A 68,323-nucleotide genomic window follows, 5' to 3' on the forward strand; every position below is an offset into this window, starting at 1 on the left:
TCTTTTGTTCACGCTACTCTTCCTTATAATAGGAGGTAAGCATATTAATGGTATTATTGTATCTCGCATTTATTGGTTATATTGCTATGAGGTTTTGAAACTGTTTTAGTATTGAGAGTGTTATATTGAATGTGCTAAAACATAACAGTGGGTGCTTGTAGGCTTTGTGCTTATCCAGCCTGAGGGCTGCACTGAATACATATAATTGTATTATGTTATTGAAGTATTAAATACTGAAACTCGTAATAAACTTAGGATTGCTAATTAGTTACATGTTTTCGGTTTTAGTGGTATGCGCAAACTACTAAACCAATATTAAAGGCATTTTAATAAAAGGAAGGAGCGCTGATGTTGCTCTGATTCGTAAAACTTCGAATAAATGAGTCCAAGTGATTTTCTTGATTAAATAAAAAGGTTTTAAGGACACACCGCTTGTCCAGTGCTCGAACATAAGCCACTAGGAGTTTTCAACATCTGTCCTCCTTAACGTCTCCCCTGAGTTGAGTGTGTGCAAAGCGAATATTATAATAAAAGAGAACGTGAAAAGTGAAAACGTGACAGTACCTTGCTCAAGGGTACAACAGCAGTGTCCCCTACTGGGGATTGAACCCACAACCCTCTAGTCAAGAGTCCAGAGCCAGAGCCACTACTCCACACTGCTGCCCTAATTAATAAAGCTCAACATTGACACATATGTGAAACAGCATTGTAATTTGAATTACAGCAAACAATTCTGCTGTAATTAATTCATGAATTGCCTGCCAGATCAGAACATTTTTGCAGTGTTGAAATTCTGGGGTGGAGAGAGTGTTACAATGAAGACACAGCACAGCAGAAATGGGTTTGTTCTCTTTATTTGAAATGGTTACTGTAGTCTTAGGGCTGCGTTTCCTGCCTGGGCTCTGAGCTCCTTCACTAGCCTCCCTCCAGCAGCACCCTCCCCGGGCAGGGATTACCAGCACAGCGCAGTCTCATACTGGGGTCTATCGAGATGGGAGTATCTGAAGGAGGAGTTACAAGAGGCACAGTGCTGGGGTCAGAATACAGCATGCTGGGACAATCAGAAGCAACACAATGTACCAGAGTGAAGTACAAGCCAATAGAACTGCTGTTCAATAGTGTGAAGCACTAGATAGCAAGTACAAAATCACTACAATAAAAACCATGCAGTTCAAAATGCATCAGCAGCGCAGATCAAACAGAACACATGTATCTGAAATATTAGAACTATGGATAAAGTAAATGCATGTGTACTTGCACAATTACCAGCTACTATGCAAATGACACAAGACAGTGTTCCCCTTAATTCTCACACACGTGTGAACCCAATCAACAGAATCCCGAGTCAACGCTGGTCCTTTTCTAGAAGGATTTGATCCATTGTGCAACTCACCTCTCCCATCAAAGCAACCCTCATTGCAGACGCGCTGGTCTGGAGAACAGACTTCAGTGGAGCACATGAAGGAGATCTGAGATACAGGGGAGGAGGAGAGACTTGGTCAAAGCATATGGCACTGAATTTAGCAGAGACCGAAAAGAACTCCCATTGCCAGCAGCATCACCCATGCCAGGTTTTACTATGAGCTTGATTAGTGTAGAGGCAACAAGCTCAGGTGTGCAATTAAACCAATAGCAAAACCAGGAATAGACCCATCTGCTTTGGGAGGCTCTCAATCCGTGTCAGGAATACAATACAGATCTAAAATGCAGAAGACAGAAAGACTGCTAGTCTAAATGCTGGTCATGGAATTTGCACTGAAGACACTGGCAGTTGAGCGTTGTTACTGATGCAATACAGACCCGTGCAGAGCCAGGTCAGTCTGCAGAACCCCATTAATACCCCACCCACCTCCTCGTCCAGGGCTAGCCCACTGCTCAGGAACTGGAATGTCCGGAGACTGAAGCGTCGTCTGAATTTGGAGTGGGAGTTGGGGGGCTGGCCGTCGACGTGCAGCGAAGCAGAGCTGCCGTAATCCAGGACATTGGGACAACTGAGGGACGGAGACATTCAATCAGAAGCGGTATAGGGTCAAAAAAAGGTTTATGGCACCGACAGGAATTCAGAACACATGTGTGTGATGGTCACTCACCCCTGGTACAGCAGCACCCACACAGCACTGGAGGAGCGTGGGTAAGCAATGCAGTAGTGCACCAGCAGAACCAGGCTGGGGTCAGTGGGGTTGATCAGACGCAGCTCAAGGTAAACTCTGCTCCCCAGGAGGAGACTCACGGGCAGGCTGGAGGAGGGGTAGAACTGGGAGAAAGTCCCATCTGAGGGGACGAGACAGAGCGAACCAGCTTTCAGCATCTTATTAAGCGAGACATGGGGTTAGGAGCAGCTGCATCTCAGATCCGAGGAGAGATTTCACATGCATTGATAGAAAGTATCAAGAGTGTTTGATAACTTTGCGTTTGGTTTATAATAACCAGAGAGGAGATGGAGAGATACACCTCCAGGTGCCATGTCTCACCTTTAGCAATCTGTAACTGCACCTGAAACACCCCCAGGTGAGGGGCAGGGCGGAGGGCTGTGGGGGTCTTCACCAGGAACCCAGTGCTGGCCACGTTCCCTTTAGAATAACGACATTCCACAAGGAGACTGGGGGTAGAAAGAGAGTGGAGCACTGAACACAGTATAGGAGAAGGACGGTGTGTGATCCACACCATTGCTTTTAGATGGAGCCTCTAGTAATGTATACCTGCAATAAGGGCAGGGCTCCGTCTATATACTTGCCTAAAGGGACTGTCGCTGGTTATGAGCCCGTAGGTCCACTGTCTGCGTTGGATCAAGCTCTGCACCTCAGCCAGGTACACTCTAGTCTCCCCCACAACCTGCACACAGAGTTACAATCCAGTGCATCACGTCACTGGTCCAATTAAATGTATGTGCCCAAAACTAATTACAGCCATTTGATATTTCATGCATCAAAAGGGTCAATTCTGAAATGCTCCATTCAAACTTCTGAACAGGAACTCACAAAAGTTCGGGTCCCACAGCCAGTGACTGGGAATTTGAAGATGGCATAGTCTGGAGTGCAGAGAACTGGGAGGCAGGACTGGTCCCCAGCGAGCGCCAGACTGGCAGGGTTGACCTCAGGATTGAAAGACTTGCGGTAAACAGCAAACACAAACTGCTCGTCTGCCGTGCACACTGAGGAGAGAGAGATTTTGAATCCAATACAGGCTTTTTAACAGCCAACAATGACCATGAACCCACAGAGGTTCACGCCACCAATGGATGCAAGAGGAAATCAGTCTATTGGAGGAGAGGAATGGGGTGCTTACTCTCTAGAGGGTAGAAGCAGCGGCGGGTTTTGGGGTTCATGCAGCAGCCTCTAGCCCGGCACAGCGCTGGAGAGAGCTTAGAGGGGCCACAGGGAAGCTGCTGCTCAGCTGGGATCAGACAGCCTGCAGGAAACGAGACAGGGAAGCAGATTTACCATTCAGAGTGTAGAGACAGCGGCTTGGGTTTGTATGGATTGCTGCTTTGAAGAGTAAAGGCCGCTATACAGACGCAACAAGCGAAACTGCAGCGATTAATAAAACCGATACTGGAAGTACCACACCACAGGCAACACCAAACAGAACAGCTTCCATGCACGCGGTCCAGCAGGGTGAAGCCGTCTCCAGAATGACAGAGGAAACACCCAGAGCTTTGTGACAAGGACCGTAATAAGATTAAGACTATGGGAGTCCATTTCAAAAGGAACTGGATAAGCCTGGTATGTGCGACTTATTGTCACACATGTTGAAATACCGTCAGAGAAGACTCAATTTCAACATCATGTTGATGATTATGTACCAGTCTTGATCGTTTTGTCAATAGCAATTAGCTGGACAGACCAGCCAGTTCTTGATGCCACTGCCAATCTAAAAATCCACACCCAACCATTGCATCTGGTGTGGGGCAACCTCAAGTGTGTCGCTCCCTCCACACCCCCAGAATCTGATACTCTTCAGGTGTGCTGAAGGTCCTGCAACATGATCAACCAAGAAAAGATTTGTATTCTGTGGCAGTCCAATCACAAGTGAGCAGATGAGGGACAAACAGTTAAAGGCATTCTGCCTGGTCTGAGGGTCTGGAGTCATTTTAACCAATGAGAGTGTCAGATGTGCCCCTTGTTACGCAGGTGTCTAATCATTAGTGAGGCAGGACAAATGTAAGGCTAAGCAGTGCAAGAAAAACTGAATTGTGTGCAAGGGATTAGAGGCAGTTCATTACATTGATAACTAGTTAAAATATCAAACAAATGCGCGCAGCCACTGATGAAAGAATACAGAACGGACTGTGTACAAGTAGTGTGGAGAGTTACTTTACAGTAGCTATTCATAAAGCCCCAACCTCAAAAAAGCTACACAATGCATCCATCTATTTAGCTTACTCAAAGCTTGGTTTCTTTTCTGTATTCAGAATGTTTATAGATTGCAGTCTTTTGGATCAAAACAGCACTACACAAATTACAAGGTTACAAAACAAATGTTACATTAAAAAACACACTTGCTGTTCTGCTACCCCAGTGGATTGTCACTGCACACCACTGGGTTTTGCTACGAGTTTAATAAACACACCCAAGCTTGTTAGCTATATCCTGGGGATAAGCAAGCTCTGATCAAAAGCTGGAATAGGTGAAATTGCTGTGCAATGGGAGGAGGGAGTTCATTAACCCACCTTCTTGGGGGATGGGATTTGGGGGTACAGGGCAGGATGATACCGTCACCTCCCTCTGGTCAGAGGAGTAGGGGGTGAAGAGCACCGTCAGGACATACAAGTTATTCTAGAACACAAGGAGGGAGAGGGGAGACATTGGCACTATAGAAAAACACACATCCAGCAACACAAATGGACCGACACACACTAGCCCTGCTGCACCCAGTCCTGGCTTCCAGCTCTTACCAAGGTCTTGACATGGCAGGCTGTGTAAGACACTGTCAAGACGGTCTTTCCAGCCTTCTCCTCTAGAGTGTAGCCACACGCACTTGGTGCAGACTGCACCCCAACCAAATTATTGGAGTCATCTACAAAAAGATGTAAACAAAGCCTGGGTTAGGGCCATCCATCACCCATTGCCACAGTGCTGAATGTAAAATCATAGCATCAGTAACAAAGCCTTGATCTACATCCACTGCATGCAGCACAGACTGCTTGTGCCAAAGTTCCTGAATAAGTTTATTGGACCAGCTGTTCTCGACACGTGTAAAAATGTTAGTGTGAAACACAGCAAGCTTCCATACACCCCCCAGATACAGATAGTCAATAGGTTTATAAAATCAGCATTACAATAAACCAAGACAAAAGCATGAAGACTCTCAGCAGCTTAAGCTAGAACGAGTCTCAATTTGAAAGTGCTCACATGACAATCATGGCTTGGACAGTCAAAAGCCAGCCCCAGACTTACCCTTGACTTTGACCAGATCGAGGGGACCGGCAGGCAGAAGCACCGTCATGCACCCCTCACTGCAGGAGACCGAGACACCAGCAGGGAGGGGAGGGAGAGAGGGAGGAGGGAGGATCTCACGCTTAGCCAAGACACGGCACTTCATATGCCTCAAGCGAGTCACCTCGTTTACATCAGAGAAGGAAACGGACAGCGAGTAGTGGACATGGCCTTCAATGTTCTACAAAGAGAAATAAGGGTTACACACAACAAGTCCCCCCCAAAAAAATGCATGATTTACCATTGCCAAGGACTAGGCTCAGTGAAAGCATGGCATGATCAGCCATTACCACACTTTAGCATGCTTTCACTGGGAAACTGAAGGGTTAGTTTTACCCTGCTCTGGTTTTTTTGTGTACCGTTTCTAATGCTTCCCAAATGCTTTCACTGTACTTTTACACACTGCTGAGCTGTTACTGTGGGCAAGGTGCACAGGTGTGCCAAGTTCAACTACAGGGTCTGAAGGGATCCCTGCTTGCTCACACCGACAGCCTCACCTGTTTCAGCACATCACAAGCATCGTAAGGAGCCATAAAGTAGTTCTTCCCAATCCCCTGGACCAGCCCATAGCCACAGCTGCCATTGGCCTTCACAGCAACCAAGCTGTTCTTCCCATCTACAAGGACAGGAGGAGGTGGGTAAAGCTACGGCACTCATTCCATTGGGAGGGTAACTTGCCAATGGATCTCCTGCGATTTATGCAAGTATAACCAAGGATCCAATACTAGTCTCACTAGGAGTTGAATAAGACACCCGAGCTGGATACCTACACTGTGGCTAATGAAGCTCATAGTAACTACTATGCAATAGGAGTCTTGCTGCACTCCCTACAACATGAGCACTGACCCCCCATCCACCACCTTTAAAAGGCGTGCTGACCATCTCTAAAATCCATTCCAACTCTTATAAGCTTTGACACCAGGGATGGAAAACACTCCCATCGCACAGCAGTTTCATCTATTCCTGGTGTCACTAGGAGTTTAAGACATGTGAACTTGTTCCCTATACACAGTGGCTAATCAAGCTCTTGGTAAAGCCTGGAATGGGTGCACTGCTATTGCATTCATGATTAAGAGCAAGAGGCTTTGCAAACCAGCCCCTCCCACTGCAGACTCACCCAGGATGAAGACCTGGTCTAGTGGCCCCTCTGGCAGATCTGTACTCATGCTGGAGGGGCCACAGACAGCAGGGGGTTCGAATGGGAGACACCTCTGCTCTATAGAGCCTGGCCGTCCCTCCGCGTCCTTGTACGTCACATGGAAGACCAGGGTATTGTTCTAGGAGGAAGAGACAGCTTAGAATAGCACCTTGAGCCTGCTTTTGACTTACAGTAGCATCAGGGGAGAGAAGCTTTTCTTGCCCAAATATTAAATCATTGTTGTAGGAACATTTGACTGGACTAGGACAGACATCGATCATGCACCAGATTTGCCAAAGACTAGATTAAGCTATAATTGCAGACTTTACGACTGCAAAAGCACAGAGGTTAGTTTAACTGTCCGAGTTTCTACAATTGCTGTAGTAAATTGTAACATTTAATTGTCAGTCCTTATTTGGAGGACAGGCTTCACTTTGTCATTGAGTATTTAACTCATCTACCCGTTTCACTTTAACATTGATACTGTAATTGTTAGCCATAAACACCCAAGGTACCAAATTACAAATACAACTTGTGTTCAGATATTTAAACTACATGTTGATACTTAATGGGTTAAGGGAAATTCTGTGAATTAGCGAAGCATCTTTCAACATCAAATCTTGTGCAATTGCCTTCCTGAACGGCCCCAGCTATAAGGGCTGCAGGGCTGAGCGCTGTTCAGTGGTTGCTCCTATAAAAACACCTGAAGTGAATTCCCTCCCTTGGAGTTCAAGGGTGTTGCAGAACAGCTTGAAAATCAAGGGAAAAATGTTTCCTTGTTAAGCTTCACCAAGGGGTTTTATGCCAATGGCCGCTGGTCCTTGGTTGAGATTATTGAAGGACACAGTCAGCGCATCCTTTGACCTTGTACCTGTGTTTGGAGAGGACAGCCTTCATCCTTGGCATAGTAAGAGATTGTGAGCACATTCCTCCCGTCTCCCTTCATCAGGTAGAAAGCACATTCATCTGGGGCGTCTTTGATCAGCATCTCCAAACCAGACCGGTCTGAGAAAAACACAACATATGAGAAGCAATATCAAGCTTCATGCAAATGTGAAATACTAGAAGTCACTCAAATCAAAACAAATATTCCAAAATGAGAAGTCAATGTTGAGAGACTGCTAGGGGAACTGTACCCCCCCCCCTTACTGTGTATTAAAAAGGAGTCAAGATATGATATTGCAATAGGTGTATATAGTTTGTATCATGATACAAGACCACAGCATAGCTCACTACTCAATCTACAGCTCCCAGCACCACTCACCATTGCTGCAGGTGCATAGGCATGATGGGAGCGGACCATGTTCTCTTTACACAAGGTAAAGTGAGAAGTCTGGATCGTTTGAGATACCACAGCTTCACACACCGTAGTTAGTGTTTCTTGAATGAAGGGTGTGTCATAACTGCTAGGATCATACCACTATCCCAGTCTCAATGGAATAGACACTAAATGATTGTTTGATCTCATTAGGCATCTACAAGTAGACCATCACATTGATACAGATCGTACCACACCTTCATATCTATACGGTCGTGACATTAGTGTCTTGTTGCAGCCCTTGTGTTCAGATTCAGGAAGAACACGAGACATGCAGAACAGAATTTAACAAATCAGGGTCTCACCCGAGATTGTGACCTCCTCTAGGGGTCCCTCTGGCAGTTCAAAGGTCACAGTGGTGACCCCACAGGCTGCATTGGGGAGAGGTTTGGGGGTGCTCTGTGGACACCTCATCACCAGCCCTGCACCCCCAGCCCTTGGGAAGAACACAGTGAGCACGAAGGAGGAGATCCCGTTGATTTCCTAAAAGGAACAAGACAGTAACACCAGGGGTGGCCAATACTGCTATCAAAGCAACTCCCTTTAAGAAGCCTGGAATGGTGAGGTATTAACCTAGCAAGTACAACATTTCTGAGAACAAACACAAGCTGTATTTATGCAATCCGATACACTACACTGACTAATTCTAGCTGCAAAAGTGGCAGTAAGCCAGTTAAATGTGCAAGACACTTCATGGGTTAAACAGTGTTTATTACTCAGCAGAATGTGGTCCCTTAATGATTGAGAATCAATCTCACCAATACAGAACCTATTCCTACCATGGTGCCCAACATCAGTTATTAAAACAGTTTTTTCATTCATGTCTAGCGATTGAGGAGCATCCCGTCGGATCCAGAGTCTCTCCCCACACAAACACAATAAAAAGGAGTTGAAGCAACTTACCTGTATCTTCACGTTGCAGCCCTTGAATGACGTAGTGAACAAGCTGTAGCCCCCACTAAACGTCACGCTGTACTTGCAAAACCCGGCCAGGCTCGCCACTGGAAGGAGGCGATTCTTCACTAAAAGAAATATAGAAACATTGTGCGATGTCATCCATTACGGGAGAGACAGCGACAGCAAGAGAGAGGTGTGGTACACATTAACCTGTCAAAACCCAGCCCCTCACAGGCAATTTCAGCCTGGGGGGCTGTGCCCTTAAATAAATCACAATATCTTCCAAAGTATAGACAGCACAGGCATGGTTCAGGGCTTGAATTCAAGGTAACCCCTTGGGCATCAAGACTAAAACCTCAGGTGTGAAGTCTTACTCAGTACCACACTGGAAGGAGATATCCAGAAAATACAGAAAACAAACGCTTTTCATTTTTTTATGTTCTATAGTGATTTTTTCAACTTTTAGCACATGAAAAGAGCCAGATTAAAAAAATTTGGAACTGTTTGAACAAAGGGATCAAATTCTACAGGAGTTTCTACAAAGCCAAGCCCAAGGGTCCCCAAACCTCTCCAAAAATAAACATTGTCTAAATCTTTATGTCCAGTGATACACTAAGTTCTAAAAGGGATGTTAGCTCCACACGACCATCTGAAAGGGGCATGTTGTAACTGGGTTATCTAACACTGTAAACCTGTATGATAGTGGCTGAGCTGGTGTCTTGTTTGTAGTGATGTGTGCAGTAGTCAATCACAGCGTATCATTTTCTGGCGTTAGACGGGTACGCGCACCACATTCTGACGAGGAAACACTTTGTCGCTACACCGGGACCACGTGTCCGAAGTTTAACGTAAACATGCGATTTATTGCCATCTAGTAGCAGGACGGAGGCGGGTCTATTAAACACAGACCAGATTCCAACAATACAAGTGGGAATGCTGTCATCTGAAATGTATGTTCCAGGATGTGCCAGGGTTCAATATCTACTCGATTCAAGGAAGTACAACAAACATTACAGATGTCAAATATCCAGCTAATATTTTACTGTATTTAGAATAAAATTACTTTTGGTCAACTAGCTACACTGCATTTTAAATTGTAAGACTCGCACCATTTCGTGCTGTACTCCAATCATACATAAGCCAGTATGTATGTATATTATATACATAAATATATAAGCATTGTATGGAGTCGCCGAGGCCCCTCCTCGCCCTCACCTCGCACACGGAGCGCCTTCACGCCAGTGCCGGGTAACTTGAGTGTCATTCTATCCTCGTAGCAGGTTAATCCGGGATCCTCCGGTTTAAGGGCCGGGCCGGCGGAGGCTGTCTCGCCGCCGTCATCGTCCTCGCTTGGGCGAGGAGTGTGGAAGGAGTCTAGCGGGAGGAGGAACGAGAGGAAGCAAAGTTAACCGGTAGAGAATCACTGCAGAGGGACGCACCATGTCTATCTGTTTGTAACGAAGGCACTGTGCAATGCAGGTGGAACTGAGCACATTTAAAAACAAACTTACAGAAAAAACAAAACAAAACAGTAAGCCTCCTTTCTGGCGCCTCACCGAGGTTGGGAGTCGCATTCCCGGGCTGCAGCAGCGGGGTCTCCCCGGTCCAAGACAAGGCGGCCCGGCCGAATCCAAGCAGCAAGCCCGCCACAAGTAAGCAAGGCGGCAGCATCCTCTGCCCGCTCCGACACATTGGTGTTGTTTTCCCGCAGCCACTTGTCGCTCCAGTCCCTGCAGTCAGGCTGTATCCTCGCTTACTGCGCTCTGGGTGTTTATAAGAGGTGTCGAGACCGCGCGAGGGCTTCATTGACGCTCCAATCGGGTTCCACGCGCCAGCATTCTCACGCGGGTTTTTTTCCTTCTCTGCTTTCAGTTTTGTTTTATTTTATTTAATTGAAAAAAAAAAAACCTTTTTTGGGGGGCGATTTTAGCCATGCCAGGTAAACAATTCAGTCATGCAATGCACACTATCTTTATATGGTGCTGAATAACATTGTTTGGTTCAGACGTGAGTTAAAAACAATTCACGATATTCATTTTTTCTCACCATTAACACGTGATAATAAATGTACATACACCGCGTGGTTTCCCGCCGCCAGTGTAACATGGAAACCCGCACGGTTTACCGCTTTCCGCTTTCCGCTGCCAGTGTAATCAGCCCTTAACTCCTGTCTGTCTGTGATCGGGTGATCTGAGCACGGGTTTTAATTGGAGGAGCGACCCACATCCTCCCGCCCCTTCTAAAGCGCGGCTGTATTGCAGTTGTATGAGTGAGGATTGAAATTGCTTCGTTTTGCCTCGCATCAGTGGTAAGAAACAGATCTGAAGGGAAATTGAAATTGCTAATAAGAACAGGTCATTTCATTTGGCAGTAGAGCATTACATTTGAGATGACATATCTGAAGGGAAAATGCGAAACTTTAATTGTAGCGCATACTAGAGGACAGGGCAGGGAGTCTTAGCTCAAAAAACAAAATGACGTTGCTGGTTGTTGCTATGGTAAGACGAGACGCAATGTACTGTGTGTGTTTTTCCCCCACTGTAAGCAGTTACCTCACTAATGCAGTAACAGCCTTTCAGAATGTCAAAAAGTACAGACTGACATTTCTATTAATGGACCTTCCCTATCAAGTGCACAGCAAAAGAGATGTTTTATGTGACAGAACTGTGACCTCATTTACGGTCAAAAGGACAGGACCAATCAGAAGGCGGGGTACAGTAATTTAAATATAGTTTGTGGGTATAGCAAGCAATGATGTCAATTTGGCTTATTGTGATAAGAGGAATCCAGTGACAATTGCTGTAGCATTATTTGGAAAATAATTTGGTTCTTAAGAATTTCAATTCTTTGAATATCAATTCTGAAATACTTTTATACCAGGATGTTCTGAAAAAGTCAAATTCAGAGACTATTCTTGATGTGCAAACATCAGATAAATGTCAGACAAAATAGCTGATTATTAAAATGTCTCTATACCGGAATACTGTAACTGCATTTAAATAAGATCCTCGCAATGCAAAGACATCCTCAGAATAGAATGACATCGTCACAGCACAGTGACATCAATGCTATTCTGTGTGTCACTTGGACATGAAGGATATTCTTTCCAGTTGTGATTATTTATGAGGTCATTACTTTAGAACTATACAGGAACACTGATAGAAAACATGGGATTATTTATAAGATCAAAAAGAGCTCTTTTGGATATTGTTTTAAAAAAATGTTTCCCTATTAATCCTAAATAATTCCTAATTGGTGCGTCCTGGTGTTCACTTTCCAAGCTTTCCCTATTCTTATTGAAGAATAATGACTAAGATTCCATTTATTTTCAGATTTATTCTAAGAATGAAGTGTTTCTGATCCCAGGCTGAATGTATGATGAGATTGTCTTTTAGAGTGATGTTGTTTTAGGGATGTGAAATCACTGCTGTCTGTTTCTGCTCATCTTGCCAGGACACTCTTGTAAAAGAGGCCTCACTCTCAATGGGTTTTTCCCTGGTTAAAGAGTAAATAAATAAATAAATCCCAATTTCTACTTCTGTTTGGCATGTTAAATAAAAGATCTAAATTATGTTCATGTAGGTTTTTTTTTTTTAATTATGTCTCAATCCTAAAATTGTAGGTGATGCTAAACTTTTGGCCAGTGCTGTAGGCAGTTCTGTTAAACTTCCATGTAGATTTAATGCTAGGCAGGGGTGTCCAATCACGGTCCTGGAGGGCCATTCCACTCCAGGGTTAATGAGACAATGAACTACTTCAGGGTCTGGCTGGAGGTTTCATTGGTTCAGTTAAACCATAGAACCGGGTTGGAACAAAGACCAGGAGTGGAACAGCCCTCCAGGGCCATGATTGGCCACTGCCATAACTTGTGTAATAAAGTAAGAGTCCCTTTCCCTTTGAAGTGAATGTTTTGCTATTTTTCCCCCCATTGTTTTAACAGTTAGAAGAATGAAAGGAAAATGATGAACAGAGTTGATGAAGTTTCACCACTGCTGTGCGCTGTCAAATTCATCGATGAGATTATCCAAAAAGCCACCAGGGAGCTTCCGAAAGAGCAATTGAAAGGTGAACCTGACCAGAAGTCCCTGAGCCCCAGCGTGACATCTCAGGGCCCTGACAAAGAGCTGGGCGAGGGAATGAAACATCTGCCTCAATTTAATGTGGACTGCAAAGTGCCTCAGCGCGTTGGCAGTGAGGACAGCGGCCTCTGCATGCGTAGGAGCACAGGAGGGGGCACCCCCAACCATCAGAAGAGACCCCCATGAAAACCAGACGCAGCATGCCAGCGGCAGCAATGGATTCTGCAGAGGAGGGAAATAAGAGCTGCCCCACTCAATGAGGAGAACCTGGTTCTGCAAAGCCTGGAGACCTCTCCACAACATCCCGGAGGAAGAAGATCACAGCACCGCTCTGCAGGGGGGGAGAGGGGCAGGGGAGAGACCAGGAGGTGGGACAGCAAGACCCAGAGGATCCCAAAGGGATGGGAAGCCTCTGTGAAAGAGATGAGGAGGAGAAAGTCAGCGCCGTGGAGCCTTTGAAGGAACAGCTGGCCAGTGAGAAGGGAAGGGGGTTTGGATGGTTTAAAAACATTTCCAAGAAAAACCAGACGGAGGAGAAAAAGATGCTGCTGGTGCTTCTGCATCTAGGGAGGGCGGCAAACAAAAACAAGAAAGGCAATTACAACTGCATGAAGAACAAGACAAAACAAGTATAGTGAGACAAACCAATGGAAAAGGGACATCAAACAAAGGCCAAATAAGAAGATGGTGAGACAGCAATGGAAATAAAGAAAAACTAAATAGAAAGATGGGATAAAGTGGAGAAAAATAAATAAAAGGTGAAATAAAACCAGTGAAAATGAAGAACTATAAGAACAAGACAAAGGGTGAAATAAAGCAAATAAACATGAAGGCAAATACAGAAAGAAGAGAAAGCAAAGGAAAATACAAAAAGAAAAATGGAAGATGGAACGGTTCTTTAAACACCTGTGTATTTTCCAAGGTGTTTTTTTTATCGAAATGTTCTTCCAGTGACTTCCACTTTTTTGTTTGTTTACATCTGTATTCAAAATTCTGATATTTGTAAGTGATCAGTGATATTAACTCACCTAAAATACACATTCCTATGAGAAGCTGTTCAAAGCAAAATGTACTACTTATAGCAATCAGCAGGAATACAATATCCTTAAACTAATCAACTTAAGCACTCCATTATACTATCTGTCCTGTAAAATAAGAGAATGAGGCTGTGTTTCCTATACTTTAAATAACCATGCATTACCTGTGTGTGCATTCTATACAACTCTGCAGCTGCTGTGCTTGTGAAAGAAAATGAACACAATTCCATATGAATCCAATCCGGGGGTGTGCGCCTCTTCCTTTAAACTGCTTCCACGCAGCACAGTATTTTGTTTTGCACTGCAGCTGTGTGTTAGATATGTTCTTTCCCAGCTCATTTTATTGCAACTGTAATTATTAAAAACATCTATTTTAAAATACAGAACATTTGAAATCAATTTTAAATAGTACCGTGATTGATACCATAACTGATTGAGGACTAAAACATTTGTTTGTTTTGAGTACAATATGAAATAAGATGCAACAAGTTAGGATTACAACAATGTACATCTACAATAACATACTGGTAATGCAATAGTGCTTCAGTGGAAGATCTGGTAGCATGCTGATGAGGTCAGCAGAGTGCAGGATGTACGAGGGTGGATCTACACAGCTGGCTCTGGAGGTAGAAGGCAGTGACACGCAGCAGTCCTGAAGCTCATGTAGGGGTGTAACAGGGGAGATCTGGACTGACTGTCTGGCACATCCGTATTACTGCAGGTAGAGGGCAGCAGTCTCGTGGGATCTCGTGACACGGAGAGGTGGGGAAGAGTGTGTGTGCTTTCCCTCTCTCTGAGTGGCGGGCCTTGGGAGACTGCTCGGCCCATAAGAACTGGCTTGGTTATGCGCTCGGGTGGCCGGGTTGGGGAAAGTACAGTGTCGCTGGCAGAAGAGGCCAGCGTGAAATAAGGAGCAGGCGAGCCCCACTGAGGGGACAGCCTTCTGTAAAAATTATAGGACCCAGGCGAGTGCTGTGGCAGGCATGCATTCCGCACACAAGGCAAGCTCACACACTTGACCATCTACGATGGCTGCACAGGCAATAAACACTCCACAATCTAAAGCAATGCTGAAAAAAAAAAAAAGACACTTTCTGTAAACTATGCAGGACTGATTAATGGTGGACATGAGAGCAAGAATGTTTGTGGTACAAGCGTTCACAGAAAAAAAAAAATATATATATATATATATATATATATATATATATATATATATATCCAGTGGTGCTCAGAGAACCAGTGCTTCAGTTAACATCTTACCAAAAGAAAAAAAAAAAAAAAATGTATACACAGAGCCCATTACATGTTGTGACTAGTTCAACTAGATATGTTCCCAGACTCACACACTGCAAAGTATTCTGCAGGAAAGTCTGAACATCACAAATAGTGAAGAATGCTTATTACAAGTTAAGCATCAACATGGTTTAGAAATGCAGATTCATAACATGTGTTTATATGCAGCAGAGTTTATTCCAAATAGAAGATGGTCAAGGAAAAGTTAGATTGATCCACCACACAACTCCAGTGTTATGAACATTGCAATACCCCCTTTTTTATTGTTAAAGTAGGTGCCATAGCCCATCCTTATGGCAAGGTCAACATGCAGAACCAAACTCACCCGTTAGGTTTGTTCTGGGATATGTAACACCAATTGTTTATGCTTTGCAAAATCAACTACAGTGGACCCATTCACAAAAGTATTGGCTGCTGCCAAACCAGCTACCTCCAATCTAACAAGGGCCAAGACAGAATTAGATAGTGAAGCATGTCAAAAGGAAACCACCTTCAAAAAAGCAGTTAAGGAGCACACTCTCATTTTACCAATTATGAGGGGAATAGTTGTATGTCTGTCTTGCGTAGGGATTCACTGCAGACCACTGAGATTTAAGATTACAAAAAAAATCCCTTACGTTGAAATCCCTTACTTACGATTGGAAGTTACCCTGGATAAGGGTGTCTGCCAAGAAATAAATTATTATTTATTTCTTAGCAGACGCCCTTATCCAGGGCGACTTACAATTGTTACAAGATATCACATTATACAGATATCACATTATTTTTTACATACAATTCCCCATTTATAGAGTTGGGTTTTTACTGGAGCAATGTAGGTAAAGTACTGTCACGGGTGACCCCGAACCAGTTATTATGTGTAGTAAGAAATTGGATTCCTTTGCATGGAGAATTTCAGTGGCTAGAGTTCACGGCTCCTCGATTGATTCAGATTCAGTTGTATTAAGTCTGCCCGCTAATGATGTAGAGCAAAATAGGTATTGTGGTGTTTGCAGAGCCGACCCGAGCTGAACCCAAGACAGAAGTGGAGTCCTGCTGGGAACGAGCTGAAACATTGGACATGGACTGGATGATTTAAAAATGAAATGTATTAATGAGATGATATGTGTTGTAACCATTTGTAATGTTTGAATAATCTTTAGTCTGTAACGAATACTGTAAAGTGCTCTCTCTCTGTAAGACCGTATAACAGAATCTGGTACAACTTGATACACTGGCCGGCCTTGAGCAGTCTCTTATCAAGATAGGCACAGCTCCAGAATTGAGGGCTGGAATTTTTAATACTTTTTCAGCTTAAATACAGAATAATGCTATACTAATAAATACATGTTAAAATGTTTGCTTTAAATAGTATAGATTGTTGTGGTAACATATAATCATAGGTAGTGATAATTATTGTTAGTATGAAATACTATGAACAATTTTTATGTATAAGATCATATGATTCACTTTGCTTAATATGATAGCATACCTGAAGCTGTTTTCTATCAAGATGAGCATAGTTAAAAACTGAGTCCTAATTCAATGAAAAGAATTACTGTGTGCTTACATTCAAGAATTATAACTTCTGAATATAAAGGGAAAAGGAGTTAGGAGTATTCTTAAGGGAAAGAGAAAAACAGAAAAGGAGTAAAAGACCTCGCTTTGAGTAGGTTTCTGCTTGTAATTCAGTTTTAAAATAAGTAGGTGAGTAAGAACAACCTAGAGTAAAAAGCAGACTATAACTTAAGAAAAATAAGCATTGTCAGAAGATACACCACAAATAGAGAGCAGAAAAATTGAATAAAATCCTATTGTAATATTGCTGATATGCTGCTGCTAGCAGAAAGTAATAAGGTTAGCAGCCATACGCTATAAGGAGTAAGGTACTAGTTTGACACTGAAGTTAAAAGACGCAGCATAAAAAGAAGTTGTGGTAAACATACAAAATAAAAGGATTGAATAAATAATGAAGAATAAAAGCAGGAGATTTTAGGAGAGTAAACTCTATGTGACCTGTCTTCTTGAACTCTCTATCAGCCTGCCCTTGGAGAAGATTTGTATTAGCCGATGGAAGGCCTCTTTGGTGGGAAGAAGCCGGAATTTTTTTATCAGAAGGCTTATAGTATCAGGGGCCGGACTGCAAAAATAGGGAGTTAGAACGGATGGTCTTAGCACCTAAGATAGTTAGTTGCCGGGCGGAACAAGCACGTAAGATACAGGTGTAAGGAAAGTTCTAGGGAACATTAATCACTATTAAACTTGGCAAGAAGAGGTGTCTCCAGCAAGCTGGTTTTAGCCAGTATGTGTATAGCTGAAAAATACAGGGTCATCTGGATGTCAATTAAGTTCAAGCTACCAGGGGCCTATAGGAGAAAAACATTACAGCTTAAATAGTTTTCCATAAGGAGAAAACTCTACACTAAAAAGATATGAGATGGAAGTTCCCTATAATACCTGCTAAACACACCTGTAAGGAAAGAAGGAAACTAATTTGAGAGTGAGATGACATGAGGGAATACATTTTTGAAAGCCAAGTTCATGTAATCAATTATAATCATTATAACTGCTATATTATGATATAACTATTGGTGTTGCAGATATTCAAACACCACTCTTTTTATAACACACACAATTATTGGTGCTTCATATATTTAAACACCACTCCTTTTTATAATGCACCCATATTAAGTAGTGAATCAAGGTAGCAGGGATTTTGTGAACTCTGCTTCACCTAACTTTTCAGATGAAGGAGGGGGGCCAAGAATGAGTGGATGAGAACATGGGCTAGTGTTGATTTGCTGGCATATGACTCCAATAGAGTCTGAAGAGTTGGTTAAATTCTTTAAAGACTACTGTTTGCCAAGAGATAAGGACTGTCAATATAGATTGATGATTGGAGCCTCCCATTGCTTTCAATGGGACGAAAATTGTATAAAAACCCTGGGCCGATCACACTGAGACCACCACAACCAAGACTCAGCTTTGCAGAGCCACGTGGTCCATCCTTTGCAGATCTCCACAGAACAGTCCTTCTCTTTTGTTCACGCTACTCTTCCTTATAATAGGAGGTAAGCATATTAATGGTATTATTGTATCTCGCATTTATTGGTTATATTGCTATGAGGTTTTGAAACTGTTTTAGTATTGAGAGTGTTATATTGAATGTGCTAAAACATAACAGTGGGTGCTTGTAGGCTTTGTGCTTATCCAGCCTGAGGGCTGCACTGAATACATATAATTGTATTATGTTATTGAAGTATTAAATACTGAAACTCGTAATAAACTTAGGATTGCTAATTAGTTACATGTTTTCGGTTTTAGTGGTATGCGCAAACTACTAAACCAATATTAAAGGCATTTTAATAAAAGGAAGGAGCGCTGATGTTGCTCTGATTCGTAAAACTTCGAATAAATGAGTCCAAGTGATTTTCTTGATTAAATAAAAAGGTTTTAAGGACACACCGCTTGTCCAGTGCTCGAACATAAGCCACTAGGAGTTTTCAACATCTGTCCTCCTTAACGTCTCCCCTGAGTTGAGTGTGTGCAAAGCGAATATTATAATAAAAGAGAACGTGAAAAGTGAAAACGTGACAGTACCTTGCTCAAGGGTACAACAGCAGTGTCCCCTACTGGGGATTGAACCCACAACCCTCTAGTCAAGAGTCCAGAGCCAGAGCCACTACTCCACACTGCTGCCCTAATTAATAAAGCTCAACATTGACACATATGTGAAACAGCATTGTAATTTGAATTACAGCAAACAATTCTGCTGTAATTAATTCATGAATTGCCTGCCAGATCAGAACATTTTTGCAGTGTTGAAATTCTGGGGTGGAGAGAGTGTTACAATGAAGACACAGCACAGCAGAAATGGGTTTGTTCTCTTTATTTGAAATGGTTACTGTAGTCTTAGGGCTGCGTTTCCTGCCTGGGCTCTGAGCTCCTTCACTAGCCTCCCTCCAGCAGCACCCTCCCCGGGCAGGGATTACCAGCACAGCGCAGTCTCATACTGGGGTCTATCGAGATGGGAGTATCTGAAGGAGGAGTTACAAGAGGCACAGTGCTGGGGTCAGAATACAGCATGCTGGGACAATCAGAAGCAACACAATGTACCAGAGTGAAGTACAAGCCAATAGAACTGCTGTTCAATAGTGTGAAGCACTAGATAGCAAGTACAAAATCACTACAATAAAAACCATGCAGTTCAAAATGCATCAGCAGCGCAGATCAAACAGAACACATGTATCTGAAATATTAGAACTATGGATAAAGTAAATGCATGTGTACTTGCACAATTACCAGCTACTATGCAAATGACACAAGACAGTGTTCCCCTTAATTCTCACACACGTGTGAACCCAATCAACAGAATCCCGAGTCAACGCTGGTCCTTTTCTAGAAGGATTTGATCCATTGTGCAACTCACCTCTCCCATCAAAGCAACCCTCATTGCAGACGCGCTGGTCTGGAGAACAGACTTCAGTGGAGCACATGAAGGAGATCTGAGATACAGGGGAGGAGGAGAGACTTGGTCAAAGCATATGGCACTGAATTTAGCAGAGACCGAAAAGAACTCCCATTGCCAGCAGCATCACCCATGCCAGGTTTTACTATGAGCTTGATTAGTGTAGAGGCAACAAGCTCAGGTGTGCAATTAAACCAATAGCAAAACCAGGAATAGACCCATCTGCTTTGGGAGGCTCTCAATCCGTGTCAGGAATACAATACAGATCTAAAATGCAGAAGACAGAAAGACTGCTAGTCTAAATGCTGGTCATGGAATTTGCACTGAAGACACTGGCAGTTGAGCGTTGTTACTGATGCAATACAGACCCGTGCAGAGCCAGGTCAGTCTGCAGAACCCCATTAATACCCCACCCACCTCCTCGTCCAGGGCTAGCCCACTGCTCAGGAACTGGAATGTCCGGAGACTGAAGCGTCGTCTGAATTTGGAGTGGGAGTTGGGGGGCTGGCCGTCGACGTGCAGCGAAGCAGAGCTGCCGTAATCCAGGACATTGGGACAACTGAGGGACGGAGACATTCAATCAGAAGCGGTATAGGGTCAAAAAAAGGTTTATGGCACCGACAGGAATTCAGAACACATGTGTGTGATGGTCACTCACCCCTGGTACAGCAGCACCCACACAGCACTGGAGGAGCGTGGGTAAGCAATGCAGTAGTGCACCAGCAGAACCAGGCTGGGGTCAGTGGGGTTGATCAGACGCAGCTCAAGGTAAACTCTGCTCCCCAGGAGGAGACTCACGGGCAGGCTGGAGGAGGGGTAGAACTGGGAGAAAGTCCCATCTGAGGGGACGAGACAGAGCGAACCAGCTTTCAGCATCTTATTAAGCGAGACATGGGGTTAGGAGCAGCTGCATCTCAGATCCGAGGAGAGATTTCACATGCATTGATAGAAAGTATCAAGAGTGTTTGATAACTTTGCGTTTGGTTTATAATAACCAGAGAGGAGATGGAGAGATACACCTCCAGGTGCCATGTCTCACCTTTAGCAATCTGTAACTGCACCTGAAACACCCCCAGGTGAGGGGCAGGGCGGAGGGCTGTGGGGGTCTTCACCAGGAACCCAGTGCTGGCCACGTTCCCTTTAGAATAACGACATTCCACAAGGAGACTGGGGGTAGAAAGAGAGTGGAGCACTGAACACAGTATAGGAGAAGGACGGTGTGTGATCCACACCATTGCTTTTAGATGGAGCCTCTAGTAATGTATACCTGCAATAAGGGCAGGGCTCCGTCTATATACTTGCCTAAAGGGACTGTCGCTGGTTATGAGCCCGTAGGTCCACTGTCTGCGTTGGATCAAGCTCTGCACCTCAGCCAGGTACACTCTAGTCTCCCCCACAACCTGCACACAGAGTTACAATCCAGTGCATCACGTCACTGGTCCAATTAAATGTATGTGCCCAAAACTAATTACAGCCATTTGATATTTCATGCATCAAAAGGGTCAATTCTGAAATGCTCCATTCAAACTTCTGAACAGGAACTCACAAAAGTTCGGGTCCCACAGCCAGTGACTGGGAATTTGAAGATGGCATAGTCTGGAGTGCAGAGAACTGGGAGGCAGGACTGGTCCCCAGCGAGCGCCAGACTGGCAGGGTTGACCTCAGGATTGAAAGACTTGCGGTAAACAGCAAACACAAACTGCTCGTCTGCCGTGCACACTGAGGAGAGAGAGATTTTGAATCCAATACAGGCTTTTTAACAGCCAACAATGACCATGAACCCACAGAGGTTCACGCCACCAATGGATGCAAGAGGAAATCAGTCTATTGGAGGAGAGGAATGGGGTGCTTACTCTCTAGAGGGTAGAAGCAGCGGCGGGTTTTGGGGTTCATGCAGCAGCCTCTAGCCCGGCACAGCGCTGGAGAGAGCTTAGAGGGGCCACAGGGAAGCTGCTGCTCAGCTGGGATCAGACAGCCTGCAGGAAACGAGACAGGGAAGCAGATTTACCATTCAGAGTGTAGAGACAGCGGCTTGGGTTTGTATGGATTGCTGCTTTGAAGAGTAAAGGCCGCTATACAGACGCAACAAGCGAAACTGCAGCGATTAATAAAACCGATACTGGAAGTACCACACCACAGGCAACACCAAACAGAACAGCTTCCATGCACGCGGTCCAGCAGGGTGAAGCCGTCTCCAGAATGACAGAGGAAACACCCAGAGCTTTGTGACAAGGACCGTAATAAGATTAAGACTATGGGAGTCCATTTCAAAAGGAACTGGATAAGCCTGGTATGTGCGACTTATTGTCACACATGTTGAAATACCGTCAGAGAAGACTCAATTTCAACATCATGTTGATGATTATGTACCAGTCTTGATCGTTTTGTCAATAGCAATTAGCTGGACAGACCAGCCAGTTCTTGATGCCACTGCCAATCTAAAAATCCACACCCAACCATTGCATCTGGTGTGGGGCAACCTCAAGTGTGTCGCTCCCTCCACACCCCCAGAATCTGATACTCTTCAGGTGTGCTGAAGGTCCTGCAACATGATCAACCAAGAAAAGATTTGTATTCTGTGGCAGTCCAATCACAAGTGAGCAGATGAGGGACAAACAGTTAAAGGCATTCTGCCTGGTCTGAGGGTCTGGAGTCATTTTAACCAATGAGAGTGTCAGATGTGCCCCTTGTTACGCAGGTGTCTAATCATTAGTGAGGCAGGACAAATGTAAGGCTAAGCAGTGCAAGAAAAACTGAATTGTGTGCAAGGGATTAGAGGCAGTTCATTACATTGATAACTAGTTAAAATATCAAACAAATGCGCGCAGCCACTGATGAAAGAATACAGAACGGACTGTGTACAAGTAGTGTGGAGAGTTACTTTACAGTAGCTATTCATAAAGCCCCAACCTCAAAAAAGCTACACAATGCATCCATCTATTTAGCTTACTCAAAGCTTGGTTTCTTTTCTGTATTCAGAATGTTTATAGATTGCAGTCTTTTGGATCAAAACAGCACTACACAAATTACAAGGTTACAAAACAAATGTTACATTAAAAAACACACTTGCTGTTCTGCTACCCCAGTGGATTGTCACTGCACACCACTGGGTTTTGCTACGAGTTTAATAAACACACCCAAGCTTGTTAGCTATATCCTGGGGATAAGCAAGCTCTGATCAAAAGCTGGAATAGGTGAAATTGCTGTGCAATGGGAGGAGGGAGTTCATTAACCCACCTTCTTGGGGGATGGGATTTGGGGGTACAGGGCAGGATGATACCGTCACCTCCCTCTGGTCAGAGGAGTAGGGGGTGAAGAGCACCGTCAGGACATACAAGTTATTCTAGAACACAAGGAGGGAGAGGGGAGACATTGGCACTATAGAAAAACACACATCCAGCAACACAAATGGACCGACACACACTAGCCCTGCTGCACCCAGTCCTGGCTTCCAGCTCTTACCAAGGTCTTGACATGGCAGGCTGTGTAAGACACTGTCAAGACGGTCTTTCCAGCCTTCTCCTCTAGAGTGTAGCCACACGCACTTGGTGCAGACTGCACCCCAACCAAATTATTGGAGTCATCTACAAAAAGATGTAAACAAAGCCTGGGTTAGGGCCATCCATCACCCATTGCCACAGTGCTGAATGTAAAATCATAGCATCAGTAACAAAGCCTTGATCTACATCCACTGCATGCAGCACAGACTGCTTGTGCCAAAGTTCCTGAATAAGTTTATTGGACCAGCTGTTCTCGACACGTGTAAAAATGTTAGTGTGAAACACAGCAAGCTTCCATACACCCCCCAGATACAGATAGTCAATAGGTTTATAAAATCAGCATTACAATAAACCAAGACAAAAGCATGAAGACTCTCAGCAGCTTAAGCTAGAACGAGTCTCAATTTGAAAGTGCTCACATGACAATCATGGCTTGGACAGTCAAAAGCCAGCCCCAGACTTACCCTTGACTTTGACCAGATCGAGGGGACCGGCAGGCAGAAGCACCGTCATGCACCCCTCACTGCAGGAGACCGAGACACCAGCAGGGAGGGGAGGGAGAGAGGGAGGAGGGAGGATCTCACGCTTAGCCAAGACACGGCACTTCATATGCCTCAAGCGAGTCACCTCGTTTACATCAGAGAAGGAAACGGACAGCGAGTAGTGGACATGGCCTTCAATGTTCTACAAAGAGAAATAAGGGTTACACACAACAAGTCCCCCCCAAAAAAATGCATGATTTACCATTGCCAAGGACTAGGCTCAGTGAAAGCATGGCATGATCAGCCATTACCACACTTTAGCATGCTTTCACTGGGAAACTGAAGGGTTAGTTTTACCCTGCTCTGGTTTTTTTGTGTACCGTTTCTAATGCTTCCCAAATGCTTTCACTGTACTTTTACACACTGCTGAGCTGTTACTGTGGGCAAGGTGCACAGGTGTGCCAAGTTCAACTACAGGGTCTGAAGGGATCCCTGCTTGCTCACACCGACAGCCTCACCTGTTTCAGCACATCACAAGCATCGTAAGGAGCCATAAAGTAGTTCTTCCCAATCCCCTGGACCAGCCCATAGCCACAGCTGCCATTGGCCTTCACAGCAACCAAGCTGTTCTTCCCATCTACAAGGACAGGAGGAGGTGGGTAAAGCTACGGCACTCATTCCATTGGGAGGGTAACTTGCCAATGGATCTCCTGCGATTTATGCAAGTATAACCAAGGATCCAATACTAGTCTCACTAGGAGTTGAATAAGACACCCGAGCTGGATACCTACACTGTGGCTAATGAAGCTCATAGTAACTACTATGCAATAGGAGTCTTGCTGCACTCCCTACAACATGAGCACTGACCCCCCATCCACCACCTTTAAAAGGCGTGCTGACCATCTCTAAAATCCATTCCAACTCTTATAAGCTTTGACACCAGGGATGGAAAACACTCCCATCGCACAGCAGTTTCATCTATTCCTGGTGTCACTAGGAGTTTAAGACATGTGAACTTGTTCCCTATACACAGTGGCTAATCAAGCTCTTGGTAAAGCCTGGAATGGGTGCACTGCTATTGCATTCATGATTAAGAGCAAGAGGCTTTGCAAACCAGCCCCTCCCACTGCAGACTCACCCAGGATGAAGACCTGGTCTAGTGGCCCCTCTGGCAGATCTGTACTCATGCTGGAGGGGCCACAGACAGCAGGGGGTTCGAATGGGAGACACCTCTGCTCTATAGAGCCTGGCCGTCCCTCCGCGTCCTTGTACGTCACATGGAAGACCAGGGTATTGTTCTAGGAGGAAGAGACAGCTTAGAATAGCACCTTGAGCCTGCTTTTGACTTACAGTAGCATCAGGGGAGAGAAGCTTTTCTTGCCCAAATATTAAATCATTGTTGTAGGAACATTTGACTGGACTAGGACAGACATCGATCATGCACCAGATTTGCCAAAGACTAGATTAAGCTATAATTGCAGACTTTACGACTGCAAAAGCACAGAGGTTAGTTTAACTGTCCGAGTTTCTACAATTGCTGTAGTAAATTGTAACATTTAATTGTCAGTCCTTATTTGGAGGACAGGCTTCACTTTGTCATTGAGTATTTAACTCATCTACCCGTTTCACTTTAACATTGATACTGTAATTGTTAGCCATAAACACCCAAGGTACCAAATTACAAATACAACTTGTGTTCAGATATTTAAACTACATGTTGATACTTAATGGGTTAAGGGAAATTCTGTGAATTAGCGAAGCATCTTTCAACATCAAATCTTGTGCAATTGCCTTCCTGAACGGCCCCAGCTATAAGGGCTGCAGGGCTGAGCGCTGTTCAGTGGTTGCTCCTATAAAAACACCTGAAGTGAATTCCCTCCCTTGGAGTTCAAGGGTGTTGCAGAACAGCTTGAAAATCAAGGGAAAAATGTTTCCTTGTTAAGCTTCACCAAGGGGTTTTATGCCAATGGCCGCTGGTCCTTGGTTGAGATTATTGAAGGACACAGTCAGCGCATCCTTTGACCTTGTACCTGTGTTTGGAGAGGACAGCCTTCATCCTTGGCATAGTAAGAGATTGTGAGCACATTCCTCCCGTCTCCCTTCATCAGGTAGAAAGCACATTCATCTGGGGCGTCTTTGATCAGCATCTCCAAACCAGACCGGTCTGAGAAAAACACAACATATGAGAAGCAATATCAAGCTTCATGCAAATGTGAAATACTAGAAGTCACTCAAATCAAAACAAATATTCCAAAATGAGAAGTCAATGTTGAGAGACTGCTAGGGGAACTGTACCCCCCCCCCTTACTGTGTATTAAAAAGGAGTCAAGATATGATATTGCAATAGGTGTATATAGTTTGTATCATGATACAAGACCACAGCATAGCTCACTACTCAATCTACAGCTCCCAGCACCACTCACCATTGCTGCAGGTGCATAGGCATGATGGGAGCGGACCATGTTCTCTTTACACAAGGTAAAGTGAGAAGTCTGGATCGTTTGAGATACCACAGCTTCACACACCGTAGTTAGTGTTTCTTGAATGAAGGGTGTGTCATAACTGCTAGGATCATACCACTATCCCAGTCTCAATGGAATAGACACTAAATGATTGTTTGATCTCATTAGGCATCTACAAGTAGACCATCACATTGATACAGATCGTACCACACCTTCATATCTATACGGTCGTGACATTAGTGTCTTGTTGCAGCCCTTGTGTTCAGATTCAGGAAGAACACGAGACATGCAGAACAGAATTTAACAAATCAGGGTCTCACCCGAGATTGTGACCTCCTCTAGGGGTCCCTCTGGCAGTTCAAAGGTCACAGTGGTGACCCCACAGGCTGCATTGGGGAGAGGTTTGGGGGTGCTCTGTGGACACCTCATCACCAGCCCTGCACCCCCAGCCCTTGGGAAGAACACAGTGAGCACGAAGGAGGAGATCCCGTTGATTTCCTAAAAGGAACAAGACAGTAACACCAGGGGTGGCCAATACTGCTATCAAAGCAACTCCCTTTAAGAAGCCTGGAATGGTGAGGTATTAACCTAGCAAGTACAACATTTCTGAGAACAAACACAAGCTGTATTTATGCAATCCGATACACTACACTGACTAATTCTAGCTGCAAAAGTGGCAGTAAGCCAGTTAAATGTGCAAGACACTTCATGGGTTAAACAGTGTTTATTACTCAGCAGAATGTGGTCCCTTAATGATTGAGAATCAATCTCACCAATACAGAACCTATTCCTACCATGGTGCCCAACATCAGTTATTAAAACAGTTTTTTCATTCATGTCTAGCGATTGAGGAGCATCCCGTCGGATCCAGAGTCTCTCCCCACACAAACACAATAAAAAGGAGTTGAAGCAACTTACCTGTATCTTCACGTTGCAGCCCTTGAATGACGTAGTGAACAAGCTGTAGCCCCCACTAAACGTCACGCTGTACTTGCAAAACCCGGCCAGGCTCGCCACTGGAAGGAGGCGATTCTTCACTAAAAGAAATATAGAAACATTGTGCGATGTCATCCATTACGGGAGAGACAGCGACAGCAAGAGAGAGGTGTGGTACACATTAACCTGTCAAAACCCAGCCCCTCACAGGCAATTTCAGCCTGGGGGGCTGTGCCCTTAAATAAATCACAATATCTTCCAAAGTATAGACAGCACAGGCATGGTTCAGGGCTTGAATTCAAGGTAACCCCTTGGGCATCAAGACTAAAACCTCAGGTGTGAAGTCTTACTCAGTACCACACTGGAAGGAGATATCCAGAAAATACAGAAAACAAACGCTTTTCATTTTTTTATGTTCTATAGTGATTTTTTCAACTTTTAGCACATGAAAAGAGCCAGATTAAAAAAATTTGGAACTGTTTGAACAAAGGGATCAAATTCTACAGGAGTTTCTACAAAGCCAAGCCCAAGGGTCCCCAAACCTCTCCAAAAATAAACATTGTCTAAATCTTTATGTCCAGTGATACACTAAGTTCTAAAAGGGATGTTAGCTCCACACGACCATCTGAAAGGGGCATGTTGTAACTGGGTTATCTAACACTGTAAACCTGTATGATAGTGGCTGAGCTGGTGTCTTGTTTGTAGTGATGTGTGCAGTAGTCAATCACAGCGTATCATTTTCTGGCGTTAGACGGGTACGCGCACCACATTCTGACGAGGAAACACTTTGTCGCTACACCGGGACCACGTGTCCGAAGTTTAACGTAAACATGCGATTTATTGCCATCTAGTAGCAGGACGGAGGCGGGTCTATTAAACACAGACCAGATTCCAACAATACAAGTGGGAATGCTGTCATCTGAAATGTATGTTCCAGGATGTGCCAGGGTTCAATATCTACTCGATTCAAGGAAGTACAACAAACATTACAGATGTCAAATATCCAGCTAATATTTTACTGTATTTAGAATAAAATTACTTTTGGTCAACTAGCTACACTGCATTTTAAATTGTAAGACTCGCACCATTTCGTGCTGTACTCCAATCATACATAAGCCAGTATGTATGTATATTATATACATAAATATATAAGCATTGTATGGAGTCGCCGAGGCCCCTCCTCGCCCTCACCTCGCACACGGAGCGCCTTCACGCCAGTGCCGGGTAACTTGAGTGTCATTCTATCCTCGTAGCAGGTTAATCCGGGATCCTCCGGTTTAAGGGCCGGGCCGGCGGAGGCTGTCTCGCCGCCGTCATCGTCCTCGCTTGGGCGAGGAGTGTGGAAGGAGTCTAGCGGGAGGAGGAACGAGAGGAAGCAAAGTTAACCGGTAGAGAATCACTGCAGAGGGACGCACCATGTCTATCTGTTTGTAACGAAGGCACTGTGCAATGCAGGTGGAACTGAGCACATTTAAAAACAAACTTACAGAAAAAACAAAACAAAACAGTAAGCCTCCTTTCTGGCGCCTCACCGAGGTTGGGAGTCGCATTCCCGGGCTGCAGCAGCGGGGTCTCCCCGGTCCAAGACAAGGCGGCCCGGCCGAATCCAAGCAGCAAGCCCGCCACAAGTAAGCAAGGCGGCAGCATCCTCTGCCCGCTCCGACACATTGGTGTTGTTTTCCCGCAGCCACTTGTCGCTCCAGTCCCTGCAGTCAGGCTGTATCCTCGCTTACTGCGCTCTGGGTGTTTATAAGAGGTGTCGAGACCGCGCGAGGGCTTCATTGACGCTCCAATCGGGTTCCACGCGCCAGCATTCTCACGCGGGTTTTTTTCCTTCTCTGCTTTCAGTTTTGTTTTATTTTATTTAATTGAAAAAAAAAAAACCTTTTTTGGGGGGCGATTTTAGCCATGCCAGGTAAACAATTCAGTCATGCAATGCACACTATCTTTATATGGTGCTGAATAACATTGTTTGGTTCAGACGTGAGTTAAAAACAATTCACGATATTCATTTTTTCTCACCATTAACACGTGATAATAAATGTACATACACCGCGTGGTTTCCCGCCGCCAGTGTAACATGGAAACCCGCACGGTTTACCGCTTTCCGCTTTCCGCTGCCAGTGTAATCAGCCCTTAACTCCTGTCTGTCTGTGATCGGGTGATCTGAGCACGGGTTTTAATTGGAGGAGCGACCCACATCCTCCCGCCCCTTCTAAAGCGCGGCTGTATTGCAGTTGTATGAGTGAGGATTGAAATTGCTTCGTTTTGCCTCGCATCAGTGGTAAGAAACAGATCTGAAGGGAAATTGAAATTGCTAATAAGAACAGGTCATTTCATTTGGCAGTAGAGCATTACATTTGAGATGACATATCTGAAGGGAAAATGCGAAACTTTAATTGTAGCGCATACTAGAGGACAGGGCAGGGAGTCTTAGCTCAAAAAACAAAATGACGTTGCTGGTTGTTGCTATGGTAAGACGAGACGCAATGTACTGTGTGTGTTTTTCCCCCACTGTAAGCAGTTACCTCACTAATGCAGTAACAGCCTTTCAGAATGTCAAAAAGTACAGACTGACATTTCTATTAATGGACCTTCCCTATCAAGTGCACAGCAAAAGAGATGTTTTATGTGACAGAACTGTGACCTCATTTACGGTCAAAAGGACAGGACCAATCAGAAGGCGGGGTACAGTAATTTAAATATAGTTTGTGGGTATAGCAAGCAATGATGTCAATTTGGCTTATTGTGATAAGAGGAATCCAGTGACAATTGCTGTAGCATTATTTGGAAAATAATTTGGTTCTTAAGAATTTCAATTCTTTGAATATCAATTCTGAAATACTTTTATACCAGGATGTTCTGAAAAAGTCAAATTCAGAGACTATTCTTGATGTGCAAACATCAGATAAATGTCAGACAAAATAGCTGATTATTAAAATGTCTCTATACCGGAATACTGTAACTGCATTTAAATAAGATCCTCGCAATGCAAAGACATCCTCAGAATAGAATGACATCGTCACAGCACAGTGACATCAATGCTATTCTGTGTGTCACTTGGACATGAAGGATATTCTTTCCAGTTGTGATTATTTATGAGGTCATTACTTTAGAACTATACAGGAACACTGATAGAAAACATGGGATTATTTATAAGATCAAAAAGAGCTCTTTTGGATATTGTTTTAAAAAAATGTTTCCCTATTAATCCTAAATAATTCCTAATTGGTGCGTCCTGGTGTTCACTTTCCAAGCTTTCCCTATTCTTATTGAAGAATAATGACTAAGATTCCATTTATTTTCAGATTTATTCTAAGAATGAAGTGTTTCTGATCCCAGGCTGAATGTATGATGAGATTGTCTTTTAGAGTGATGTTGTTTTAGGGATGTGAAATCACTGCTGTCTGTTTCTGCTCATCTTGCCAGGACACTCTTGTAAAAGAGGCCTCACTCTCAATGGGTTTTTCCCTGGTTAAAGAGTAAATAAATAAATAAATCCCAATTTCTACTTCTGTTTGGCATGTTAAATAAAAGATCTAAATTATGTTCATGTAGGTTTTTTTTTTTTAATTATGTCTCAATCCTAAAATTGTAGGTGATGCTAAACTTTTGGCCAGTGCTGTAGGCAGTTCTGTTAAACTTCCATGTAGATTTAATGCTAGGCAGGGGTGTCCAATCACGGTCCTGGAGGGCCATTCCACTCCAGGGTTAATGAGACAATGAACTACTTCAGGGTCTGGCTGGAGGTTTCATTGGTTCAGTTAAACCATAGAACTGGGTTGGAACAAAGACCAGGAGTGGAACAGCCCTCCAGGGCCATGATTGGCCACTGCCATAACTTGTGTAATAAAGTAAGAGTCCCTTTCCCTTTGAAGTGAATGTTTTGCTATTTTTCCCCCCATTGTTTTAACAGTTAGAAGAATGAAAGGAAAATGATGAACAGAGTTGATGAAGTTTCACCACTGCTGTGCGCTGTCAAATTCATCGATGAGATTATCCAAAAAGCCACCAGGGAGCTTCCGAAAGAGCAATTGAAAGGTGAACCTGACCAGAAGTCCCTGAGCCCCAGCGTGACATCTCAGGGCCCTGACAAAGAGCTGGGCGAGGGAATGAAACATCTGCCTCAATTTAATGTGGACTGCAAAGTGCCTCAGCGCGTTGGCAGTGAGGACAGCGGCCTCTGCATGCGTAGGAGCACAGGAGGGGGCACCCCCAACCATCAGAAGAGACCCCCATGAAAACCAGACGCAGCATGCCAGCGGCAGCAATGGATTCTGCAGAGGAGGGAAATAAGAGCTGCCCCACTCAATGAGGAGAACCTGGTTCTGCAAAGCCTGGAGACCTCTCCACAACATCCCGGAGGAAGAAGATCACAGCACCGCTCTGCAGGGGGGGAGAGGGGCAGGGGAGAGACCAGGAGGTGGGACAGCAAGACCCAGAGGATCCCAAAGGGATGGGAAGCCTCTGTGAAAGAGATGAGGAGGAGAAAGTCAGCGCCGTGGAGCCTTTGAAGGAACAGCTGGCCAGTGAGAAGGGAAGGGGGTTTGGATGGTTTAAAAACATTTCCAAGAAAAACCAGACGGAGGAGAAAAAGATGCTGCTGGTGCTTCTGCATCTAGGGAGGGCGGCAAACAAAAACAAGAAAGGCAATTACAACTGCATGAAGAACAAGACAAAACAAGTATAGTGAGACAAACCAATGGAAAAGGGACATCAAACAAAGGCCAAATAAGAAGATGGTGAGACAGCAATGGAAATAAAGAAAAACTAAATAGAAAGATGGGATAAAGTGGAGAAAAATAAATAAAAGGTGAAATAAAACCAGTGAAAATGAAGAACTATAAGAACAAGACAAAGGGTGAAATAAAGCAAATAAACATGAAGGCAAATACAGAAAGAAGAGAAAGCAAAGGAAAATACAAAAAGAAAAATGGAAGATGGAACGGTTCTTTAAACACCTGTGTATTTTCCAAGGTGTTTTTTTTATCGAAATGTTCTTCCAGTGACTTCCACTTTTTTGTTTGTTTACATCTGTATTCAAAATTCTGATATTTGTAAGTGATCAGTGATATTAACTCACCTAAAATACACATTCCTATGAGAAGCTGTTCAAAGCAAAATGTACTACTTATAGCAATCAGCAGGAATACAATATCCTTAAACTAATCAACTTAAGCACTCCATTATACTATCTGTCCTGTAAAATAAGAGAATGAGGCTGTGTTTCCTATACTTTAAATAACCATGCATTACCTGTGTGTGCATTCTATACAACTCTGCAGCTGCTGTGCTTGTGAAAGAAAATGAACACAATTCCATATGAATCCAATCCGGGGGTGTGCGCCTCTTCCTTTAAACTGCTTCCACGCAGCACAGTATTTTGTTTTGCACTGCAGCTGTGTGTTAGATATGTTCTTTCCCAGCTCATTTTATTGCAACTGTAATTATTAAAAACATCTATTTTAAAATACAGAACATTTGAAATCAATTTTAAATAGTACCGTGATTGATACCATAACTGATTGAGGACTAAAACATTTGTTTGTTTTGAGTACAATATGAAATAAGATGCAACAAGTTAGGATTACAACAATGTACATCTACAATAACATACTGGTAATGCAATAGTGCTTCAGTGGAAGATCTGGTAGCATGCTGATGAGGTCAGCAGAGTGCAGGATGTACGAGGGTGGATCTACACAGCTGGCTCTGGAGGTAGAAGGCAGTGACACGCAGCAGTCCTGAAGCTCATGTAGGGGTGTAACAGGGGAGATCTGGACTGACTGTCTGGCACATCCGTATTACTGCAGGTAGAGGGCAGCAGTCTCGTGGGATCTCGTGACACGGAGAGGTGGGGAAGAGTGTGTGTGCTTTCCCTCTCTCTGAGTGGCGGGCCTTGGGAGACTGCTCGGCCCATAAGAACTGGCTTGGTTATGCGCTCGGGTGGCCGGGTTGGGGAAAGTACAGTGTCGCTGGCAGAAGAGGCCAGCGTGAAATAAGGAGCAGGCGAGCCCCACTGAGGGGACAGCCTTCTGTAAAAATTATAGGACCCAGGCGAGTGCTGTGGCAGGCATGCATTCCGCACACAAGGCAAGCTCACACACTTGACCATCTACGATGGCTGCACAGGCAATAAACACTCCACAATCTAAAGCAATGCTGAAAAAAAAAAAAAGACACTTTCTGTAAACTATGCAGGACTGATTAATGGTGGACATGAGAGCAAGAATGTTTGTGGTACAAGCGTTCACAGAAAAAAAAAAATATATATATATATATATATATATATATATATATATATATATCCAGTGGTGCTCAGAGAACCAGTGCTTCAGTTAACATCTTACCAAAAGAAAAAAAAAAAAAAAATGTATACACAGAGCCCATTACATGTTGTGACTAGTTCAACTAGATATGTTCCCAGACTCACACACTGCAAAGTATTCTGCAGGAAAGTCTGAACATCACAAATAGTGAAGAATGCTTATTACAAGTTAAGCATCAACATGGTTTAGAAATGCAGATTCATAACATGTGTTTATATGCAGCAGAGTTTATTCCAAATAGAAGATGGTCAAGGAAAAGTTAGATTGATCCACCACACAACTCCAGTGTTATGAACATTGCAATACCCCCTTTTTTATTGTTAAAGTAGGTGCCATAGCCCATCCTTATGGCAAGGTCAACATGCAGAACCAAACTCACCCGTTAGGTTTGTTCTGGGATATGTAACACCAATTGTTTATGCTTTGCAAAATCAACTACAGTGGACCCATTCACAAAAGTATTGGCTGCTGCCAAACCAGCTACCTCCAATCTAACAAGGGCCAAGACAGAATTAGATAGTGAAGCATGTCAAAAGGAAACCACCTTCAAAAAAGCAGTTAAGGAGCACACTCTCATTTTACCAATTATGAGGGGAATAGTTGTATGTCTGTCTTGCGTAGGGATTCACTGCAGACCACTGAGATTTAAGATTACAAAAAAAATCCCTTACGTTGAAATCCCTTACTTACGATTGGAAGTTACCCTGGATAAGGGTGTCTGCCAAGAAATAAATTATTATTTATTTCTTAGCAGACGCCCTTATCCAGGGCGACTTACAATTGTTACAAGATATCACATTATACAGATATCACATTATTTTTTACATACAATTCCCCATTTATAGAGTTGGGTTTTTACTGGAGCAATGTAGGTAAAGTACTGTCACGGGTGACCCCGAACCAGTTATTATGTGTAGTAAGAAATTGGATTCCTTTGCATGGAGAATTTCAGTGGCTAGAGTTCACGGCTCCTCGATTGATTCAGATTCAGTTGTATTAAGTCTGCCCGCTAATGATGTAGAGCAAAATAGGTATTGTGGTGTTTGCAGAGCCGACCCGAGCTGAACCCAAGACAGAAGTGGAGTCCTGCTGGGAACGAGCTGAAACATTGGACATGGACTGGATGATTTAAAAATGAAATGTATTAATGAGATGATATGTGTTGTAACCATTTGTAATGTTTGAATAATCTTTAGTCTGTAACGAATACTGTAAAGTGCTCTCTCTCTGTAAGACCGTATAACAGAATCTGGTACAACTTGATACACTGGCCGGCCTTGAGCAGTCTCTTATCAAGATAGGCACAGCTCCAGAATTGAGGGCTGGAATTTTTAATACTTTTTCAGCTTAAATACAGAATAATGCTATACTAATAAATACATGTTAAAATGTTTGCTTTAAATAGTATAGATTGTTGTGGTAACATATAATCATAGGTAGTGATAATTATTGTTAGTATGAAATACTATGAACAATTTTTATGTATAAGATCATATGATTCACTTTGCTTAATATGATAGCATACCTGAAGCTGTTTTCTATCAAGATGAGCATAGTTAAAAACTGAGTCCTAATTCAATGAAAAGAATTACTGTGTGCTTACATTCAAGAATTATAACTTCTGAATATAAAGGGAAAAGGAGTTAGGAGTATTCTTAAGGGAAAGAGAAAAACAGAAAAGGAGTAAAAGACCTCGCTTTGAGTAGGTTTCTGCTTGTAATTCAGTTTTAAAATAAGTAGGTGAGTAAGAACAACCTAGAGTAAAAAGCAGACTATAACTTAAGAAAAATAAGCATTGTCAGAAGATACACCACAAATAGAGAGCAGAAAAATTGAATAAAATCCTATTGTAATATTGCTGATATGCTGCTGCTAGCAGAAAGTAATAAGGTTAGCAGCCATACGCTATAAGGAGTAAGGTACTAGTTTGACACTGAAGTTAAAAGACGCAGCATAAAAAGAAGTTGTGGTAAACATACAAAATAAAAGGATTGAATAAATAATGAAGAATAAAAGCAGGAGATTTTAGGAGAGTAAACTCTATGTGACCTGTCTTCTTGAACTCTCTATCAGCCTGCCCTTGGAGAAGATTTGTATTAGCCGATGGAAGGCCTCTTTGGTGGGAAGAAGCCGGAATTTTTTTATCAGAAGGCTTATAGTATCAGGGGCCGGACTGCAAAAATAGGGAGTTAGAACGGATGGTCTTAGCACCTAAGATAGTTAGTTGCCGGGCGGAACAAGCACGTAAGATACAGGTGTAAGGAAAGTTCTAGGGAACATTAATCACTATTAAACTTGGCAAGAAGAGGTGTCTCCAGCAAGCTGGTTTTAGCCAGTATGTGTATAGCTGAAAAATACAGGGTCATCTGGATGTCAATTAAGTTCAAGCTACCAGGGGCCTATAGGAGAAAAACATTACAGCTTAAATAGTTTTCCATAAGGAGAAAACTCTACACTAAAAAGATATGAGATGGAAGTTCCCTATAATACCTGCTAAACACACCTGTAAGGAAAGAAGGAAACTAATTTGAGAGTGAGATGACATGAGGGAATACATTTTTGAAAGCCAAGTTCATGTAATCAATTATAATCATTATAACTATAACTGCTATATTATGATATAACTATTGGTGTTGCATATATTCAAACACCACTCTTTTTATAACACACACAATTATTGGTGCTTCATATATTTAAACACCACTCCTTTTTATAATGCACCCATATTAAGTAGTGAATCAAGGTAGCAGGGATTTTGTGAACTCTGCTTCACCTAACTTTTCAGATGAAGGAGGGGGGCCAAGAATGAGTGGATGAGAACATGGGCTAGTGTTGATTTGCTGGCATATGACTCCAATAGAGTCTGAAGAGTTGGTTAAATTCTTTAAAGACTACTGTTTGCCAAGAGATAAGGACTGTCAATATAGATTGATGATTGGAGCCTCCCATTGCTTTCAATGGGACGAAAATTGTATAAAAACCCTGGGCCGATCACACTGAGACCACCACAACCAAGACTCAGCTTTGCAGAGCCACGTGGTCCATCCTTTGCAGATCTCCACAGAACAGTCCTTCTCTTTTGTTCACGCTACTCTTCCTTATAATAGGAGGTAAGCATATTAATGGTATTATTGTATCTCGCATTTATTGGTTATATTGCTATGAGGTTTTGAAACTGTTTTAGTATTGAGAGTGTTATATTGAATGTGCTAAAACATAACAGTGGGTGCTTGTAGGCTTTGTGCTTATCCAGCCTGAGGGCTGCACTGAATACATATAATTGTATTATGTTATTGAAGTATTAAATACTGAAACTCGTAATAAACTTAGGATTGCTAATTAGTTACATGTTTTCGGTTTTAGTGGTATGCGCAAACTACTAAACCAATATTAAAGGCATTTTAATAAAAGGAAGGAGCGCTGATGTTGCTCTGATTCGTAAAACTTCGAATAAATGAGTCCAAGTGATTTTCTTGATTAAATAAAAAGGTTTTAAGGACACACCGCTTGTCCAGTGCTCGAACATAAGCCACTAGGAGTTTTCAACATCTGTCCTCCTTAACGTCTCCCCTGAGTTGAGTGTGTGCAAAGCGAATATTATAATAAAAGAGAACGTGAAAAGTGAAAACGTGACAGTACCTTGCTCAAGGGTACAACAGCAGTGTCCCCTACTGGGGATTGAACCCACAACCCTCTAGTCAAGAGTCCAGAGCCAGAGCCACTACTCCACACTGCTGCCCTAATTAATAAAGCTCAACATTGACACATATGTGAAACAGCATTGTAATTTGAATTACAGCAAACAATTCTGCTGTAATTAATTCATGAATTGCCTGCCAGATCAGAACATTTTTGCAGTGTTGAAATTCTGGGGTGGAGAGAGTGTTACAATGAAGACACAGCACAGCAGAAATGGGTTTGTTCTCTTTATTTGAAATGGTTACTGTAGTCTTAGGGCTGCGTTTCCTGCCTGGGCTCTGAGCTCCTTCACTAGCCTCCCTCCAGCAGCACCCTCCCCGGGCAGGGATTACCAGCACAGCGCAGTCTCATACTGGGGTCTATCGAGATGGGAGTATCTGAAGGAGGAGTTACAAGAGGCACAGTGCTGGGGTCAGAATACAGCATGCTGGGACAATCAGAAGCAACACAATGTACCAGAGTGAAGTACAAGCCAATAGAACTGCTGTTCAATAGTGTGAAGCACTAGATAGCAAGTACAAAATCACTACAATAAAAACCATGCAGTTCAAAATGCATCAGCAGCGCAGATCAAACAGAACACATGTATCTGAAATATTAGAACTATGGATAAAGTAAATGCATGTGTACTTGCACAATTACCAGCTACTATGCAAATGACACAAGACAGTGTTCCCCTTAATTCTCACACACGTGTGAACCCAATCAACAGAATCCCGAGTCAACGCTGGTCCTTTTCTAGAAGGATTTGATCCATTGTGCAACTCACCTCTCCCATCAAAGCAACCCTCATTGCAGACGCGCTGGTCTGGAGAACAGACTTCAGTGGAGCACATGAAGGAGATCTGAGATACAGGGGAGGAGGAGAGACTTGGTCAAAGCATATGGCACTGAATTTAGCAGAGACCGAAAAGAACTCCCATTGCCAGCAGCATCACCCATGCCAGGTTTTACTATGAGCTTGATTAGTGTAGAGGCAACAAGCTCAGGTGTGCAATTAAACCAATAGCAAAACCAGGAATAGACCCATCTGCTTTGGGAGGCTCTCAATCCGTGTCAGGAATACAATACAGATCTAAAATGCAGAAGACAGAAAGACTGCTAGTCTAAATGCTGGTCATGGAATTTGCACTGAAGACACTGGCAGTTGAGCGTTGTTACTGATGCAATACAGACCCGTGCAGAGCCAGGTCAGTCTGCAGAACCCCATTAATACCCCACCCACCTCCTCGTCCAGGGCTAGCCCACTGCTCAGGAACTGGAATGTCCGGAGACTGAAGCGTCGTCTGAATTTGGAGTGGGAGTTGGGGGGCTGGCCGTCGACGTGCAGCGAAGCAGAGCTGCCGTAATCCAGGACATTGGGACAACTGAGGGACGGAGACATTCAATCAGAAGCGGTATAGGGTCAAAAAAAGGTTTATGGCACCGACAGGAATTCAGAACACATGTGTGTGATGGTCACTCACCCCTGGTACAGCAGCACCCACACAGCACTGGAGGAGCGTGGGTAAGCAATGCAGTAGTGCACCAGCAGAACCAGGCTGGGGTCAGTGGGGTTGATCAGACGCAGCTCAAGGTAAACTCTGCTCCCCAGGAGGAGACTCACGGGCAGGCTGGAGGAGGGGTAGAACTGGGAGAAAGTCCCATCTGAGGGGACGAGACAGAGCGAACCAGCTTTCAGCATCTTATTAAGCGAGACATGGGGTTAGGAGCAGCTGCATCTCAGATCCGAGGAGAGATTTCACATGCATTGATAGAAAGTATCAAGAGTGTTTGATAACTTTGCGTTTGGTTTATAATAACCAGAGAGGAGATGGAGAGATACACCTCCAGGTGCCATGTCTCACCTTTAGCAATCTGTAACTGCACCTGAAACACCCCCAGGTGAGGGGCAGGGCGGAGGGCTGTGGGGGTCTTCACCAGGAACCCAGTGCTGGCCACGTTCCCTTTAGAATAACGACATTCCACAAGGAGACTGGGGGTAGAAAGAGAGTGGAGCACTGAACACAGTATAGGAGAAGGACGGTGTGTGATCCACACCATTGCTTTTAGATGGAGCCTCTAGTAATGTATACCTGCAATAAGGGCAGGGCTCCGTCTATATACTTGCCTAAAGGGACTGTCGCTGGTTATGAGCCCGTAGGTCCACTGTCTGCGTTGGATCAAGCTCTGCACCTCAGCCAGGTACACTCTAGTCTCCCCCACAACCTGCACACAGAGTTACAATCCAGTGCATCACGTCACTGGTCCAATTAAATGTATGTGCCCAAAACTAATTACAGCCATTTGATATTTCATGCATCAAAAGGGTCAATTCTGAAATGCTCCATTCAAACTTCTGAACAGGAACTCACAAAAGTTCGGGTCCCACAGCCAGTGACTGGGAATTTGAAGATGGCATAGTCTGGAGTGCAGAGAACTGGGAGGCAGGACTGGTCCCCAGCGAGCGCCAGACTGGCAGGGTTGACCTCAGGATTGAAAGACTTGCGGTAAACAGCAAACACAAACTGCTCGTCTGCCGTGCACACTGAGGAGAGAGAGATTTTGAATCCAATACAGGCTTTTTAACAGCCAACAATGACCATGAACCCACAGAGGTTCACGCCACTAATGGATGCAAGAGGAAATCAGTCTATTGGAGGAGAGGAATGGGGTGCTTACTCTCTAGAGGGTAGAAGCAGCGGCGGGTTTTGGGGTTCATGCAGCAGCCTCTAGCCCGGCACAGCGCTGGAGAGAGCTTAGAGGGGCCACAGGGAAGCTGCTGCTCAGCTGGGATCAGACAGCCTGCAGGAAACGAGACAGGGAAGCAGATTTACCATTCAGAGTGTAGAGACAGCGGCTTGGGTCTGTATGGATTGCTGCTTTGAAGAGTAAAGGCCGCTATACAGACGCAACAAGCGAAACTGCAGCGATTAATAAAACCGATACTGGAAGTACCACACCACAGGCAACACCAAACAGAACAGCTTCCATGCACGCGGTCCAGCAGGGTGAAGCCGTCTCCAGAATGACAGAGGAAACACCCAGAGCTTTGTGACAAGGACCGTAATAAGATTAAGACTATGGGAGTCCATTTCAAAAGGAACTGGATAAGCCTGGTATGTGCGACTTATTGTCACACATGTTGAAATACCGTCAGAGAAGACTCAATTTCAACATCATGTTGATGATTATGTACCAGTCTTGATCGTTTTGTCAATAGCAATTAGCTGGACAGACCAGCCAGTTCTTGATGCCACTGCCAATCTAAAAATCCACACCCAACCATTGCATCTGGTGTGGGGCAACCTCAAGTGTGTCGCTCCCTCCACACCCCCAGAATCTGATACTCTTCAGGTGTGCTGAAGGTCCTGCAACATGATCAACCAAGAAAAGATTTGTATTCTGTGGCAGTCCAATCACAAGTGAGCAGATGAGGGACAAACAGTTAAAGGCATTCTGCCTGGTCTGAGGGTCTGGAGTCATTTTAACCAATGAGAGTGTCAGATGTGCCCCTTGTTACGCAGGTGTCTAATCATTAGTGAGGCAGGACAAATGTAAGGCTAAGCAGTGCAAGAAAAACTGAATTGTGTGCAAGGGATTAGAGGCAGTTCATTACATTGATAACTAGTTAAAATATCAAACAAATGCGCGCAGCCACTGATGAAAGAATACAGAACGGACTGTGTACAAGTAGTGTGGAGAGTTACTTTACAGTAGCTATTCATAAAGCCCCAACCTCAAAAAAGCTACACAATGCATCCATCTATTTAGCTTACTCAAAGCTTGGTTTCTTTTCTGTATTCAGAATGTTTATAGATTGCAGTCTTTTGGATCAAAACAGCACTACACAAATTACAAGGTTACAAAACAAATGTTACATTAAAAAACACACTTGCTGTTCTGCTACCCCAGTGGATTGTCACTGCACACCACTGGGTTTTGCTACGAGTTTAATAAACACACCCAAGCTTGTTAGCTATATCCTGGGGATAAGCAAGCTCTGATCAAAAGCTGGAATAGGTGAAATTGCTGTGCAATGGGAGGAGGGAGTTCATTAACCCACCTTCTTGGGGGATGGGATTTGGGGGTACAGGGCAGGATGATACCGTCACCTCCCTCTGGTCAGAGGAGTAGGGGGTGAAGAGCACCGTCAGGACATACAAGTTATTCTAGAACACAAGGAGGGAGAGGGGAGACATTGGCACTATAGAAAAACACACATCCAGCAACACAAATGGACCGACACACACTAGCCCTGCTGCACCCAGTCCTGGCTTCCAGCTCTTACCAAGGTCTGGACATGGCAGGCTGTGTAAGACACTGTCAAGACGGTCTTTCCAGCCTTCTCCTCTAGAGTGTAGCCACACGCACTTGGTGCAGACTGCACCCCAACCAAATTATTGGAGTCATCTACAAAAAGATGTAAACAAAGCCTGGGTTAGGGCCATCCATCACCCATTGCCACAGTGCTGAATGTAAAATCATAGCATCAGTAACAAAGCCTTGATCTACATCCACTGCATGCAGCACAGACTGCTTGTGCCAAAGTTCCTGAATAAGTTTATTGGACCAGCTGTTCTCGACACGTGTAAAAATGTTAGTGTGAAACACAGCAAGCTTCCATACACCCCCCAGATACAGATAGTCAATAGGTTTATAAAATCAGCATTACAATAAACCAAGACAAAAGCATGAAGACTCTCAGCAGCTTAAGCTAGAACGAGTCTCAATTTGAAAGTGCTCACATGACAATCATGGCTTGGACAGTCAAAAGCCAGCCCCAGACTTACCCTTGACTTTGACCAGATCGAGGGGACCGGCAGGCAGAAGCACCGTCATGCACCCCTCACTGCAGGAGACCGAGACACCAGCAGGGAGGGGAGGGAGAGAGGGAGGAGGGAGGATCTCACGCTTAGCCAAGACACGGCACTTCATATGCCTCAAGCGAGTCACCTCGTTTACATCAGAGAAGGAAACGGACAGCGAGTAGTGGACATGGCCTTCAATGTTCTACAAAGAGAAATAAGGGTTACACACAACAAGTCCCCCCCCAAAAAATGCATGATTTACCATTGCCAAGGACTAGGCTCAGTGAAAGCATGGCATGATCAGCCATTACCACACTTTAGCATGCTTTCACTGGGAAACTGAAGGGTTAGTTTTACCCTGCTCTGGTTTTTTTGTGTACCGTTTCTAATGCTTCCCAAATGCTTTCACTGTACTTTTACACACTGCTGAGCTGTTACTGTGGGCAAGGTGCACAGGTGTGCCAAGTTCAACTACAGGGTCTGAAGGGATCCCTGCTTGCTCACACCGACAGCCTCACCTGTTTCAGCACATCACAAGCATCGTAAGGAGCCATAAAGTAGTTCTTCCCAATCCCCTGGACCAGCCCATAGCCACAGCTGCCATTGGCCTTCACAGCAACCAAGCTGTTCTTCCCATCTACAAGGACAGGAGGAGGTGGGTAAAGCTACGGCACTCATTCCATTGGGAGGGTAACTTGCCAATGGATCTCCTGCGATTTATGCAAGTATAACCAAGGATCCAATACTAGTCTCACTAGGAGTTGAATAAGACACCCGAGCTGGATACCTACACTGTGGCTAATGAAGCTCATAGTAACTACTATGCAATAGGAGTCTTGCTGCACTCCCTACAACATGAGCACTGACCCCCCATCCACCACCTTTAAAAGGCGTGCTGACCATCTCTAAAATCCATTCCAACTCTTATAAGCTTGGACACCAGGGATGGAAATAACACTCCCATCGCATAGCAGTGTCATCTATTCCTGGTGTCACTAGGAGTTTAAGACATGTGAACTTGTTCCCTATACACAGTGGCTAATCAAGCTCTTGGTAAAGCCTGGAATGGGTGCACTGCTATTGCATTCATGATTAAGAGCAAGAGGCTTTGCAAACCAGCCCCTCCCACTGCAGACTCACCCAGGATGAAGACCTGGTCTAGTGGCCCCTCTAGCAGATCTGTACTCATGCTGGAGGGGCCACAGACAGCAGGGGGTTCGAATGGGAGACACCTCTGCTCTATAGAGCCTGGCCGTCCCTCCGCGTCCTTGTACGTCACATGGAAGACCAGGGTATTGTTCTAGGAGGAAGACAGCTTAGAATAGCACCTTGAGCCTGCTTTTGACTGTTACAGTAGCATCAGGGGAGAGAAGCTTTTCTTGCCCAAATATTAAATCATTGTTGTAGGAACATTTGACTGGACTAGGACAGACATCGATCATGCACCAGATTTGCCAAAGACTAGATTAAGCTATAATTGCAGACTTTACGACTGCAAAAGCACAGAGGTTAGTTTAACTGTCCGAGTTTCTACAATTGCTGTAGTAAATTGTAACATTTAATTGTCAGTCCTTATTTGGAGGACAGGCTTCACTTTGTCATTGAGTATTTAACTCATCTACCCGTTTCACTTTAACATTGATACTGTAATTGTTAGCCATAAACACCCAAGGTACCAAATTACAAATACAACTTGTGTTCAGATATTTAAACTACATGTTGATACTTAATGGGTTAAGGGAAATTCTGTGAATTAGCGAAGCATCTTTCAACATCAAATCTTGTGCAATTGCCTTCCTGAACGGCCCCAGCTATAAGGGCTGCAGGGCTGAGCGCTGTTCAGTGGTTGCTCCTATAAAAACACCTGAAGTGAATTCCCTCCCTTGGAGTTCAAGGGTGTTGCAGAACAGCTTGAAAATCAAGGGGAAAATGTATCCTTGTTAAGCTTCACCAAGGGGTTTTATGCCAATGGCCGCTGGTCCTTGGTTGAGATTATTGAAGGACACAGTAAGCGCATCCTTTGACCTTGTACCTGTGTTTGGAGAGGACAGCCTTCATCCTTGGCATAGTAAGAGATTGTGAGCACATTCCTCCCGTCTCCCTTCATCAGGTAGAAAGCACATTCATCTGGGGCGTCTTTGATCAGCATCTCCAAACCAGACCGGTCTGAGAAAAACACAACATATGAGAAGCAATATCAAGCTTCATGCAAATGTGAAATACTAGAAGTCACTCAAATCAAAACAAATATTCCAAAATGAGAAGTCAATGTTGAGAGACTGCTAGGGGAACTGTACCCCCCCCCTTACTGTGTATTAAAAAGGAGTCAAGATATGATATTGCAATAGGTGTATATAGTTTGCATCATGATACAAGACCACAGCATAGCTCACTACTCAATCTACAGCTCCCAGCACCACTCACCATTGCTGCAGGTGCATAGGCATGATGGGAGCGGACCATGTTCTCTTTACACAAGGTAAAGTGAGAAGTCTGGATCGTTTGAGATACCACAGCTTCACACACCGTAGTTAGTGTTTCTTGAATGAAGGGTGTGTCATAACTGCTAGGATCATACCACTATCCCAGTCTCAATGGAATAGACACTAAATGATTGTTTGATCTCATTAGGCATCTACAAGTAGACCATCACATTGATACAGATCGTACCACACCTTCATATCTATACGGTCGTGACATTAGTGTCTTGTTGCAGCCCTTGTGTTCAGATTCAGGAAGAACACGAGACATGCAGAACAGAATTTAACAAATCAGGGTCTCACCCGAGATTGTGACCTCCTCTAGGGGTCCCTCTGGCAGTTCAAAGGTCACAGTGGTGACCCCACAGGCTGCATTGGGGAGAGGTTTGGGGGTGCTCTGTGGACACCTCATCACCAGCCCTGCACCCCCAGCCCTTGGGAAGAACACAGTGAGCACGAAGGAGGAGATCCCGTTGATTTCCTAAAAGGAACAAGACAGTAACACCAGGGGTGGCCAATACTGCTATCAAAGCAACTCCCTTTAAGAAGCCTGGAATGGTGAGGTATTAACCTAGCAAGTACAACATTTGAGAACAAACACAAGCTGTATTTATGCAATCCGATACACTACACTGACTAATTCTAGCTGCAAAAGTGGCAGTAAGCCAGTTAAATGTGCAAGACACTTCATGGGTTAAACAGTGTTTATTACTCAGCAGAATGTGGTCCCTTAATGATTGAGAATCAATCTCACCAATACAGAACCTATTCCTACCATGGTGCCCAACATCAGTTATTAAAACAGTTTTTTCATTCATGTCTAGCGATTGAGGAGCATCCCGTCGGATCCAGAGTCTCTCCCCACACAAACACAATAAAAAGGAGTTGAAGCAACTTACCTGTATCTTCACGTTGCAGCCCTTGAATGACGTAGTGAACAAGCTGTAGCCCCCACTAAACGTCACGCTGTACTTGCAAAACCCGGCCAGGCTCGCCACTGGAAGGAGGTGATTCTTCACTAAAAGAAATATAGAAACATTGTGCGATGTCATCCATTACGGGAGAGACAGCGACAGCAAGAGAGAGGTGTGGTACACATTAACCTGTCAAAACCCAGCCCCTCACAGGCAATTTCAGCCTGGGGGGCTGTGCCCTTAAATAAATCACAATATCTTCCAAAGTATAGACAGCACAGGCATGGTTCAGGGCTTGAATTCAAGGTAACCCCTTGGGCATCAAGACTAAAACCTCAGGTGTGAAAAGTCTTACTCAGTACCACACTGGAAGGAGATATCCAGAAAATACAGAAAACAAACGCTTTTCATTTTTTTATGTTCTATAGTCATTTTTTCAACTTTTAGCACATGAAAAGAGCCAGATTTTTTTCCAGTGCTTCACCAACATGTCTACTATACTGGGGAACTGTTTGAACAAAGGGATCAAATTCTACAGGAGTTTCTACAAAGCCAAGCCCAAGGGTCCCCAAACCTCTCCAAAAATAAACATTGTCTAAATCTTTATGTCCAGTGATACACTAAGTTCTAAAAGGGATGTTAGCTCCACACGACCATCTGAAAGGGGCATGTTGTAACTGGGTTATCTAACACTGTAAACCTGTATGATAGTGGCTGAGCTGGTGTCTTGTTTGTAGTGATGTGTGCAGTAGTCAATCACAGCGTATCATTTTCTGGCGTTAGACGGGTACGCGCACCACATTCTGACGAGGAAACACTTTGTCGCTACACCGGGACCACGTGTCCGAAGTTTAACGTAAACATGCGATTTATTGCCATCTAGTAGCAGGACGGAGGCGGGTCTATTAAACACAGACCAGATTCCAACAATACAAGAGGGAATGCTGTCATCTGAAATGTATGTTCCAGGATGTGCCAGGTTTCAATATCTACTCGATTCAAGGAAGTACAACAAACATTACAGATGTCAAATATCCAGCTAATATTTTCCTGTATTTAGAATAAAATTACTTTTGGTCAACTAGCTACACTGCATTTTAAATTGTAAGACTCGCACCATTTCGTGCTGTACTCCAATCATACATAAACCAGTATGTATGTATATTATATACATAAATATATAAGCATTGTATGGAGTCGCCGAGGCCCCTCCTCGCCCTCACCTCGCACACGGAGCGCCTTCACGCCAGTGCCGGGTAACTTGAGTGTCATTCTATCCTCGTAGCAGGTTAATCCGGGATCCTCCGGTTTAAGGGCCGGGCCGGCGGAGGCTGTCTCGCCGCCGTCATCGTCCTCGCTTGGGCGAGGAGTGTGGAAGGAGTCTAGCGGGAGGAGGAACGAGAGGAAGCAAAGTTAACCGGTAGAGAATCACTGCAGAGGGACGCACCATGTCTATCTGTTTGTAACGAAGGCACTGTGCAATGCAGGTGGAACTGAACACATTTAAAAACAAACTCACAGAAAAAACAAAACAAAACAGTAAGCCTCCTTTCTGGCGCCTCACCGAGGTTGGGAGTCGCATTCCCGGGCTGCAGCAGCGGGTTCTCCCCGGTCCAAGACAAGGCGGCCCGGCCGAATCCAAGCAGCAAGCCCGCCACAAGTAAGCAAGGCGGCAGCATCCTCTGCCCGCTCCGACACATTGGTGTTGTTTTCCCGCAGCCACTTGTCGCTCCAGTCCCTGCAGTCAGGCTGTATCCTCGCTTACTGCGCTCTGGGTGTTTATAAGAGGTGTCGAGACCGCGCGAGGGCTTCATTGACGCTCCAATCGGGTTCCACGCGCCAGCATTCTCACGCGGGTTTTTTTCCTTCTCTGCTTTCAGTTTTGTTTTATTTTATTTAATTGAAAAAAAAAAAACCTTTTTTGGGGGGCGATTTTAGCCATGCCAGGTAAACAATTCAGTCATGCAATGCACACTATCTTTATATGGTGCTGAATAACATTGTTTGGTTCAGACGTGAGTTAAAAACAATTCACGATATTCATTTTTTCTCACCATTAACACGTGATAATAAATGTACATACACCGCGTGGTTTCCCGCCGCCAGTGTAACATGGAAACCCGCACGGTTTACCGCTTTCCGCTTTCCGCTGCCAGTGTAATCAGCCCTTAACTCCTGTCTGTCTGTGATCGGGTGATCTGAGCACGGGTTTTAATTCAATTCAATTCAATTCAAAAATGCTTTATTGGCTTGACGAGAGCGCTCAGGTATTGCCAAAGCTTTTATAATACAAAACAGAAATAATAAAACGGAAATACAATTACAGAACCTAACAAACACAAAAAACCATTGTTCCCTTCCCTTTGAACGATATAACTCCCTCCCTCCCTCCCTCCTCATCAATAGTAACCCATGGTCATGTATTCAGGGTGTCACACACTGTCCCTCAGGTTGTGGCAGGCAGACACATACTGTGCTGCTAGATTTGCAGTTCGCTCCTCCTCTCCTAGAAGGATGGGGATTTTACTCGAATTGGAGAGGAGGTTAAACTCTGCCATTTGTTTTTTGAATTGGGGGATATATCTCTCCCGTATCTCTGTGTATTTTGAGCAGGACAACAGGAAGTGCATTTCTGTCTCTACCTCTCCCAGATCACAGTGACCGCACAGCCTTTTTTCTTTGGCAATCCAGGTTTTTTTGTGCCGGCCAGTTTCGATGGCCAGGCTGTGGTCACTGAGTCTGTACTTGGTCAGGATCTGTCTATGTTTTGTGTTTTTGACCCTGACCAGATAATCTGCCAGGGTAAATTCTTTTTTTAGGGCCAGATAGCATTGTAATTTATTGTGTGATTCAATTTCGTTATTCCAATGTACTTTATAATTGTTTTCCAGATTTAGATTAATTTGTTTCATTTTTTGTGCTGGGAGTTTTTTGTTGGTGGTGTTCTGAAGCTCGCTGGTATTAATTTTACTTATTTGGCTGAGCTTCAGTACCATTCTACTGAGGGGATTCTCTTGTGGGGGCTGTGAGCAGCTCCGCAGTGCAGTGTGGTGGTAGGACTGCGGATCAGCCTGCTGTAGATGGACCCAGTAGTTGAGCGCTCGTTTCTGTATGGAGTGGAGTAAGGGGAACCGGCCCAATTCAGCCCTGCAAGCGCTATTGGCTGCACTCCTGTGAACCTGCAGGAGGTGTTTACAGAATTCCAGATGGAAATTCTCTATGGGGCTTTGATCCCATTTTTTATAATCAGGGTTCATAAGGGGACCCCATACTTCACTACCATACAGAAGGATTGGCTTTATTATGCTGTCGAAAATTTTTAGCCAAATTTTTATTGGTGGTTTAATTTTGTATAGCCGATTCTTTATTGCATAAAAAGCCCTGCGCGCTTTATCTCTTAATGCATTTATAGCCAGGTTGAAGTTCCCAGACGCACTGATTTTTAGACCCAGGTAATTGTAGCTGGTGCTATGCTCCAAGGTGTTGTTTCCCAGGGTGAAGTGGTACCTGTTTCCCTGAGATCTGGCTTTCTTCTGGAATACCATAACTCTGGTCTTGTCCAGGTTTACTGTCAGTGCCCATTTCTGACAGTACTGCTCTAGCAGTGCCAGGCTCTGCTGCAGCCCCTGTTCAGTGGGTGACAGCAGGACCAGGTCATCTGCATAGAGCAGGAATTTGATTTCTTTGTCGTGTAGAGTGATGCCAGGGGCTGCAGACTGTTCCAGCACCGTAGCCAACTCGTTGATGTAGATGTTGAACAGTGTTGGGCTCAGACTGCAGCCCTGTCTCACTCCACGCCCTTGGGTGAAAAACCCTGTTCTTTGGTTTCCAATTTTCACACCACACTTATTCTCTGTATACATTGACTTAATGATGTCATAAATTTTACCCCCTACACCGCTCTCAAGAATTCTAAGGAATAGACCTGGATGCCAAATTGAGTCGAATGCTTTTTTAAAATCTATAAAACAAGCAAAGATTTTTCCTTTATTTTTTTGGTGCACATGTTTGTTTATTAGGGTGTGTAGGGTGTAAACATGGTCAGAGGTGCGGTAATTTGGCAGAAATCCAATCTGACTCTTACTCAAGACATCGTGTTCGGTAAGGAAGGCCAGTATCCGGGCATTAATGATACTGCAGAACACCTTCCCCAGATTACTGCTCACACAGATGCCTCGGTAATTATTGGGGTCGAATTTGTCTCCACTTTTATGAATTGGTGTTATTAGCCCTTGGTTCCAGATGTCAGGGAAACAGCCCGCAGCCAGGATGAGGTTGAATACTTTGAGCAGGGCCTCCTGCATCCTGGGGCTGCTGTGTTTCAGCATCTCGTTTATGATGCTGTCGGGCCCGCAGGCTTTCCTGGGCTTGAGGGCTTGGAGCTTTTCTTTTAGCTCTGGTCCTGTTATTGGGAAGTCCAGTGGGTTCTGATTGTCCTTGATTTTGGTTTCCAATTTGTTTAGTTTTTTTAATATTGAATTTTGGTCTGGATTTAATTCGTTTTCGTCTAATTGTTGATAAAGTTTATCAAAGTAATTTTTCCAAATGTTACCATTTTTGATTGCCAATTCGTGACTAGTTTTTGATGTGTTTAATTTGTTCCATAGTTCCCAAAAGGAATTTTGCTCTATGGATTCTTCAATTTGGGATAATTGTTTGGACACGTGTTCTTCTCTTTTCTTATTGAGAAGGTGTTTGTATTGTTTCAGAGCCTTGCAGTAGCTGAGTCTCAGTTCGATATTGTTTGGCTCTCTGTGTTTCTGGTTTGACAATTTTCTTAATTCTTTTCTGTTTGTTTTACACTCCATGTCAAACCATTTTTCATTTGATTTCTTTTTAGAATTAGTTTTTTTCTTGTTTGTTTTCTTGAGTTTTGATTTTGTTGCTGTTGTTTCGAATATAAAATTGATTTCTTTGATGGCCGAATTGATTCCATTTTTGTCTAATTTAAAAAATTTAGTTAGAAAGCTGTTTAGCATACTTTCTATTTCTGCACTATGAATTGTTTGTTTATATTCCTCAGCACTGCTTTGTGTCCACTTATAGGCTGGTTTAAGACCGTATAATTTGGCGGGTGGGGTCGGGTTTGAATTATTTAGTTTTGGATTCGTTTTTAGATACAGGACTGTTTGGCAGTGGTCTGATAGGGGGTTTTGTTGCCGGACTATAAATGCATTAATAGATTCTGGGTCCATGTCTGTGATAGCGTAGTCCACTACACTATTACCTAGAGCAGAGCTGTATGTATATCTGCCCTGAGAATCCCCTCTGATCCTGCCGTTAATGATGTACAGACCCTGGCCTTTACAGATATGCAGTACCTGCTTCCCACTCTTGTTCACCACACTGTCAAAACTATTCCTCTGTGTGGTGATGGGTGTGTGGTACAAAGAGGTCTGCTGTCCAATCACATGGCTGTTCCCCTCTGTGCTGATGTAGTCGACCTCTCTGCCGGTCCTGGCATTGAGATCTCCACACAGCAGAACAGAGCCCAGGGATTGGAAATGGCTAATTTCTGATTGTAAATTTTGGAAGCACCCCTCTCGGTGGTAGGGGGAGTCAATTGGTGGCATGTAAACTGCGCACAGGAATGTGTCAGATTGGGATTGGATGATTTTTTTTTTCAATTTTGAGCCATAAATGTGTCTCTCCTCTTTTAATGGGAGAGACAGTGTTTTTAAGTTCCTCTTTGTACCACACAATGATGCCCCCCGAGTCCCTGCCACGTTTGATGTGGGGGTTCTTTAGGGAGGGGACTATCAGTTCCCTGTATCCATTGGGACAGTGTGTGGACACGTCCGCACGACTCCATGTTTCATGGAGGATTATTACCTCCATGTTATTTATACTATTTACAAAGTCTGGGTCTGTGCTCTTCATTCCAAAGGTTGAGGAGCACAGACCCTGGATATTCCAGCTACTTATTTTAAATTATGCCATTTTTATTAACAAAAAATCTATGGTTTATAGTAGTAAAGAAATAAGAAGTGACAAAGTTTTACATTTTCATATTTAAATTTGGTTATGATTTATATATTTATACTATATTATTGTTATTTTCCTTAATTTTGTGGTATACAGGTGATACATTAGCTAATTAGCTTAGTGCAGATAAGGTTTAGGAGATGTCTTATCTCGTTCAGCTCCGTGCTGGCGGGGTTTCCTGGCCGACGGGACACGGCTGCAGCATAGCTGTGCTGCGGGGGCTGGGGGGAATGCGGGTGACGGGGGGGTCCCTGGCGTCGCTCCTGCTGATTGGCAGCTCTGTGGTGGGGGCGTGGCCTGGGGGGCTGGATGGAATGCGGGGGGCGTGGGGGTCCCAGGCGCTGCTCCTGCTGACTGGCAGCTCTGTGGTGGGGGCGTGGTCTGGGGGGCTGGGGGATCCTAGGAGCTCGGGGGCGGCTGGGCGTGCTCCTGGTCTCGGTGTACGGTGTGCTGGTGAGCTCTCGGCCCAGGGCGATGTCCTTGAGGGATTTAGCAAAAAGCTTCATGCCCTCCCTGTTGAGGTGCACCTGGTCGTACATGTGGTGGGGCCTGATGTGGTGGTGGTGTGCCAGGTGCACGCTGGGTAGCAGGGCGCAGCCCCGGGACACCTCTGTGTTGATGCTGTGGATGATGTGGAAGGGCACGTCCGCTCGGGGCAGCAGGGTGGACACGATGACTTTGGCGCTGGGGTATTCTCTGGCTGCTGTTTCTGCCACCTGCCGCAGGGATCTGGCCACATCTCCTCTGTCTGCACGCAGGTTGTTGGTGCCGGTGTGGATCACAATGTATTTCGGGCTCCTCTGTCTGCTTTTGGACAGGATTTGTAGGGCGCTCTGTGTTGTTGTGCACTTGATCTTGTCGACACTTCGGCCAGGGAAAAGCCGTCTTTCGTCCAGGTACCTCCCGTTCGAATCTATTAGGATGAGCACCTCCGCACTGCCCTGCTGCTCCGACTGTGTGTTTGGGGCTGTCTGTGTGTCTGCCTGTGTGGCTGGTGTTGTGTGTGTGTTTGGGGCTGTCTGTGTGTCTGTCTGTGTGGCTGGTGTTGTGTGTGTGTTTGGGGCTGTCTGTGTGTCTGCCTGTGTGGCTGGTGTTGTGTGTGTGTTTGGGGCTGTCTGTGTGTCTGCCTGTGTGGCTGGTGTTGTGTGTGTGTTTGGGGCTGTCTGTGTGTCTGCCTGTGTGGCTGGTGTTGTGTGTGTGGCTGGTGTTGTGTGTGTGTTTGGGGCTGTCTGTGTGTCTGCCTGTGTGGCTGGTGTTGTGTGTGTGTGTATTTGGGGCTGTCTGTGTGTCTGCCTGTATGGCTGGGGTTGTGTGTTAGTGTCTGGGTTGTCAGTGTGTGTGTCGGTGCAGTCCCGGCGGGTACTTTGTTGCTCTTGTGCTGCTGGTGTGCGGAGCTGGCTGCCTCTCAGTCCCTCCAGCTCTCTCTGCAGGCTCCTCAGCTCTCTGTGCTGTGCTGTCCTGGTCAGTTCCTCTCTCAGTCTCCGCAGCTCTGTCTTCATGGCCTGGTTGTCCTCCTCCAATCCTCTCATCGCCGCTCTCAGCTCCTGAACCTCGGCCCTGTGTTCTGTCTTCAGCCTGTGCACCTCGTCCCTGAGCTGCTCTGATGTGCTGGTCTGGCTCAGGGTGGCCAGCTTGTGCTCAGTGTGTTCCCTGAACTCTGTGAATTGCAGCTCCAGCACTGACAGGCACTCCTTCAGGGCTCTGATGTTGCTGACCTGTCTGGGGGAGTCAGTGACAGGGCTGCGCTGGGGGTGGGGAGGCTGGCTGCTGCGTTGTGCTGGGGGTGGGGGGAGAGGCTGGGGGTTTGCAAGCTCTGGTATTGTCTTCGCTCTCTCCACACGCTCTCTCAATGCTGGGAAGCTGTGTTCAAACAGGTCCAGGCTGCTCTCTCTGCCCTGCACCATGACAGTACCATTGTTGTAGACATTGACAGTGAGCATGACGCTGTCAGCATCACTGTCCTCGAACACGGTCAGCTGCCTGCCTCTGCCGATGCCTCCCTTGCGGATGTTGCAGTAGGTGCTGCACAGCGCAGAGTGCCATGCACTGGGGTGCTCGGTGTAGAGCAGCAGGTTGCACTTGACCCTGCAGTTGTCCACTGTGGAGTAGTTTGCTATTAGAGTCTCTGGGGACTCCCTCAGCACTCTGTCTTTGTAATTTTTTCTGGCCTTTGCAGAGCTCAGCTCCTCTGGGTATTCTATTTCAATGCTGCAGCAGCCGTTGCTGCTCAGCCTGTCAAAAACTGTTACATTTTCAAACGTATCAAATTCACTGGCAGTTGGGAGGCCCTCTCCAACTGTCACTTCACTCTGCATTTTTCAAAATTCCCGCAGTTTGTATGAAGCTATACTGACTTTTCTTGCAGATTACAGATGATGATGACTATTTTTTTTTTTTATTGGTATTTTTTGTTGTATTTATCTTGCTGGTTAATATAGATTCTTACCTCCTGTTTCTGTGCTCTATTCTGGCTGCCTGTCTCTCTGTTCTCAGTATTTCTTCTGTCTTTCTTTAGTTTTTCTTTATTATTTTTCTTTCAAAATGTTCTCCTTGTCTTCAGTAAATCTTCATTTAGTATTTTATGCAAAAAAAAATTCACAATTTATGACCAACTACTATTAAAACACCAATGTTTAAGAGCTCATGTAGGTCTGTGTTACTGCAATCCCTGTCTGTACCTAGCAGGGTTTAGGACCCAGGTGAGTGCTGTGGCAGGCATGCATTCCGCACACAAGGCAAGCTCACACACTTGACCATCTACGATGGCTGCACAGGCAATAGACACTCCACAATCTAAAGCAATGCTGAAAAAAAAAAAAGACACTTTCTGTAAACTATGCAGGACTAATTAATGGTGGACATGGGAGCAAGAAAGTTTGCGGTACAAGCGTTCACAGCAAAACAAAAAAAAAATTTATACACACAGCCCATTACATGTTGTGACTAGTTCAACTAGATATGTTCCCAGACTCACACACTGCAAAGTATTCTGCAGGAAAGTCTGAACATCACAAATAGTGAAGAATGTTCATTACAAGTTAAGCATCAACATGGTTTAGAAATGCAGATTCATAACATGTGTTTATATGCAGCAGAGTTTATTTCAAATAGAAGATGGTCAAGGAAAAGTTAGATTGATCCACTACACAACTCCAGTGTAATGAACATTACAATACCCCCTTTTTTATTGTTAAAGTAGGTGCCATAGCCCATCCTTATGGCAAGGTCAACATGCAGAACCAAACTCAACCGTTAGGTTTGTTCTGGGATAAGCAACACCAATTGTTTATGCTTTGCAAAATCAACTACAGTGGACCCATTCACAAAAGTATTGGCTGCTGCCAAACCAGCTACCTCCAATCTAACAAGGGCCAAGACAGAATCAGATAGTGAAGCATGTCAAAAGGAAACCACCTTCAAAAAAGCAGTTAAGGAGCACAGTCTCATTTCACCAATTATGAGGGGAATAGTTGTATGACTGTCTTGCATAGGGATTCACTGCAGACCACAGATTTAAGATTACAAAAAAAAAATCCCTTGCGTTGAAATCCCTTACGATTGGAAGTTGCCCTGGATAAGGGCGTCTGCCAAGAAATAAATAATAAAGCTCAACATTGACACGCATGCGAAACAGCATTGTAATTTGTATTGCAGCAAACAATTCTGCTGTAATTCATGAATTGCCTGCCAGATCAGAACATTTTTGCAGTGTTGAAATTCTGGGGTGGAGAGAGTGTTACAATGAAGACACAGCACAGCAGAAATGGGTTTGTTCTCTTTATTTGAAATGGTTACTGTAGTCTTAGGGCTGCGTTTCCTGCCTGGGCTCCGAGCTCCTTCACTAGCCTCCCTCCAGCAGCACCCTCCCCGGGCAGGGATTACCAGCACAGCGCAGTCTCATACTGGGGTCTATCGAGATGGGAGTATCTGAAGGAGGAGTTACAAGAGGCACAGTGCTGGGGTCAGAATACAGCATGCTGGGACAATCAGAAGCAACACAATGTACCAGAGTGAAGTACAAGCCAATAGAACTGCTGTTCAATAGTGTGAAGCACTAGATAGCAAGTACAAAATCACTACAATAAAAACCATGCAGTTCAAAATGCATCAGCAGCGCAGATCAAACAGAACACATGTATCTGAAATATTAGAACTATGGATAAAGTAAATGCATTACCAGCTACTATGCAAATGACACAAGACAGTGTTCCCCTTAATTCTCACACACGTGTGAACCCAATCAACAGAATCCCGAGTCAACGCTGGTCCTTTTCTAGAAGGATTTGATCCATTGTGCAACTCACCTCTCCCATCAAAGCAACCCTCATTGCAGACGCGCTGGTCTGGAGAACAGACTTCAGTGGAGCACATGAAGGAGATCTGAGATACAGGGGAGGAGGAGAGACTTGGTCAAAGCATATGGCACTGAATTTAGCAGGGACCGAAAAGAACTCCCATTGCCAGCAGCATCACCCATGCCAGGTTTTACTATGAGCTTGATTAGTGTAGAGGCAACAAGCTCAGGTGTGCAATTAAACCAATAGCAAAACCAGGAATGGACCCATCTGCTTTGGGAGGCTCTCAATCCGTGTCAGGAATACAATACAGATCTAAAATGCAGAAGACAAAAAGACTGCTAGTCTAAATGCTGGTCATGGAATTTCCACTGAAGACACTGGCAGTTGAGCGTTGTTACCGATGCAATACAGACCCGTGCAGAGCCAGGTCAGTCTGCAGAACCCCATTAATACCCCACCCACCTCCTCGTCCAGGGCTAGCCCACTGCTCAGGAACTGGAATGTCCGGAGACTGAAGCGTCGTCTGAATTTGGAGTGGGAGTGGGGGGGCTGGCCGTCGACGTGCAGCGAAGCAGAGCTGCCGTAATCCAGGACATTGGGACAACTGAGGGACGGAGACATTCAATCAGACGCGGTATAGGGTCAAAAAAAGGTTTATGGCACCGACAGTAATTCAGAACACATGTGTGTGATGGTCACTCACCCCTGGTACAGCAGCACCCACACAGCACTGGAGGAGCGTGGGTAAGCAATGCAGTAGTGCACCAGCAGAACCAGGCTGGGGTCAGTGGGGTTGATCAGACGCAGCTCAAGGTAAACTCTGCTCCCCAGGAGGAGACTCGCAGGCAGGCTGGAGGAGGGGTAGAACTGGGAGAAAGTCCCATCTGAGGGGACGAGACAGAGCGAACCAGCTTTCAGCATCTTATTAAGCGAGACATGGGGTTAGGAGCAGCTGCATCTCAGATCCGAGGAGAGATTTCACATGCATTGATAGAAAGTATCAAGAGTGTTTGATAACTTTGTTTGGTTTATAATAACCAGAGAGGAGATGGATAGATACCCCTCCAGGTGCCATGTCTCACCTTTAGCAATCTGTAACTGCACCTGAAACACCCCCAGGTGAGGGGCAGGGCGGAGGGCTGTGGGGGTCTTCACCAGGAACCCAGTGCTGGCCACGTTCCCTTTAGAATAACGACATTCCACAAGGAGACTGGGGGTAGAAAGAGAGTGGAGCACTGAACACAGTATAGTAGAAGGACGGTGTGTGATCCACACCATTACTAGAGGCTCCATCTAAAAGCAATGTATACCTGCAATAAGGGCAGGGCTCCGTCTATATACTTGCCTAAAGGGACTGTCGCTGGTTATGAGCCCGTAGGTCCACTGTCTGCGTTGGATCAAGCTCTGCACCTCAGCCAGGTACACTCTAGTCTCCCCCACAACCTGCACACAGAGAGTTACAATCCAGTGCATCACGTCACTGGTCCAATTAAATGTATGTGCCCAAAACTAATTACAGCCATTTGATATTTCATGCATCAAAAGGGTCAATTCTGAAGTGCTCCATTCAAACTTCTGAACAGGAACTCACAAAAGTTCGGGTCCCACAGCCAGTGACTGGGAATTTGAAGATGGCATAGTCTGGAGTGCAGAGAACTGGGAGGCAGGACTGGTCCCCAGCGAGCGCCAGACTGGCAGGGTTGACCTCAGGATTGAAAGACTTGCGGTAAACAGCAAACACAAACTGCTCGTCTGCCGTGCACACTGAGGAGAGAGAGATTTTGAATCCAATACAGGCTTTAACAGCCAAAAATGACCATAAACCCACAGAGGTTCACGCCACCAATGGATGCAAGAGGAAATCAGTCTATTGGAGGAGAGGAATGGGGTGCTTACTCTCTAGAGGGTAGAAGCAGCGGCGGGTTTTGGGGTTCATGCAGCAGCCTCTAGCCCGGCACAGCGCTGGAGAGAGCTTAGAGGGGCCACAGGGAAGCTGCTGCTCAGCTGGGATCAGACAGCCTGCAGGGAACAAGACAGGGAAGCAGATTTACCATTCAGAGTGTAGAGACAGCGGCTTGGGTTTGTATGGATTGCTGCTTTGAAGAGTAAAGGCCGCTATACAGACACAACAAGCGAAACTGCAGCGATTAATAAAACCGATACTGGAAGTACCACACCACAGGCAACACCAAACAGAACAGCTTCCATGCACGCGGTCCAGCAGGGTGAAGCCGTCTCCAGAATGACAGAGGAAACACCCAGAGCTTTGTGACAAGGACCGTAATAAGATTAAGACTATGGGAGTCCATTTCAAAAGGAACTGGATAAGCCTGGTATGTGCGACTTATTGTCACACATGTTGAAATACCGTCAGAGAAGACTCAATTTCAACATCATGTTGATGATTAGGTACCAGTCTTGTTCATTGTTTTGTCAACAGCAATTAGCTGGACAGACCAGCCAGTTCTCCAACTAGTCACATCACTTCTCGTGATACCACCGCCAATCTAAAAATCCACACCCAACCATTGCATCTGGTGTGGGGCAACCTCAAGTGTGTCACTCCCTCCACACCCCCAGAATCTGATACTCTTCAGGTGTACTGAAGGTCCTGCAACATGATCAACCAAGAAGAGATTTGTATTCTGTGGCAGTCCAATCACAAGTGAGCAGATGAGGGACAAACAGTTGAAGGCATTCTGCCTGGTCTGAAGGTCTGGAGTCATTTTAACCAATGAGTGTCAGATGTGCCCCTTGTTACGCAGGTGTCTAATCATTAGTGAGGCAGGACAAATGTAAGGCTAAGCAGTGCAAGAAAAACTGAATTGTGTGCAAGAGATTAGAGGCAGTTCATTACATTGATAACTAGTTAAAATATCAAACAAATGCATGCAGCCACTGACAAAAGAATACAGAACGGACTGTGTACAAGTAGTGTGGAGAGTTACTTTACAGTAGCTATTCATAAAGCCCCAACCTCAAAAAAGCTACACAATGCATCCATCTATTTAGCTTACTCAAAGCTTTGTTTCTTTTCTGTATTCAGAATGTTTATAGATTGCAGTCTTTTGGATCAAAACAGCACTACACGAATTACAAGGTTACAAAACAAATGTTACATTAAAAAACACACTTGCTGTTCTGCTACCCCAGTGGATTGTCACTGCACACCACTGGGTTTTGCTACGAGTTTAATAAACACACCCAAGCTTGTTAGCTATATCCTGGGGATAAGCAAGCTCTGATCAAAAGCTGGAATAGGTGAAATTGCTGTGCAATGGGAGGAGGGAGTTCATTAACCCACCTTCTTGGGGGATGGGATTTGGGGGTACAGGGCAGGATGATACCGTCACCTCCCTCTGGTCAGAGGAGTAGGGGGTGAAGAGCACCGTCAGGACATACAAGTTATTCTAGAACACAAGGAGGGAGAGGGGAGACATTGGCACTATAGAAAAACACACATCCAGCAACACAAATGGACCGACACACACTAGCCCTGCTGCACCCAGTCCTGGCTTCCAGCTCTTACCAAGGTCTTGACATGGCAGGCTGTGTAAGACACTGTCAAGACGGTCTTTCCAGCCTTCTCCTCTAGAGTGTAGCCACACGCACTTGGTGCAGACTGCACCCCAACCAAATTATTGGAGTCATCTACAAAAAGATGTAAACAAAGCCTGGGTTAGGGCCATCCATCACCCATTGCCACAGTGCTGAATGTAAAATCATAGCATCAGTAACAAAGCCTTGATCTACATCCACTGCATGCAGCACAGACTGCCTCCATGCAGCCCCAGATACAGACACTCAATAGCTTGTGCCAAAGTTCCTGAACAAGTTTATTGGACCAGCTGTTCGACGTGTAAAAATGTTAGTGTGAAACACAGCAAGCTTCCATACACCCCCCAGATACAGATAGTCAATAGGTTTATAAAATCAGCATTACAATAAACCAAGACAAAAGCATGAAGACTCTCAGCAGCTTAAGCTAGAACGAGTCTCAATTTGAAAGTGCTCACATGACAATCATGGCTTGGACAGTCAAAAGCCAGCCCCAGACTCACCCTTGACTTTGACCAGATCGAGGGGACCGGCAGGCAGCAGCACCGTCATGCACCCCTCACTGCAGGAGACCGAGACACCAGCAGGGAGGGGAGGGAGAGAGGGAGGAGGGAGGATCTCACGCTTAGCCAAGACACGGCACTTCATATGCCTCAAGCGAGTTACCTCGTTTACATCAGAGAAGGAAACGGACAGAGAGTAGTGGACATGGCCTTCAATGTTCTACAAAGAGAAATAAGGGTTACACACAACAAGTCCCCCAAAAAATGCATGATTTACCATTGCCAAGGACTAGGCTCAGTGAAAGCATGGCATGATCAGACATTACCACACTTTAGCATGCTTTCACTGGGAAACTGAAGGGTTAGTTTTACCCTGCTCTGGTTTTTTTGTGTACCGTTTCTAATGCTTCCCAAATGCTTTCACTGTACTTTTACACACTGCTGAGCTGTTACTGTGGGCAAGAAATATGCAGGAATTGCACAGGTGTGCCAAGTTCAACTACAGGGTCTGAAGGGATCCCTGCTTGCTCACACCGACAGCCTCACCTGTTTCAGCACATCACAAGCATCGTAAGGAGCCATAAAGTAGTTCTTCCCAATCCCCTGGACCAGCCCATAGCCACAGCTGCCATTGGCCTTCACAGCAACCAGGCTGTTCTTCCCATCTACAAGGACAGGAGGAGGTGGGTTAAGCTATGGCACTCATTCCATTGGGAGGGTAACTTGCCAATGGATCTCCTGTGATTTATGCAAGTATAACCAAGGATCCAATACTAGTCTCACTAGGAGTTGAATAAGACACCCCTGAGCTGGATACCTACACTGTGGCTAATGAAGCTCATAGTAACTACTATGCAATAGGAGTCTTGCTGCACTCCCTACAACATGATCACTAACCCCCATCCACCCCCTTTAGAAGGCGTGCTGACCATCTCCAAAATCCATTCCAACTCTTATAAGCTTTGACACCAGGGATGGAAATAACACTCCCATCGCATAGCAGTTTCATCTATTCCTGGTGTCACTAGGAGTTTAAGACATGTGAACTTGTTCCCTATACACAGTGGCTAATCAAGCTCTTGGTAAAGCCTGGAATGGGTGCACTGCTATTGCATTCATGATTAAGAGCAAGAGGCTTTGCAAACCAGCCCCTCCCACTGCAGACTCACCCAGGATGAAGACCTGGTCTAGTGGCCCCTCTGGCAGATCTGTACTCATGCTGGAGGGGCCACAGACAGCAGGGGGTTCGAATGGGAGACACCTCTGCTCTATAGAGCCTGGCCGTCCCTCCGCGTCCTTGTACGTCACATGGAAGACCAGGGTATTGTTCTAGGAGGAAGAGACACAGGTTAGAATAGCGCCTTGAGCCTGCTTTTGACTGTTACAGTAGCATCAGGGGAGAGAAGCTTTTCTTGCCCAAATATTAAATCATTGTTGTAGGAACATTTGACTGGACTAGGACAGACATCGATCATGCACCAGATTTGCCAAAGACTAGATTAAGCTATAATTGCAGACTTTACCACTGCAAAAGCACAGAGGTTAGTTTAACTGTCCGAGTTTCTACAATTGCTGTAGTAAATTGTAACATTTAATTGTCAGTCCTTATTTGGAGGACAGGCTTCACTTTGTCATTGAGTATTTAACTCATCTACCCGTTTCACTTTAACATTGATACTGTAATTGTTAGCCATAAACACCCAAGGTACCAAATTACAAATACAACTTGTGTTCAGATATTTAAAACTACATGTTGATACTTAATGGGTTAAGGGAAATTCTGTGAATTAGTGAAGCATCTTTCAACATCAAATCTTGTGCAATTGCCTTCCTTAACGGCCCCAGCTATAAGGGCTGCAGGGCTGAGCGCTGTTCAGTGGTTGCTCCTATAAAACACCTGAAGTGAATTCCCTCCCTTGGAGTTCAAGGGTGTTGCAGAAAACAGCTTGAAAAACATTGGAGTCAATATCCCAGTCAAGGGAAACATGTATCCTTGTTAAGCTTCACCAAGGGGTTTTATGCCAATGGCCGCTGGTCCTTGGTTGAGATTATTGAAGGACACAGTAAGCGCATCCTTTGACCTTGTACCTGTGTTTGGAGAGGACAGCCTTCATCCTTAGCATAGTAAGAGATTGTGAGCACATTCCTCCCGTCTCCCTTCATCAGGTAGAAAGCACATTCATCTGGGGCGTCTTTGATCAGCATCTCCAAACCAGACCGGTCTGAGAAAAACACAACATATGAGAAGCAATATCAAGCTTCATGCAAATGTGAAATACTAGAAGTCACTCAAGTCAAAACAAATATTCCAAAATGAGAAGTCAATGTTGAGAGACTGCTAGGGGAACTGTACCCCCCCCCCCTTACTGTGTATTAAAAAGGAGTCAAGATATGATATTGCAATAGGTGTATATAGTTTGTATCATGATACAAGACCACAGCATAGCTCACTACTCAATCTACAGCTCCCAGCACCACTCACCATTGCTGCAGGTGCATAGGCATGATGGGAGCGGACCATGTTCTCTTTACACAATGTAAAGTGAGAAGTCTGGATCGTTTGAGATACCACAGCTCCACACACCGTAGTTAGTGTTTCTTGAATGAAGGGTGTGTCATAACTGCTAGGATCATACCACTATCCCAGTCTCAATGTAATAGCCACTAAATGATTGTTTGATCTCATTAGGCATCTACAAGTAGACCATCACATTGATACAGATCGTACCACACCTTCATATCTATACGGTCGTGACATTAGTGTCTTGTTGCAGCCCTTGTGTTCAGATTCAGGAAGAACACGAGACATGCAGAACAGAATTTAACAAATCAGGGTCTCACCCGAGATTGTGACCTCCTCTAGGGGTCCCTCTGGCAGTTCAAAGGTCACAGTGGTGACCCCACAGGCTGCATTGGGAAGAGGTTTGGGGGTGCTCTGTGGACACCTCATCACCAGCCCTGCACCCCCAGCCCTTGGGAAGAACACGGTGAGCACAAAGGAGGAGATCCCGTTGATTTCCTAAAAGGAACAAGACAGTAACACCAGTTATAGTTGACCTGCTATTTCTACCACGGTGCCCAACATCAATTATTAAAACAGAGTTTATTCATTAGTCTAGTGATTGAGGAGCATCCTGTTGGATGCAGAGTCTCTGAATTCTCCAAACCCACAAACACAATAAAAAGGAGTTGAAGCAACTTACCTGTATCTTCACGTTGCAGCCCTTGAATGACGTAGTGAACAAGCTGTAGCCCCCACTAAACGTCACGCTGTACTTGCAAAACCCGGCCAGGCTCGCCACTGGAAGGAGGTGATTCTTCACTAAAAGAAATATAGAAACATTGTGCGATGTCATCCATCACGGGAGAGAGAGAGCGACAGCAACAGAGAGGTGTGGTACACATTAACCTGTCAAAACCCAGCCCCTCACAGGCAATTTCAGCCTGGGGGGCTGTGCCCTTAAATAAATCACAATATCTTCCAAAGTATAGACAGCACAGGCATGGTTCAGGGCTTGAATTCAAGGTAACCCCTTGGGCATCAAGACTAAAACCTCAGGCGTGAAAAGTCTTACTCAGTACCACATTGGAAGGAGATATCCAGAAAAAATACAGAAAAAAAAATTCTCATTTTTATGTTCTATAGTGATTTTTTCAACTTGTAGCACATGAAAAGAGCCAGATTTTTTCCAGTGCTTCACCAACATGTACTATACTGGGTAAAAATTTGGAACGATTTGAACAAAGGGATCAAATTCTACAGGAGTTTTTACAAAGCTAAGCCCAAGGGTCCCCAAACCTCTCCAAAAATAAACATTGTGTAAATCTTTATGTCCAGTGATACACTATGTTCTAAAAGGGATGTTAGCTCCACACAACCATCTGAAAGGGGCATGTTGTAACTGGGTTATCTAACACTGTAAACCTGTATGATAGTGGCTGAGCTAGTGTCTTGTTTGTAGTGATGTGTGCAGTAGTCAATCACAGCGTATCATTTTCTGGCGTTAGACGGGTACGCGCACCACATTCTGACGAGGAAACACTTTGTCGCTACACCGGGACCACGTGCCCGAAGTTTAACGTAAACATGCGATTTATTGCCATCTAGTAGCAGGACGGAGGCGGGTCTATTAAACACAGACCAGATTCCAACAATACAAGTGGGAATGCTGTCATCTGAAATGTATGTTCCAGGATGTGCCAGGTTTCAATATCTACTCGATTCAAGGAAGTACAACAAACATTACAGATGTCAAATATCCAGCTAATATTTTACTGTATTTAGAATAAAATTACTTTTGGTCAACTAGCTACACTGCATTTTAAATTGTAAGACTCGCACCATTTCGTGCTGTACTCCAATCATACATAAACCAGTATGTATGTATATTATATACATAAATACATAAGCATTGTATGGAGTCGCCGAGGCCCCTCCTCGCCCTCACCTCGCACACGGAGCGCCTTCACGCCAGTGCCGGGTAACTTGAGTGTCATTCTATCCTCGTAGCAGGTTAATCCGGGATCCTCCGGTTTAAGGGCCGGGCCGGCGGAGGCTGTCTCGCCGCCGTCATCGTCCTCGCTTGGGCGAGGAGTGTGGAAGGAGTCTAGCGGGAGGAGGAACGAGAGGAAGCAAAGTTAACCGGTAGAGAATCACTGCAGAGGGACGCACCATGTCTATCTGTTTGTAACGAAGGCACTGTGCAATGCAGGTGGAACTGAGCACATTTAAAAACAAACTGACAGAAAAAACAAAACAAAACAGTAAGCCTCCTTTCTGGCGCCTCACCGAGGTTGGGAGTCGCATTCCCGGGCTGCAGCAGCGGGTTCTCCCCGGTCCAAGACAAGGCGGCCCGGCCGAATCCAAGCAGCAAGCCCGCCACAAGTAAGCAAGGCGGCAGCATCCTCTGCCCGCTCCGACACATTGGTGTTGTTTTCCCGCAGCCACTTGTCGCTCCAGTCCCTGCAGTCAGGCTGTATCCTCGCTTACTGCGCTCTGGGTGTTTATAAGAGGTGTCGAGACCGCGCGAGGGCTTCATTGACGCTCCAATCGGGTTCCACGCGCCAGCATTCTCACGCGGGTTTTTTTCCTTCTCTGCTTTCAGTTTTGTTTTATTTTATTTAAGTGAAAAAAAACACATTTTTTTGGGGGGGGGATTTTAGCCATGGCAGGTAAACAATTCAGTCATGCAATGCACACTATCTTTATATGGTGTTGAATAACATTGTTTGGTTCAGACGTGAGTTAAAAACAATTCACGATATTCATTTTTTCTCACCATTAACACGTGATAATAAATGTACATACACCGCGTGGTTTCCCGCCGCCAGTGTAACATGGAAACCCGCACGGTTTACCGCTTTCCGCTTTCCGCTGCCAGTGTAATCAGCCCTTAACTCCTGTCTGTCTGTGATCGGGTGATCTGAGCACGGGTTTTAATTGGAGGAGCGACCCACATCCTCCCGCCCCTTCTAAAGCGCGGCTGTATTGCAGTTGTATGAGTGAGGATTGAAATTGCTTCGTTTTGCCTCGCATCAGTGGTAAGAAACAGATCTGAAGGGAAATTGAAATTGCTAATAAGAACAGGTCATTTCATTTGGCAGTAGAGCATTACATTTGAGATGACATATCTGAAGGGAAAATGCGAAACTTTAATTGTAGCGCATACTAGAGGACAGGGCAGGGAGTCTTAGCTCAAAAACAAAAATGACGTTGCTGGTTGTTGCTATGGTAAGACGAGGCGCAATGTACTGTGTGTGTTTTTCCCCCACTGTAAGCAGTTACCTCACTAATGCAGTAACAGCCTTTCAGAATGTCAAAAAGTACAGACTGACATTTCTATTAATGGACCTTCCCTATCAAGTGCACAGCAAAAGAGATGTTTTATGTGACAGAACTGTGACCTCATTTACGGTCAAAAGGACAGGACAAATCAGAAGGCGGGGTACAGTAATTTCAATATAGTTTGTGGGTATAGCAAGCAATGATGTCAATTTGGCTTATTGTGATAAGAGGAATCCAGTGACAATTGTTGTAACATTATTTGGAAAATATTTCAATTCTTTGAATATCAATTCTGAAATACTTTTATACCAGGATGTTCTGAAAAAGTCAAATTCAGAGACTATTCTTGATGTGCAAACATCAGATAAATGTCAGACAAAATAGCTGATTATTAAAATGTCTCTATACCGGAATACTGTAACTGCATTTAAATAAGATCCTCGCAATGCAAAGACATCCTCAGAATAGAATGACATCGTCACAGCACAGTGACATCAATGCTATTCTGTGTGTCACTTGGACATGAAGGATATTCTTTCCAGTTGTGATTATTTATGAGGTCATTACTTTAGAACTATACAGGAACACTGATAGAAAACATGGGATTATTTATAAGATCAAAAAGAGCTCTTTTGGATATTGTTTAAAAAAAATGTTTCCCTATTAATCCTAAATAATTCCTAATTGGTGCGTCCTGGTGTTCACTTTCCAAGCTTTCCCTATTCTTATTGAAGAATAATGACTAAGATCCCATTTATTTTCAGATTTATTCTAAGAATGAAGTGTTTCTGATCCCAGGCTGAATGTATGATGAGATTGTCTTTTAGAGTGATGTTGTTTTAGGGATGTGAAATCACTGCTGTCTGTTTCTGCTCATCTTGCCAGGACACTCTTGTAAAAGAGGCCTCACTCTCACTGGGTTTTTCCCTGGTTAAAGAGTAAATAAATAAATAAATCCCAATTTCTACTTCTGTTTGGCATGTTAAATAAAATATCTAAATTATGTTCATGTAGGTTTTTTTTTAATTATGTCTCAATCCTAAAATTGTAGGTGATGCTAAACTTTTGGCCAGTGCTGTAGGCAGTTCTGTTAAACTTCCATGTAGATTTAATGCTAGGCAGGGGTGTCCAATCACGGTCCTGGAGGGCCATTCCACTCCAGGGTTAATGAGACAATGAACTACTTCAGGGTCTGGCTGGAGGTTTCATTGGTTCAGTTAAACCATAGAACCGGGTTGGAACAAAGACCAGGAGTGGAACAGCCCTCCAGGGCCATGATTGGCCACTGCCATAACTTGTGTAATAAAGTAAGAGTCCCTTTCCCTTTGAAGTGAATGTTTTGCTATTTTTCCCCCCATTGTTTTAACAGTTAGAAGAATGAAAGGAAAATGATGAACAGAGTTGATGAAGTTTCACCACTGCTGTGCGCTGTCAAATTCATCGATGAGATTATCCAAAAAGCCACCAGGGAGCTTCCGAAAGAGCAATTGAAAGGTGAACCTGACCAGAAGTCCCTGAGCCCCAGCGTGACATCTCAGGGCCCTGACAAAGAGCTGGGCGAGGGAATGAAACATCTGCCTCAATTTAATGTGGACTGCAAAGTGCCTCAGCGCGTTGGCAGTGAGGACAGCGGCCTCTGCATGCGTAGGAGCACAGGAGGGTGCACCCCCAACCATCAGAAGAGACCCCCATGAAAACCAGACGCAGCATGCCAGCGGCAGCAACGGATTCTGCAGAGGAGGGAAATAAGAGCTGCCCCACTCAATGAGGAGAACCTGGTTCTACAAAGCCTGGAGACCTCTCCACAACATCCCGGAGGAAGAAAATCACAGCACCGCTCTGCAGGGGGGAGAGGGGCAGGGGAGAGACCAGGAGGTGGGACAGCAAGACCCAGAGGATCCCAAAGGGATGGGAAGCCTCTGTGAAAGAGATGAGGAGGAGAAAGTCAGCGCCGTGGAGCCTTTGAAGGAACAGCTGGCCAGTGAGAAAGAAAGGGGGTTTGGATGGTTTAAAAACATTTCCAAGAAAAACCAGACGGAGGAGAAAAAGATGCTGCTGGTGCTTCTGCATCTAGGGAGGGCGGCAAACAAAAACAAGAAAGGCAATTACAACTGCATGAAGAACAAGACAAAACAAGTATTGTGAGACAAACCAATGGAAAAGGGACATCAAACAAAGGCCAAATAAGAAGATGGTGAGACAGCAATGGAAATAAAGAAAAACTAAATAGAAAGATGGGATAAAGTGGAGAAAAATAAATAAAAGGTGAAATAAAACCAGTGAAAATGAAGAACTATAAGAACAAGACAAAGGGTGAAATAAAGCAAATAAACATGAAGGCAAATACAGAAAGAAGAGAAAGCAAAGGAAAATACAAAAAGAAAAATGGAAGATGGAACGGTTCTTTAAACACCTGTGTATTTTCCAAGGTGTTTTTTTTATCGAAATGTTCTTCCAGTGACTTCCACTTTTTTGTTTGTTTACATCTGTATTCAAAATTCTGATATTTGTAAGTGATCAGTGATATTAACTCACCTAAAATACACATTCCTAGGAGAAGCTGTTCAAAGCAAAATGTACTACTTATAGCAATCAGCAGGAATACAATATCCTTAAACTAATCAACTTAAGCACTCCATTATACTATCTGTCCTGTAAAATAAGAGAATGAGGCTGTGTTTCCTATACTTTAAATAACCATGCATTACCTGTGTGTGCATTCTATACAACTCTGCAGCTGCTGTGCTTGTGAAAGAAAATGAACACAATTCCATATGAATCCAATCCGGGGGTGTGCGCCTCTTCCTTTAAACTGCTTCCACGCAGCACAGTATTTTGTTTTGCACTGCAGCTGTGTGTTAGATCTGTTCTTTCCCAGCTCATTTTATTGCAACTGTAATTATTAAAAACATCTATTTTAAAATACAGAACATTTGAAATCAATTTTAAATAGTACCG

General features: G+C 44.5%; 8 protein-coding genes across 8 annotated transcripts; all 8 read right to left on the minus strand.

Annotated features, from left to right (window-relative positions):
• Window positions 1-838: 838 nt before the first annotated feature.
• On the minus strand, window positions 839-2,694 carry LOC131701566 (zona pellucida sperm-binding protein 1-like). Its single transcript, XM_059000264.1, has 5 exons — window positions 2,472-2,694; window positions 2,091-2,271; window positions 1,850-1,991; window positions 1,394-1,469; window positions 839-1,001 (listed from the first exon to the last, which is right to left on the minus strand). The coding sequence occupies exons 1-5, from the start codon at window positions 2,665-2,667 to the stop codon at window positions 916-918; spliced, it is 681 nt and encodes a 226-aa protein (XP_058856247.1). The 5' UTR covers window positions 2,668-2,694; the 3' UTR covers window positions 839-915.
• A 547-nt stretch (window positions 2,695-3,241) lies between these two features.
• LOC131701565 (uncharacterized) lies at window positions 3,242-10,609 on the minus strand. The gene is made up of 11 exons (XM_059000263.1): window positions 10,345-10,609; window positions 10,004-10,162; window positions 8,795-8,913; window positions 8,197-8,374; window positions 7,445-7,578; window positions 6,553-6,712; window positions 5,933-6,051; window positions 5,397-5,616; window positions 4,895-5,016; window positions 4,670-4,775; window positions 3,242-3,408 (listed from the first exon to the last, which is right to left on the minus strand). The coding sequence occupies exons 1-11, from the start codon at window positions 10,592-10,594 to the stop codon at window positions 3,257-3,259; spliced, it is 1,719 nt and encodes a 572-aa protein (XP_058856246.1). The 5' UTR covers window positions 10,595-10,609; the 3' UTR covers window positions 3,242-3,256.
• Window positions 10,610-19,050: 8,441 nt separating this feature from the next.
• On the minus strand, window positions 19,051-20,906 carry LOC131701568 (zona pellucida sperm-binding protein 1-like). Its single transcript, XM_059000266.1, has 5 exons — window positions 20,684-20,906; window positions 20,303-20,483; window positions 20,062-20,203; window positions 19,606-19,681; window positions 19,051-19,213 (listed from the first exon to the last, which is right to left on the minus strand). The coding sequence occupies exons 1-5, from the start codon at window positions 20,877-20,879 to the stop codon at window positions 19,128-19,130; spliced, it is 681 nt and encodes a 226-aa protein (XP_058856249.1). The 5' UTR covers window positions 20,880-20,906; the 3' UTR covers window positions 19,051-19,127.
• A 547-nt stretch (window positions 20,907-21,453) lies between these two features.
• Window positions 21,454-28,821, minus strand: LOC131701567 (uncharacterized). The gene is made up of 11 exons (XM_059000265.1): window positions 28,557-28,821; window positions 28,216-28,374; window positions 27,007-27,125; window positions 26,409-26,586; window positions 25,657-25,790; window positions 24,765-24,924; window positions 24,145-24,263; window positions 23,609-23,828; window positions 23,107-23,228; window positions 22,882-22,987; window positions 21,454-21,620 (listed from the first exon to the last, which is right to left on the minus strand). The coding sequence occupies exons 1-11, from the start codon at window positions 28,804-28,806 to the stop codon at window positions 21,469-21,471; spliced, it is 1,719 nt and encodes a 572-aa protein (XP_058856248.1). The 5' UTR covers window positions 28,807-28,821; the 3' UTR covers window positions 21,454-21,468.
• Window positions 28,822-37,266: 8,445 nt separating this feature from the next.
• Window positions 37,267-39,122, minus strand: LOC131701564 (zona pellucida sperm-binding protein 1-like). Its single transcript, XM_059000254.1, has 5 exons — window positions 38,900-39,122; window positions 38,519-38,699; window positions 38,278-38,419; window positions 37,822-37,897; window positions 37,267-37,429 (listed from the first exon to the last, which is right to left on the minus strand). The coding sequence occupies exons 1-5, from the start codon at window positions 39,093-39,095 to the stop codon at window positions 37,344-37,346; spliced, it is 681 nt and encodes a 226-aa protein (XP_058856237.1). The 5' UTR covers window positions 39,096-39,122; the 3' UTR covers window positions 37,267-37,343.
• A 562-nt stretch (window positions 39,123-39,684) lies between these two features.
• Window positions 39,685-47,065, minus strand: LOC131701614 (uncharacterized). Its single transcript, XM_059000499.1, has 11 exons — window positions 46,801-47,065; window positions 46,460-46,618; window positions 45,222-45,340; window positions 44,626-44,803; window positions 43,875-44,008; window positions 42,983-43,142; window positions 42,361-42,479; window positions 41,825-42,044; window positions 41,323-41,444; window positions 41,098-41,203; window positions 39,685-39,836 (listed from the first exon to the last, which is right to left on the minus strand). The coding sequence occupies exons 1-11, from the start codon at window positions 47,048-47,050 to the stop codon at window positions 39,685-39,687; spliced, it is 1,719 nt and encodes a 572-aa protein (XP_058856482.1). The 5' UTR covers window positions 47,051-47,065.
• A 7,920-nt stretch (window positions 47,066-54,985) lies between these two features.
• Window positions 54,986-56,812, minus strand: LOC131701521 (zona pellucida sperm-binding protein 1-like). Its single transcript, XM_058999921.1, has 5 exons — window positions 56,602-56,812; window positions 56,223-56,403; window positions 55,982-56,123; window positions 55,526-55,601; window positions 54,986-55,148 (listed from the first exon to the last, which is right to left on the minus strand). The coding sequence occupies exons 1-5, from the start codon at window positions 56,810-56,812 to the stop codon at window positions 55,063-55,065; spliced, it is 696 nt and encodes a 231-aa protein (XP_058855904.1). The 3' UTR covers window positions 54,986-55,062.
• A 574-nt stretch (window positions 56,813-57,386) lies between these two features.
• On the minus strand, window positions 57,387-64,634 carry LOC131701615 (uncharacterized). The gene is made up of 11 exons (XM_059000501.1): window positions 64,370-64,634; window positions 64,029-64,187; window positions 62,784-62,902; window positions 62,422-62,599; window positions 61,669-61,802; window positions 60,750-60,909; window positions 60,127-60,245; window positions 59,581-59,800; window positions 59,049-59,170; window positions 58,824-58,929; window positions 57,387-57,538 (listed from the first exon to the last, which is right to left on the minus strand). The coding sequence occupies exons 1-11, from the start codon at window positions 64,617-64,619 to the stop codon at window positions 57,387-57,389; spliced, it is 1,719 nt and encodes a 572-aa protein (XP_058856484.1). The 5' UTR covers window positions 64,620-64,634.
• Window positions 64,635-68,323: the final 3,689 nt, after the last annotated feature.

Source organism: Acipenser ruthenus, chromosome 25, assembly GCF_902713425.1.
Source record: "Acipenser ruthenus chromosome 25, fAciRut3.2 maternal haplotype, whole genome shotgun sequence".
Lineage (NCBI taxonomy): Eukaryota > Metazoa > Chordata > Actinopteri > Acipenseriformes > Acipenseridae > Acipenser > Acipenser ruthenus.

Coding starts and splice junctions, on each gene's coding strand:
- LOC131701564 (XM_059000254.1), bottom strand. CDS start 39,095: ATGGTGTGGATCACACACCGTCCTTCTCCTATACTGTGTTCAGTGCTC. Junction 38,420..38,518: donor TGGGTGCTGCTGTACCAGGG/GTGAGTGACCAT, acceptor TCCGTCCCTCAG/TTGTCCCAATGTCCTGGATT. Junction 37,898..38,277: donor GGCTAGCCCTGGACGAGGAG/GTGGGTGGGGTA, acceptor CCTGTATCTCAG/ATCTCCTTCATGTGCTCCAC.
- LOC131701565 (XM_059000263.1), bottom strand. CDS start 10,594: ATGAAGCCCTCGCGCGGTCTCGACACCTCTTATAAACACCCAGAGCGC. Junction 6,713..7,444: donor GCTGTCCTCTCCAAACACAG/GTACAAGGTCAA, acceptor TCTTCCTCCTAG/AACAATACCCTGGTCTTCCA. Junction 4,776..4,894: donor CCTGCCATGTCAAGACCTTG/GTAAGAGCTGGA, acceptor CTTGTGTTCTAG/AATAACTTGTATGTCCTGAC.
- LOC131701615 (XM_059000501.1), bottom strand. CDS start 64,619: ATGAAGCCCTCGCGCGGTCTCGACACCTCTTATAAACACCCAGAGCGC. Junction 62,903..64,028: donor GAAGGCGCTCCGTGTGCGAG/GTGAGGGCGAGG, acceptor TATTTCTTTTAG/TGAAGAATCACCTCCTTCCA. Junction 60,246..60,749: donor AGACCAGGTCTTCATCCTGG/GTGAGTCTGCAG, acceptor CTGTCCTTGTAG/ATGGGAAGAACAGCCTGGTT.
- LOC131701568 (XM_059000266.1), bottom strand. CDS start 20,879: ATGGTGTGGATCACACACCGTCCTTCTCCTATACTGTGTTCAGTGCTC. Junction 19,682..20,061: donor GGCTAGCCCTGGACGAGGAG/GTGGGTGGGGTA, acceptor CCTGTATCTCAG/ATCTCCTTCATGTGCTCCAC. Junction 19,214..19,605: donor GGGTTGCTTTGATGGGAGAG/GTGAGTTGCACA, acceptor CTCCTCCTTCAG/ATACTCCCATCTCGATAGAC.
- LOC131701521 (XM_058999921.1), bottom strand. CDS start 56,812: ATGGAGCCTCTAGTAATGGTGTGGATCACACACCGTCCTTCTACTATA. Junction 56,404..56,601: donor GCAGTTACAGATTGCTAAAG/GTGAGACATGGC, acceptor TCGTCCCCTCAG/ATGGGACTTTCTCCCAGTTC. Junction 56,124..56,222: donor TGGGTGCTGCTGTACCAGGG/GTGAGTGACCAT, acceptor TCCGTCCCTCAG/TTGTCCCAATGTCCTGGATT.
- LOC131701614 (XM_059000499.1), bottom strand. CDS start 47,050: ATGAAGCCCTCGCGCGGTCTCGACACCTCTTATAAACACCCAGAGCGC. Junction 44,009..44,625: donor AGAGGAGGTCACAATCTCGG/GTGAGACCCTGA, acceptor TGTTTTTCTCAG/ACCGGTCTGGTTTGGAGATG. Junction 41,204..41,322: donor CCTGCCATGTCCAGACCTTG/GTAAGAGCTGGA, acceptor CTTGTGTTCTAG/AATAACTTGTATGTCCTGAC.
- LOC131701566 (XM_059000264.1), bottom strand. CDS start 2,667: ATGGTGTGGATCACACACCGTCCTTCTCCTATACTGTGTTCAGTGCTC. Junction 1,470..1,849: donor GGCTAGCCCTGGACGAGGAG/GTGGGTGGGGTA, acceptor CCTGTATCTCAG/ATCTCCTTCATGTGCTCCAC. Junction 1,002..1,393: donor GGGTTGCTTTGATGGGAGAG/GTGAGTTGCACA, acceptor CTCCTCCTTCAG/ATACTCCCATCTCGATAGAC.
- LOC131701567 (XM_059000265.1), bottom strand. CDS start 28,806: ATGAAGCCCTCGCGCGGTCTCGACACCTCTTATAAACACCCAGAGCGC. Junction 26,587..27,006: donor GCTGCAACGTGAAGATACAG/GTAAGTTGCTTC, acceptor TGTTCCTTTTAG/GAAATCAACGGGATCTCCTC. Junction 23,229..23,608: donor CGATCTGGTCAAAGTCAAGG/GTAAGTCTGGGG, acceptor ATCTTTTTGTAG/ATGACTCCAATAATTTGGTT.